The sequence below is a fragment of the Lactuca saligna genome, chromosome 9, assembly GCF_052625555.1.
Source record: "Lactuca saligna cultivar CGN05327 chromosome 9, ASM5262555v1, whole genome shotgun sequence".
NCBI lineage: Eukaryota > Viridiplantae > Streptophyta > Magnoliopsida > Asterales > Asteraceae > Lactuca > Lactuca saligna.
In genome coordinates, this window is record NC_136425.1 from 138,614,916 (window position 1) to 138,687,004 (window position 72,089).

The following is a 72,089-nucleotide window of genomic DNA, read 5'->3' on the forward strand; positions in this document are numbered from 1 at the left end:
TACGCGAGGTGAGTCTTCTCACTATACTTTACCTTGAGTAGGTAACTAGAGTTATGTGATACAGTGTTTGTATGCTATATATGTGTCATGTGTTGCACTGCATTATTCTATGTGATTTATGTTGTGCATGTTTATAGAGTTAGAACCTGAGGGTTCACAGAGTTTGGGTGCACGGACCCACAGAGTTATAGCCTCGAGTGGCTAATATGTGTTATATGTGGTATTTTGGGGAACTCACTAAGCTTTGTGCTTACAGTGTTTGGTGTTATTTGTTTCAGGTACTAGTGACGACCGTGGGAAGACGCCGGCTTGATCAGTACACACGCACGGGATTTTATGTTATGAGATCTTGGGATTTTGTATGACATGGATTGAACTTCAAACATGGGTGTTTTTACGAATATTAAATGAATTATGGTTTTATAAAATGCGAAAATTTGTTTTGAAATTCACGGTGTTACAAGTTGGTATCAGAACCTTGGTTTGAGGGATTCGGGTACACCTTCGGGAGTATTTGAACTCAAACTGAGGATTTGGAAAATATTTTCGAAAGAGAACCAAATTTTCTAAAAGAAGTAAAAGATTTTTAGAGAAACTCAGAGCAGAAACGTGTGTACGATCAGTCAGCGCCCGAACGGTGATTTCCCAAAATACCCTTATATTATATGTTTATGAGATTGATATGATGTATTCTCTTGCTAGAGTAGGCTAGGTATTCCTATTAGGACTAGAGTGCCCTGATTTGTGATGCCTTAGCCTAGGGAGAGGTGAGTTGCTATGAGATGCTTGAGAGTGAATAGGTAGCAGCGAGGAGCTTATGAGAGATCTGTTAGAGAGTGATAGAGTACTTGGAACTTGGGATCCGAAGAGGAGGATTTGGGGTGTATACTGAAACGGTGCAGACAGTAGTATTGGGCCCGTACTACTGAAAGCACCGGGGCGGTGTACAGTTCAAGTAAGAACCTTCGGAATGCCAAGGATCAAGGAGGGAGGAGTTGTCGAGTGTGAGTATGCTCGAATGGATTATAATTTATCGTATGTTGTATTTCAGAGGTAGATCATGGTGAGGACACGTCTTATGCCAGATAGCAGTGGGGCTAGTGATGAGGAGATCCGTCGGATCATCCACGAGGAGGTGGCTGCGGCCATCAGGGCAGAGATACCAGAGATGTTCGGATCTATTAAGACCACGCTGATTGAGACTTTCGACGAGCGTTATGCTGCTCTTTCTGAGGCTGCTGTTGCAGCGGCCACTGCAGCTGTTGCTGCTGCGAGGCCGCAGGGTGGTGATGCGTTGTTGTTCCAAGAGTTCAGCAACACAAAACCGCCAGAGTTTGATGGGACCCAGGACCCGGTGGCAGCTATGAGGTGGATTTCAGACATAGAGGGGTGTTTCTTCACTTGCTCATCTCCTAAGCATTTGAGAGTTCGGTTCGCACTGAACCAGCTTCGCTTGGGAGCGAAGGACTGGTGGAAGTTTGTGACAGCGCACTTTCCGCCTGCTGAGCTTGCGGCAGTGACCTGGGAGAGGTTCACTGCCATGTTCCGAGATAAGTACGTTCCCCAGGTGGAGAGGGAGCGTTTGGCCCAGGAGTTTCTGACCCTCAAGCAGGGTACTGAGTCTGTTATGGTGATTACCAGGATGTTCCACGAGAGGGCGATGTTCTGCCCTGAGCACATGTCCACTGAGTAGGTACGCATGAGCCGATATTTGAGTATCTTGAGACGAGACATTCGGGAGTTCGTGGCGAACTCCTCGTACCGGACATTTTCCGAGCTTCTAGCAAATACCCGGAATAGGGAGATTGAGCTAGAGACTCAGGCCATGGAGGAGGCGGAGTCTCGGGGGAGGGATCGGCGACCGACACAGTCCCAGCCGGCAGCCAAGCGGGCCAAGCCCACTGATCCCAAATCTGGGAGCCAGAAGGGCCGCACTTGTGGAAAGTGCGGCAAGGGTCATGATGGAGTATGTAGAGCTAGATCTTGCTACAAATGTGGCAAGGAGGGGCATATGGCCAAGGACTGCCCCAAGGGGTTTGTAGTGTGTTTTCACTGCAACCAGACCGGACACCGGAAGGCGGAGTGTCCGCAGTTGTGGGGACCAGCTCAGGGAGCACCTCAGGGATCTGCCCCTGCCGCCATCAGAGCTACCGAGAGTCGGCCAGTGAAGGCCGAGGCGCCGAGGGCACGAGGGAGAGCCTTTCAGTTGACCGCGGAGGAGGTCCGCGCAGCGCCTGATGTCGTGGCTGGTATGTATTCTTTCGTGTATTTATTTTGATGTTAAGATATTATGCTTATATTTTGTTATGCGTAGGTACTTTTCTCTTGAATTATGTACCTGCCTTGGTGTTATTTGACTTGGGTGCGAGTCGGTCTTTTGTATCTTTGGCTTTTAGTCAGCATATCAGTGTTAGTCGCGAGGCGCTGAGTTGGCCTCTGAGAGTTTCCATAGCTGACGAGAGGGTGATATATGCCACGGAGGTGATCCGCGGTTGTGTATTCGAGATTTTCGGTGTTGAGTTCCCGATTGATCTGGTTCCTATTGCGATGGGTGATGTCTGTGTCATTGTGGGCATGGACTGGTTGAGCAGATTCGGTGCGATTATCGACTGCGAGCGATAGCTGGTGACCATACGAGACCCTAGTGGGGGAGTTCTTACGGTGTATGGCGAGGGTACACGTTCTGGTTCAGCGTTTTGTTCGGCTGCTAGGGCGAGGCAGTGTCTACAGCAGGGCTGTAAGGGTTTTGTGGCGTACGTGATGGATACGTGGGTTGATTCCGAGAGGCCGAGGTCAATGGAGGAGGTTCCGATAGTGCGTGAGTTCCCGGATGTCTTTCTAGAGGAGTTTTCGGGTGTGCCTCCCGTGAGGCAAATGGAGTTCGGTATCGATTTGGTTCCGGGGGCCGCGCCTATTGCCAAGGTGCCTTATCGCTTTGCACCTCCAGAGATGCAGGAGTTGTCCTCGCAGCTTCAGGAGCTGTTGGGAAATGGGTTTATTCGGCCGAGCAGCTCGCCGTGGGGAGCGCCTATCCTTTTTGTCAAGAAGAAGGATGGATCACACCGGATGTGCATTGATTACCGGGAGTTGAACAAGCTGACAGCCAAGAACCGTTACCCGTTGCCGAGGATCGACAATTTGTTCGATTAGTTGCAGGGAGCATCTTGGTTCTCCAAGATCGATTTGAGGTCTGGATACCATCAGGTAAAGGTGCGAGATGAGGACATCCAGAAGATAGTGTTCAGGACGCGTTATGGGCATTACGAGTTTGTGGTGATGCCTTTTGGGCTTACCAATGCCCCGGCAGTGTTCATGGATCTCATGAACCGAGTGTGTAGGCCGATGCTGGATCGGTCAGTGATTGTATTCATCGATGCCATCTTGGTATATTCGAGATCTAGAGAGTAGCATGAGGAGCATTTGAGGGAGATCCTCGGAGTTCTGAGATCGGAGAGGCTGCCAAATTCTCCAAGTGTGATTTCTGGTTGCGAGAGGTCCAGTTCCTGGGTCATCTCGTTAACCAGAAAGGGATATTGGTCGACCCGGCCAAAGTTGAGGCGGTGATGAATTGGGAGGTGTCGAGGTCACCCTCCGAGATCACGAGTTTTCTAGGGTTGGCCGGTTATTATCGGAGATTTATCAGGGATTTCTCTAAGATCGTAGTGCCACTCACCAGGTTGACCTGGAAGGGTGTCGCTTTTTCATGGGGCCCCGAGCAGCAGGCCTCCTTTGAGACGCTTCGCCAAACGTTATGCGAGGCCCCGGTGTTAGCCCTCCCGGAGGGAATGGAGGACTTTGTGGTATACTGTGATGCATCGATCTTGAGGTTGGGAGCGGTGCTGATGCAGAGAGGACATGTGATACCATACGCATCGAGGCAGCTGAAGCCACATGAGATGAGGTATCCCACCCATGATCTAGAGTTGGGGGCAGTGGTGTTCGCCCTCAAGATTTGGTGTCACTATCTGTATGGGGTTTGATGTATGATATACACGAACCATAAGAGCCTGAAGTATTTGATGGATCAGCCCAACCTTAATATGCGGCAGAGGAGGTGGTTGGATGTGGTTAAGGATTATGATTGTAGATCCTGTACCATCCGGGCAAGGCTAATGTGGTAGCCGACGCCCTGAGTCGCAGGGCGGAGAGCGCCCCGTTGCGAGGTGTATGTTTGCGTTTGACCGTGATGGCTCCGGTGTTGGACACCATTCGTGGAGCACAGGCTGAGGTCGTGAGGTCGGAGAACCAGAAGAGGGAGCGAGTTGTAGGGTTGGTATCGAAGTTCGTTACCGATGGTTGGGGGATTATGACATTTCAGGGGTGGATTTGGGTACCGTTTGTGGGAGGGACGCATACCATTTTGATGGAAGAGGCTCATCAGTCGAAATTCTCGATCTATCTTGGGGCCACTAAGATGTATTTGGATCTGAGGAGGGAGTATTGGTGGCCCTGTATGAAGAGGGATGTTGCGTGGTTTGTTGAGAGGTGCTTAACCTGCCGTAGGGTTAAGGCCGAGCACCAGAAACCGCATGGTAAGTTGCAGCCGTTGGAGGTTCCCGAATGGAAGTGGGAACAGATTACCATGGATTTTATCACCAAATTGCCGAGGACTGCTAGGGGAGTCGATGCAATTTGGGTGATTGTGCACAGGTTGACGAAGAGCGCCCACTTCCTTGCTATTAGTGAGAGCTCCTCCGCAGAGAAGTTAGCAGAGATGTACGTGAGGGAAGTGGTATCTCGGCATGGGGTGCCGATCTCGATTGTCTCAGACCGGGATGTACGTTTCACTTCCAGATTTTGGAAGAAGTTTCATGAGGAGCTGGGTACTAGGCTGCATTTTAGTACCGCATATCACCACCAGACAGACGAACAGAGTGATCGGACGATTCAGACGCTCGAGGACATGCTCCGAGCATGTGTGTTGGATTTCGGGGGGAGTTGGGATACGTACTTGCCCTTGGCAGAGTTTTCTTACAACAACAGTCATCATTCGAGCATTGGTATGCCACCCTTTGAGTTGTTGTATGGGAGGAGGTGTCGGACCCCCATTTACTGGGGAGTAGTCGGACAGCGTGTTATGGGCAGTACTGAGATCGTACTTCAGATGACAGAGCAGATCCATCAGGTCAGACAGAGGTTGTTGACCGCTCAGAGTTGTCAGAAGATTTATGCGGACAGAAGCCGGTCCGAGCTTGAGTTTCAGGTCGGCGACTTTGTGCTCCTGAAGGTCTCTCCTTGGAAAGGAGTGATTCGATTCAGGAAGAGGGGCAAGTTGGGGCCCCGATATATTGGTCCATTTTGGGTGGTCTGAGACAATCGTTTGGAATTGCCAGCAGAGTTGGGGCAGATTCACGACACTTTCCATGTGTCGCAATTGCGGAAGTGTATAGCCGATGAATCGGCAGTGGTTCCATTAGAGGATATTCAGGTGGATGGCTGGATGCGAGCCTGAATTATGCTGAGAGACCTGTGGCAATCAGAGATCGGAAAATCAAGGTTCTGAGGAACAAGGAGGTACCCTTGGTTTTGGTTCAGTGGCAGCATCGGAAGGGGTCCGAGATGACTTGGGAGTCGGAGCGTGAGATGCGCGAGCAGCATCTGGAGTTATTTGTAGAGCGAGACTTCGAGGGCGAAGTCTAGTTCTAGTGGGGGAGAATTGTAACAGCCCGGATTCCCAGGTATTATTCATTCTTATATTTTTGGTATTTTGTGAGGAGACTCGGCGAGTTGGAGCTCAAACTCGCCTAGTAGGATCGCAGTTTTGGACTCGGGTTCGCGTCTGGACTCGGCGAGTCCATGTTGTTTAATGAAACCCTAATTCCCCGGGTTTGGAGCCTATTTAAGGGCACTTATAGCCTCCCATTGCGGCTACCAGTCCCTTGAGAGAACCCTAAGAGAGCTAATTCGTTTTGGGAGAGAGGAAGTCACTTTTGGGCCTTTGTATTCCTTGTTTAGCAAGAAGAAGGTGGCAAGAGCAAGGAGGAGGTGAGATTCCAGCAGATCCAGAGTCCAGAGGCTTCATTTTGAGGTAATGGTTCGAATCTCCTTCAGTTTTAGGGTTGATCTTTAGAATTAGGGTTTTATAACCCCTTTGGAGAGTGATTATGTGAAGCAAATGGTCCCTCTTCGAGTTTGTGCCTTGGATCTAGACTTAAAGAGGTCCAGAGACCTTAGCCCTTGGAGCTTTTTGGGTTATTATGGAGTCATTGGACCTAGGTGGTTATTTTTGGGACCAAATCTCCTTTTGATGCCTTGTGGGGGTTATACAAGCATCAAGTTTCGAACTTTACGTGACATTCATGCTTGGGAAGGCCAGGTCTATGGTTTGGGAAAGCAGATCTGACCTCAGAAGGTCAATAGAGTTTGTGCATGGCATGAACTCGCCGAGTTGTTCTTGAGACTCGGCGAGTAAGGTTGAGGTTTCACGTAAAGTGTTCAGCGAGTAGACTCGCCGGGTTGGGGGATGACCCAGTGAGTCAGGGAGAGTCAATATGGGGCTGAGTCAAGCCGGAACTCACCGAGTTGTTCTTGAGAGTCGGCGAGTTGAGTCGTGGTTGCCCCGCGATTCATACCAGGTGGAACTCGTCGAGTTAGGGAAGTACTCGACGTGTCAAGAGAGGATCCGAGGGAGTCAGTGAACGCGTATAGACTCGCCGAGTCGCTTTGGTGCACTCATTGAGTCCGGTCAAGTTGACCGTTGACCGTTGACCAGAGTTGATCAGTGTTGACTTGGTAGGGTTAGTCAACCTTAGTAATGAAAGTGTTAATTATATATATATATATATATATATATATATATATATATATATATATATATATATATATGTTGTATTATAGGAGGATTATAGCTCGGGGGATCGAGCACGAGTGATTTCAGGGATTTGCGAGTTATCGAGATACGCGAGGTGAGTCTTCTCACTATACTTTACCTTGAGTAGGTAACTAGAGTTATGTGATACAGTGTTTGTATGCTATATATATGTCATGTGTTGCACTGCATTATTCTATGTGATTTATGTTGTGCATGTTTATAGAGTTAGAACCTGAGGGTTCACAGAGTTTGGGTGCACGGACCCACAGAGTTATAGCCTCGAGTGGCTAATATGTGTTATATGTGGTATTTTGGGGAACTCACTAAGCTTTGTGCTTACAGTGTTTGGTGTTATTTGTTTCAGGTACTAGTGACGACCGTGGGAAGGCGCCGGCATGATCAGTACACACACACGGGACTTTATGTTATGAGATCTTGGGATTTTGTATGACATGGATTGAACTTCAAACATGGGTGTTTTCACGAATATTAAATGAATTATGTTTTTATAAAATGCGAAAATTTGTTTTGAAATTCACGGTGTTACAACTTAATTGTTGATACCCTTTCAAAATTACTTGTATTCTTAGGTAATCAATAAAAACATGTAACTACCAGCTTTTGAGGATGGAACGCTACGGTTTCAGACAAACTCTTTTATCATTATATTGTAATCGATTTTGAAACATGTAACTCATGTAACCATGCAACTTTCTCGGTTATATTTATGATGGTTGTATTTACTTTGATCAGTATTATACTCGTTATGATACTATACATGAAGTCCTCCACCCCCGCACGTTCCTATCATCCTTGGTTTGGGGGTGTGACAAAGTTATTGCGATTCACCTTCACCCTTTATTTCAAACATAACAAATGGTTCTACTTTTTGACTTGCTCCTATGGAACCAAGATTAAAAAGATTGAGAAAAAAAACAGTCATTCCCGTTTCTATGCTAGTATTTGTTTATAATCACGAACATGGTCATGGACATGGATGCACTCAAGGTTACCCTGTATCTATGCTAGTATTTGTTTCCATTTGTATAAGGGTCTCCCATATAATTAGCACTTTCCTAGTTTAGCACCTAGTTTTGTCTATATGTAATATTTAGGTCTTTTCTAATATACATCACGATTCCATACCACTACTCACGATCCCTAGAGTGAGATCCTATTTCGTTATATAGTTTACCAAAGCCAACAAATATATTTAAAGTCACAATCTTTCTCTCTACGTGGGGATTAAACAATATTCATGAAAGCAAGCATGGTAGTTAGAAATATGAGATAGTTTACTATAAAAGACAAATATATAGATGGATACATAACTTTAACATAGCATCAAGTTGTTGTGTTCGTTGTTTATAATGAGCCTCACCTCACCTCAGATGTCTATGAATCATTCCTAGGGTCTACATGGGTGACATTGTTTTCCACAATGATGTCTCAGCATCCTGTCTTGCTAATGTCAGGTCTGCTCCTTTTTGGCAGATTTGTGTCTTGTGATGTAGCCGACTTCTCCACGCCCTATTAAGTTCAGATCTTGCAACTAATGCAGAAAGTTGTCACTAGTTAGTTGCAGAAGATTTATGTACCTTGGTCAAAGAATGGTTGCAGAAGATTCTTGCAACTAGTGTCATCCCATTCTAACTGATCCCACCAATTTATGTTTCCCTTAATGTTCTTAAGAGATGATGGCAAGTAGCTAATAGAGAATGGAAGAGCCCTCAAAACCTCACAATCCCAAATCTCAACTGTTTCAAGAGAATCACAAATCAAAACCCTTCTTGTGATGTATTTCAATTCTGGTAACATGGACAAGGATAATCGGCGAAGCTTTGGAAGTAAAACTGTTGAAAAGCTACTGATATTCCCTCCACTTTGTTCTTCTTCCACCATTTCTTCAATCAATCTTGAGTTCCACACCTCAATCTCTTCAAGGTTCTGGAAGTCTTGTAGCATATGAGATGAAAACAAAGACTTCATTTTATTGCAGCTGTGGATCTGTAGGCTCTTCACCTTTGTGAAAATCTGACTCGATGTAATACCATTACATATTGCTTTCAACTTTGGCAGCTTTCGTAGGACAAGTAGTTCAAGATTTGGAAAAAAGTTATCTGCTTTTGTGATGAACTCCATGCCATTACAGTTTGAGATGTAACATTGTCTCAGATTTTCCAAGTTGGTTGTGTCGGAAAGCTCTGATAAAATAGTAATATCATGACAACTGTGGAGTGCCAATTGTTGGATATTGTTTGGAAGCTCAATCATTTTGTCTTGATGACAAAGGTTACAATCTTGAATTTCAATGCTTCGCATTCCTTCAACAGTGGGTAGCAAAATGTTTAACTGACCTATTCCAAGATGATAACTTTCAAGAACCAACCATTGTTTGGATTTCACATAGCCAATGAAGCTGGTTTTGTCCTCAAAGGAAAGTCCAAGACTGGTCAACCGTGACAATCTTGAAATTTCATCAAATGATTCAAATCCATCTCTATTTGCTGACCACCTCCAGTTGCTTTTGAACATGGAAAAGTTTTCTAAACAAGAAAGCTTTTGGATAGCACCAGATGGGAATGTTTGTAGTTTTTCAGTGTAAGACAAATCTAAACGCCTCAAATTGTTTAAATTTTCTATATCATGTGGTAGCTTTCTCAAACGGCTATGTGATAAGTCCAACACCCTTAACTCCTTCAACATGGTTAATGAAGGAAGCTCCTTGATCTTACTGAAGCTTAACAGAAGTGCACGAAGATTACATAAACTTGAAACAGACTCTGGTAGTGATTTTATTCCAGTTCCAGAGAGATCAAGTGCTTTAAGACACTGCATCTTCATAAAGAACGAATCTTGAATCTTTTCAGGAAGAGGGTTTCTTTGAAGAAGCAAAGTAGATAGTTTTTGGCAGTTGGGATTATCAGGAAAAATGGTAATATTGTTGTCCATTAAAGACACCCACTCAACGTTTTCAATCCATTCTCTTTTCATTCGGTTTAATTTCATTTGAGCTTTAGTAATCAACCTTGGACTTTCTCTAGCAATTCTGATAGCCATGTCTCTTACTAAATCATGCATCTTGACATGATCGGATCCTATGTCTTCCAACAAGCAAGCATCTTTGAGCTTTTTTAGCACTGTGTAACCCTTGTTGATTTCCTTTTCTCGATCACCTACTTCAGTAATCAACTCTTCTGCCATCCAGTACTCTATAAGTTCAGAAGCTTTGATCCTATGATCTTCAGGGTACAATGCACAATACAGAAAACAAGCTTGGATGTGGTCATCTTTTAAGTGAAGATAACTAAACTTGAGTCTAGCAAACACATCTTCTTCCATACCTGAAATTTCTGCTCTTGAGGTCTCTAATTCTTCAAGCGCATTCTTCCAAAGTCTTTTATCTTCAATTTTCCTCATGGCACGTCCCACTGTGATGATTGCAAGTGGCAATCTCCCACAATTTTCACACACTGATTTTGCAATAGATTCTATTTCTTCACAAATTGGACCTGATTTGGTTGTGAATAGATCCCATGCTTCGTTTTTGGACAAGAGTTCAACTTTGATTTCCCTTTGAGTTTCCATTCCACGACAAACCTCCATAAGGCGAGTTATAATTACAAATTTGCAACCATTGTCAATGGTTGGATGTGGGATGCCTACCTCTTCTAAGGAGAAATGGTGCCACATGTCATCTAAGATGAGAACAAACTTTTTCCCTTGTAGATGTTCAAGCAATCTTGTTGATCTCCATATCACATTTTCTTCTTCTGAGAGTTCCAAATTGATAGCATTTGCAATATCAAGTTGCAATTTCTCCACATTAAGGGTTTTTGAAACATTAACCCAAATCACCTTATCAAAAACCTTACAATCGATTAGCTGGTTATAAATATGCATCATAACAGATGTCTTGCCAACACCCCCCATTCCATGAACACCAAGCTTACTAGTATTTACATCACCTAATACTTCCCAAATCACCTTTGAAACACTTTGAAATGTTTTATCACCCACTAAACCACTTGTTGGTAGGATTCTCCCAGGATTTGGAAAAGAATCAACAAATAGCCCGTTTGAGAATACTCCTTTAGCATGAAGCTCACGCATATCATTGATTCTTTTCATCATCTCTTTGCTTAGTCTGTATCTTGAACGATAATTAGGGAAACATCCTTTTATACATCTCTTGTTTTGGATGATTTCAGTTTCTATGTTCTTAACCTCAGCTATGAGGTTCTCAACATTTTTAAGCCACAATTGTGTCTCGCTTCTGAGCTTCTTTCTTTGGTTCACTAAAGCAATACTTATTTCTGCTTTTAAATCGTTTTCTTTACTAATTAGCTCTTCCATTTCACAAAGCAGTGTCCTTTCTCGTTCTTTGAAATTTCTTGAATAGAAGAGAAGCTTCTCAAGAGGTGACAATAACAAGGAAACAGCCGTTAAGCTACTTGAAACAATGTCCATGGTCCCTGAAAATGAAAGAAAATGCACAATAAGATACTATAGCAATCTGGTTTTATGGTACACTGACTCCATAACCCTGATTTTCAAATTACAAATTCTTATACATAGCAAACAAAAGGATAATCACAATTCATATCACCTAAGGTGGAAAATAATTTTCAAAATATGTGTTTGCTACTCTTGTGCAGCTCATCTAGAGCCATTAAAAAGTTATTCTACTTCCTTTTACAAAAGAAGCAGATGATAAGACAAACCCTTCAACTTTTTCATTAAGAATGAACATCTTAAAAAGAAAGGAGATTCCCGTTTCTTAATCCCGAATACAATGAAGGAAAGGAGATTCCACCCCTTTCTCAATGTGCTTAGAGAATCACATAGAGGAAGCGTGTAAGTCAATACACAACTCACAACAAATTTGTAGGCAAGGAAACAAGGAAATAAAGAAGTGAAAAAAAAAGTGCAGGTTCACTTTTTGAGGTCAAAGGACTTACGTTTCAACTCTGTATGAATCTGAAAATTTTATAGGTAAATTCTTCGACCGATAGCACGATAGTTCAAATAAGTTTGTTGTTCAATCCGCAGCAAATTTAATTTTGATTATCGAAAGTATCTGACGCAGAAATGTACGATTGTTTTAGTGGATAAGATCAAAGGCATAATCCTTGGAATGAATTCAAGGAGTAAAATTCAAAATTAACAGTCAACTGTACAAGTGACGATGAATACTCAAAGCTAGAATCAAAAATTGGAAAACCAAAGGCTTCGTTTGAACAGAATTTAAGTTAAAATCCATGGTATGATAATTGTTTGTTACCTTGAAGTTGAACAATCGCCAAAAGTTTAATTCATGATCAAATTCGGAGTCAACTTGCAGAAGGCCAAAGTAAACCATTAATATAAAATGATCGTAAGGTCCGTGCAAAACACGTGATGAATCGCTATTTAGGCGGCTCCGTTGCGAGGGGAGGGGTGTACAAACCGGCTCGGATTTAAAACTGGTTCGGATCAAATCAAGGAAGTCAAAATCGGTTTGTTCTGTTCGGTTGTAAACCGGTTCAAACCGCAAAAAACCACACCTGTAGAAACTAGATTGTAACCGGTTTGGTAGAAACCAGTTTACGAATTTGATTTTTTTTTTTTTTTTTTTTTTTCAATTGGTTTTGGTTTGTTTGCTTTTGTAGGCATGTAAATCCATTTGCATTATTTTTTAGTGTAAAAGCCAAGAAGTACAAAAAATGCTTAGCAATATGGTTTTTTTTTAAGGCATGAACCGTTTTTGTCTTGATTTTTCGTATGTTTTTGGTTTTTTATAATGGAAATACATAAACATTAAACTCATGAATCTTCAAAAATAAAAACATAAAACATAATCTTCATCCTAGTCGTCTTTTTATTTTTCTCATTTCGCAGCTCTTTTCTGAGTTCAACTGTTGTATGGAAAGATCTCTTATTCGAAAAATTATTTGGTCTTAGTAATATGTAATAATATTCACGGGCTAGTTAGGAAAGGGTAGCAGAGACTACTTATGCAGCTGATGGCGGAGAGTGGATCGGAGTCGGTCTTAGTAATAGTGTCATAAAATTTTGGAAACATGTCATAAAATTTACTAAGACCAAAAATGTTAAACCTAAAATGTTACTGGTATAATTATCGCGAATTGTATACTTGTAAACCGATCTAATTGTTTATGGAGTAAATTACACGAATGGTCCCTATGGTTTGGGGTAATTTGCGCGTTTCATCCCTAACTTATTTTTTTAACTCGGGAGGTCCCTATTGTTTGTTTTTGTTACACACTTGGTCCCTACTATTTGTTTTTGTTATGCATTTGATCCCTGTTTTACCTAAAAATAATATTATTTAAATAGAGAAAAATGTTGAGGTAGGTAAGATAAGATGAGAGAGGTGGAGTTTGGGGTGTGTTTATTTAAATAAATAAATAAATCAAGGGAAAAATAGTCATTTTAGGTAAGACAGGGACCAAGCGTGTAACAAAAACAAACAGTAGGTACCTTCCGAGTTAAAAAAATAAGTTAGGGACCAAACGCGCAAATTACCCCAAACCATAGGGACCATTCGTGTAATTTACTCTTGTTTATGTTAACCTACTTATAATACTAATGACCAATTTCTTTTCATGAGGTGCAATATAAAGTATTTATTTTATATAAATACACAAATCGTTCGACATCCTACAAGCAAAACTTTATACTAAATACAACATTGCTGAAGTTTGTATTAGTATTTATGTATCCGGGATTTTGTGGAGTAAATAACCGAGTTATGACTTATCCACGCCTTTGTGAAGCACAATAAATAGGGTGGTTCTTCATGTCCTAACGAAACTTCACCAACGTCGTGATAAAATAATACGATAAAAACAAGAAGTTATCGTCCGGTTTTTCTCGTCACAAGAAGGTTGTAGCTACCAACCACACGGACAGGGTGTCAACCCATTTAGATCTATACACAACATTCTTCGCCCACAAATGATTAACGGAAATTACAGAGGACTATACTAAGTTGGTGTTCTTAGTTTTGATGAATGAGAAAAAAAAAACTCACATAACAATCACAATTTTAATTACCATCCTATTATTGTCAATTTTGGAAACATCGGGTTATAAAACTTACTAACTTTAAATGTAAGTTAAAAATAGTTTTTCCCAGGACAATATAATAACTTGATTAAAGGGTTAATATACATCTACCTCTTTACTAAAAGAAACCATTTTTGCCACGTGGCGTCTTATTCACCCAAAAAATTTCAAAGTGAACTTCCGAATTTGCCCTCTCCTTATCTCTACATTCCGTTTTCCTACTTCTTGGCATTTAGGAATCAGGAACGATAAATCAGGGTGCTCCTCACCGAAAATCTCGAATAAATTAACATTATTAAGGTAATCCATTCCAAATTTATCGAAAATCAAATCACCCAAACTCTATTATTTACACTCAGTTTTTTCCGTTCATAGAAACCTAATCCCAATCTATCTTTTTCATTTTTCAAAACCATGATCACACATAATCAAGGAAAGAAATGCAAGAAATCACACACATATCTTCTTCCTCTTTCTCTCTTGATCCCTCGAACACCTGGATAGGAAGTTCTTCATCTTCGTCTTACTCGGAGCTTTTTATTCAAACTCAAATTAACCGAGGCTAGTGCTTACGAGACATCGATCACCTTCAATTCAATCGAGGTATGATTCTCATTTGATTTCTCCCAACTTTCATCGATCATAAACTACTAGAAAATAGTGTATTTTTATGTCCATGGTGTTTAATTCGTTACAAGGCACTCGGTTCAATTGGGATTGTTTCTTCCAAGAAGAGAAAAGTAAAATTTCTTTAGTCCATTATTGGCATTGTCAAACCATCAATGTATTAATCTTTCTTCTGTTACGATTTTGATTCTTCATTTTGGCTTTTCGTCATGTTCATGATCTTAAAGCATGTCGTTTCTTTGGTTTTATTCATTTTTTTTTCGAAAAACTTCAACTCAAACCACTTGATTTTTGTAGAGTTTTCCGTTTTGTTGTTGCAATTTTAAGGAATTTTGATCAGGTTCGTAGCATATTATTTTTAGTGAAAGTAGTTTCTGACTCGGTCCTGTTTTTTTTTACCTTTTAGGTCATGACATAGATCACGGTCTTTAGTCTTTTGTTAATGGAGTTGTTTGTTTGATGATGTCTGACAGGTGTCTAATGAACATTCCAAGAGGATCATGATGTTATGGAAAAAGGGTTAAAGCATAAACTTACATCCTTTTGGTCTTATTTTTGGTTTGGGTTTTTGGAGATTATGTTTTGGGATTTCTTATAATTGAGGATCAATGTTTGGGTTTCATGTCTCAGTATGAGATAATGTCAAACCCATCATCATCGTTTGGTATAAATTTCCTTTATAATGTCATATAAAAGAGTTCTATTGAGTTTATGTTCGATCAAATGTAGCAAGTTTTACATGTAGGTCATCATTACAGATGGAATGGAAGGGTATGGTATGTATCACTCGGACAAGGCAAAATTGTTATAGGTATGGATGTTTTTTTTCAAGATTTGATCACACAACTTGGTTTATTTGCAAATCAACTCCCATATAATCACGTTGTCTCATGATTATCTTGAAAATATGAAGTAGGTGGGAGGGAAGACCCATTATCTAGCTTTCCGTTCAAAACTGGTTTATGTTAAATATTTGTATTTAGAAGGAATCATCTAAGTGGGTGAGTGTGGGTGTGATTGGAATGAAACTTTTTTTTCGTTCTATTTTTTCACATTACAATATCATACTTTACAAGTTTTTTTGCCAAAGTAAGTGCTACTGAGGTGTTACACTGTTGTTGATAATCATATGCAAGAATATCATAACATCACAGAAAGAATATCATAACATCACAGAAAGAAGAAAAAGGGTTAGAAAGTTCCATCCTTATAAAATTTCATAATGAGATGGTGATCATATCTTATTTTCTCATTGATGTGACTTTTCTTGAAATAATATTTAGCCTGGTTACTTAACAGGTTTTCCGGTGCATGTAGGATGCTTATACACCAAAACTAAGTTATCAAGTATGAACTTGCTTTTCATTCTATAATTTATGTGTTGTTTTTTGTTTTGGAAACAAACATAAACTAAGGCAAGCTCAAAGTGTGATAATATAAAGTATAAATACAACATTAGAACATCTCAAAATTCAAGCCTAGAGCAAATACACAAATGATTATTTGAAGTTAGTAAACATGTAATTTTAATATTGAACTTTGTGTTTGTGGTGAATGAAATGTAAGGTGCTTATGTAGATGACAAGAAAATTGCTATTTGTGTGTATTCAAGTAATGTTGAATATTATCTAATTAAAAAAATGTGCAAATTGTATCTTGTCTAAATAAAACTTATACTTTATTCGTTTAATAAAATTTTATAAATATTTTATCCGTGATTTTCACGGTTGTAACCTAGTATTATTGTTAACAAATAATACTCCCCTTTATCATTCATTATCGTATATAAATAATGGTAGTAAATTTCTAGTTATTTATATCCTAACCGTGTAAGTATAACTTTATAAATTATTTCATATAGATTTTTGACATGGAATTGATTTATAACATAGTCGTAATATTTTTTTCTAGAATATAACTTTGAGTGTATATTGTTGATATAAGATGAAACATTGACTCGAAATAATATATATATATATATATATATATATATATATATATATATATATATATATATATATATAATTTCTCCTCCCCCGGAAATGGTTTAAAAGATTTAAATATTGATGTAGATACTCACTTTTTTCGCGTGACGGTATTCGGTTCGAGAAAGTCGGGATGTTTCCGGTTCCACCGAGGCTTGAGATCTAAATTCTTTTTGGGAGGTCTTAAAACATAAGGCGTAAATTAACAATAATTTAGGCATTCATTAAGTTTTTATTTTAGTTATTACAAGTAAGTTTTATGATAAAGAAAATAGTAAAATCAAGAAATTACCTAGCTTTTACTTGGATTTAAAGTATGTTGCCAAAAGGAGGTTGGAACTCAAGCTTTTTGAAAAGTAACTTTCTTTAGGGTTTAAAGTACTTGAAAACAACAACTTAGGGGTTGCTATGATTCTTGAAAATGGGCAGAAAAATGAAGGTGTTTGTGGGCTGTTTTGATACTCAAAAATCTACACTGTTTTGGGGAATATATGGTTTGAAAATCACAGCAATAACACAAGAAAAATAGTAGTTTAACTGCTGTTTTGAATACTTATTTTAGTGCAGCAAAATAACTAACTTTTAGAGGTATTTTAGGGTGAAAATATCAAGCAAAAAGAATGTGCTAAAGGGTTGGAATAGTGCCTGAAAATCAAGGGGCAGCACCCTCTTTTTGGCTTCGGTTTTGTCGGTTCACAAGGCGAGGAAGAGTGGAGAATTTTGGTTGAGTTTTAATGGGTGTTTGAGTGAAATATAGAGAGCATTTAGCTGCACTTGTAAGGGAGAAATGAGGGGGAAAGGTCGACATGTATAGGGGAAAGAGGGAGGGTGAGAAGATTACTAAATTTCGACTACATTGGATAGGATTAAATTTTGATACGATTTTTACCTTGCAACTTGCAAGTTCCACCATCCCACTTGCTAGTTCTAGTTGGTTTTCAAGTGATTTAGTTAGGGTAATAAAAATAAAAAATAAAATGATTGGGAGGGGGAGGGTAAGGAATGGAAAGGGGAAGAGAAAAGGATTTAAATATGGGTAAATGTCACTGTAGTCCAACCAACTTATGTGTTTTGGTTTAAAAGGTCCTTCATGTTTTTTTCTAGTGGTCTAGGTATCTAAACTTTCATTTTACCTGTTTAAAAAGGGAACCACCATATTTGTTTCCGGTTTACCGGTTTCAATTGGTATATTTGGCTTTTCTATATATTTTTTTAAAGTTCAAAATTTAAAACAAATTCATGTGGCTTTTTTCTTAATTTTTGGGGTATGTCGGTACAAAGAAACGAAGGGGAACATGACCCTCCTCTTCAAAGAACAGATTGCCAGACATCCTTCAACCTATGATATTCCAATTGAATTTGTGATGTGGAAAAAAAGAAGGAAACGTTCTCATCTTCTTCGTCTATAACCGAAACATCATTTCCTTTTGTGGTCACTACCAAATTGGGTGGTGGCGTAGAGAAATAGATCTCAGATTTAGCTCCATGAGTTCGTCGGACACGCCGATCTTTCTATGATATCTTCGTCTGCATATATACCAAGTTCATTTAATGAGTATTATACTCTTAAAATCCATGAACAAGGTGAACAAAAATAGATCTCAGATTCAAACTTGGTGGTGGGTTATGATTCTCTCAGATTGATTAGATTTCTTGGCTGTATCTTCATGCCAGTAGGCCCTTCCACCAATCCCAAAGGGATGACACACTTGTTGACTTCAACTTTTGTGTGTGGTCATACGAGCATCATCGATTCCTTCAGGATCGATGTTCGTCATCTCTATCGACATTTTGGGTCGCAAAAATGGAAGCTTTGTGTGTGTCTCTATGTGTTTCTGTAGTTATCGGAATCGATAGGTCTATATGGATTTGGGCGAAATCTAAACGGGGTTAATTAGGTCTTGGAATCGGAATCACAGAAGTATGTGTGTGATGTACGTATGCTTTTGAGTTGCATGTATTACAGAGAAAGAATATGTGTTGATTGAAGATGATGGATAAAGAAGGAGGAGGATGAGGAGAGAGAGAGAGAGAGAGAGAGAGAGAGAGAGAGAGAGAGAGAGAGAAAGAGAGAGGAGAGAGAGATTAACTGATGACGAGATAGTTACTAGCATAATTAACCTGCTGATTAGGAAGGGGTTGATCGGGTGACCCTTTCATTTTTCTCAAAGGGACCTTTTGAACCCTAAAAACATGTATCCATACCCTTATAGCACAAAAAAATAACAAAATGGACCTTTTAAATCAAAACACGTAAGTTGTTTGGGCTTCAGTGACATTTACCCTTTAAATATTGCATCAGGTGGTTTCTTTCTTCTAGCTTATAGCCATCCTTCCCTACTTTGAATTTTCTATTTTCTTATCTTTTTAGATGTAAACGAATCATACTCCTATAATTTATTCATGTTTGTTATCTTTATTTACTCTTTTTTTTTTTATGTATGGGAGCTTGTATAAATAAAAATTGTGATTAAATGTAACCATTCTAAGTAAGTTTACAAGATCAAAAAATTTCCGTTATCTGGAGCCATGTAAATGTAATAATTTGAACAAACGGTTTTTATTCAATTGTTTTCACGGAATCAGTTCTAGTTCAAGATAATTTATTATAAAAATAAATTTTGTTATTACACGAAATCTTAGATCTATTGTTTTTCTTTTTTGTTATGATCTAAATTGTTGCAAAATTCTTTAGAATTTTTAGATAACACAACATGTGTTATTAATTATTAATATAGTATATAGATTATCTTTCAAAAGCTTATATTTTGTCAATTGTTACATTCTTCCCCCGTTAATAGAATTTTGTCCCGAAATTCAACTTGTAGACAGGATGTCGTTAACAATTGGGGGTATTTTTGCCTCATTTGGTCTTCGTATTCCTAGGTGAATTATGGTCCTCGTTGAGAGTTCCAGCGCACCTTCACGATAAGGATACGACTTTGTTTTAAACGCTTGACTTCTCGATCCATAATTTCCACGGGTTCTTCGACGAAGTGGAGTTTTATGTTTAGTTGAATCTGATCGAAAGGTATTACATTGGTATCATCTGATAAACACTTCATCAGGTTTGATACATGAAATACGTCATGCATTTTGTCTAGTTTCTGTGGCAGCTTTAGTCGGTAAGTAACAGGACCAATTCTGTCGAGAATTTCAAAAGGTCCAATGTATCTTGGGTTTAACTTGCCACTCTTTTCAAATCGAATCATACCTTTCCAGGGTGAGACTTTTAACATCACTCGGTCCCCAACCTAGAATTCTAGAGGTTTACGTCTCACATCAGCATAACTTTTCTAACGATCACGTGCGGCCTTAAGTCGATCTTTAATATGAACTATATTTTCGGTCGTTTTAAGAATTATCTCTAGTCCAGTACGCAAAGTGTCACATGTGTGTTCTCGACCAATTGCGTATCTCCGACCTCTACCCAATATACATGCGATTAGCACTTGTATCAGTACAAAGCTTCAAACAATGTAGCTTTGATGTTGGTGTGATACCTATTATTATAGGAAAATGCAATCAATGGTATATGAGTATCCCAAGAGTTTCCAAAGTATATCACATAAGACCGGAGCATATCTTCCAGTTAACCATCAATTTGGGGATAGTAAGTTGTGCTCATGTTTTATCGGGTTCCCAGGGATTTTTGCAGTGATTTTCAGAATCTAGAAGTGAACCTACTATCTCTATCAGAGATAATAGAAAATTGGCACTCCGTGAAGTTTCATAATTTCCCAGAGATACGTTCTCATCAACTTTTCTATTTTATCAGTTTCTTTGATTGGTATGAAATGGGAAAACTTAGTCATTCTATCTATCACTACCTAAATGGTATCGTAACCACTAGTGGTCTTGGGTAGTTTTGTGATAAACTCCATTGTAATTTGTTCTCATTTCCACTCAGGAATCTCAGGTTGTTGTAGTAGTCCTGGGGGCTTTTGATGCTCTAGCTTGACTTTGTAACAAGTCATACATTTTCCCACATAAGTGGCAATCTCAGCTTCCATATTAGGCCACCAATACAGTTTCTTCATATCCAAATACATCTTGTCGGAGCCAGGATGTACTAAATCTCGTGATATGTGGGCTTCGTCCAAGACTAAGTTTATGATGTCGCCAAATTTGGGTGTCCAGATCATGTTCATGAAATAACGATTTCCATCAGTCTTAAGCTCAAAAAATTTATCCATTCCTCGTAAAGCTTCTTCCCCAACATTTTCTTCTTTCAGTGCTTCCAGTTGAGCTTCAAGAATTTTCGCATTGAGGTTGGAACGAATGGTCATAGTCAGTGCTTTTGCTCTTCGGGGTTTCACACGTTCCTTATGACTTAAAGCATTTGCTACAACATTTGCTTTTCCTGGATGATATCGGATCTCGCATTTGTAATTGTTCATTAACTCGATCCATCTCCTTTGCCTCATATTTAGCTCTTTTTGATTGAATATGTGTTAGAGACTTTTATGATCAGTGTAAATAATACACTTGGTTCCGTAAAGGTAGTGCCTCCAAATCTTCAAGGCAAATACTACTGCTCCTAATTCAAGGTCACTGGTTGTGTAATTTTTTCCATGGACTTTGAGTTGGCGAGAGTCATATGCAATGACCTTGTTATCTGCATTAATACGCACCCCAAACCTAAATTGATGCATCGCAATATACTACGAAATCTTCAGTTCCTTCATGTAAGGATAGGATTGGTGCACTACACAACATCTGTTTTAACTTCTGGAATGTATCTTCATGCTTGTCTCCCCAGTCAAATTTAGCTTCTTTATGTGTTAATGTAGTGAGAGGCTTTGCTATCTTGGAGAAGTTTTCAATGAATCTCTGGTAGTAGCCTGCAAGGCCTAAGAGCGTACTTCAGTTGGGGTCTTTGGCGCATCCTAGTTCTTAATTGCTTCAACTTGTGTAAGATCCATGTTTATTCCTTTGTTACTCACCACATGCCCCACGAAGTGTACTTCTCTAATCCAAAACTCGCATTTGGGGAATTTAGCGCACAAATTTTCTTTTCTCAGTAGTTCCAAGATCTATTTTAGGTGTTGGTCGTGTTCTTCTTTGGTGCGAGAGTAAATTAAATGTCATCGATGAACACTGTCACGAACTTATCTAAGTATTGTTTGCACACATGGTTCATGAGGTTCATGAATACTGCTAGAGCATTGGTTAATCCGAAAGGCATAACTAGGAACTTGTAATGACCGTGTCGAGTCCTAAATGCAGTCTTCGGAACATCCTCCTCTACCACCTTCAGTTGGTGATATCCATATCTAAGATCTATCTTTGAATAGTAACATCATCCCTGAAGTTGATCAACTAGGTTGTCTATTTTGGAGAGTGGATAACGGTTCTTGATTGTAAATGTTGGATTAGGTGTCTAAGCCCATTACTATAATTGGTATGTACTTGACCCGAGAGTAGCACGGTCCATTTCGGGTTGCATTCACCAAAACAATTTGATAGGATGGATATTTGAGAGAGAGGTTATTTGTTTAAAGAAAAACTCTAAATTGAAACCAAAAAAAAAAAAATACTAAAACTGAACAAAAAAAAACCCTAAAAAAGACATAACTATAGTCCTCGAGACTAAACTAAGAAGATTGAGATCGGTTCCAAAAAGAATGGACCGAAAATGACCGGTCCAAAAAAAGATCTGCCCTAAACCGTGTGGGACGGGTCCGAAAAAAGACTAAAAAGATTGGACTGTTTCGAGACCGACTCGAGACCGGTCTGTGGCCGCCATGTGCATATCTACCTTACTTCAACAAAGATGGCTATATCATAGCTACAAACTAATTTCTGCTTATGAATTACACCATAGAACGGAAGGGGATCGAAGAGAAAAAAAATAGGGCGATAATGTAGCTGAGAACATCGATGGAGGCAGATAATACCAAATGTGGGATGAATAATGAAGGGGTGATACTTAATAGGGTTAGGGATTATATTTATTTATTTTTAATTTATATCTTTGGTCCCTAGAGTTTATTAATTCATAAAAACAAAAAAAGGGTATTTTGGTCTTTTTATTTAGACTTAACATCTAATTTCTAACGGAGTTAGACAATGTAATGCCTATTTTCCGAGTATGTTGTAGATCGCCAAGTTATTTTGAAAATAAGAAAGATGGTTTTGGAAGGGAATTGACTTCGCGACGGAGTTAGACAATGTAATGCATATTTTCCGAGTAAGTTATAGATCGCTAAATTATTTTGAAAATAAGAAAGATGGTTTTGGAAGGTAATCGACTCCGCGATGCGTCCAGGTGTTGTCGCGACATGTGCCATTGTAGTGTTATCTTGATGATGAAGAAAGTGTTTTGATGCACTGGAAGCTATATCTAGAGAATATAAGTCTTCTTGTCATCTCATATTTTTTATAAGTAGTAAAGTTTGCATCTTTATGGTTTTTGGCTTCTAGATCTAGTGTTTTAAGCATGTTTGGTTCATTTTGCTTAGATATTTAATGGAGTTTGGGAAACTCTGGTTTGTAAGTTGATTTGAGGACTTCTTATAGACTTGTTGAGGTGAAAAAGTGCATACATAAACTCTCTTTAATCCTTTCAAGAAAGACATGACCTCTTTTAGCTTTTTTTGGATATAGGGTTTGTGTTTAACATGTTAGGGGATTTTATGTTTGTTAATTTTGGATTTTATCCATTAGACACCTCCCCTAGACGGTGTCCGAAAAGTTATATCACCTGACTTAAAGGATTAAGCAGTTAATACAAGTGGCTAAATCACCTTGGAATCTCGATTCGACGACCCCTTTGTTGTGCGTGAAGGGTGAAGCCGCGATTTTTTTTACTGTAGTGGTTGCGTATTGGTAGCGGCGCGTTGACCTCTGATTATTTGATTATTGACTAGTTTGAATTTTGGTTAAACTTTGATGGACATAGAGTTTTGGACTGAACCTGTCATTAGTTATATGAGATACGTCTAATGGTGGATTTAGGTGGTTCATGATAATTGATTCACTCGTGATAATTTTGGCCACCATCCACCACCACCATTGCTACCGGCACCATCACCCCAATCCTCACTATCGTTACTACCAATGTCGCTACCACCACCACTACTGTTGCCACCACCACCACTACCACCACTATCGCCTCCATTACCGCCACTACCCACCACCTATCACTGCCACCATATAGGTTACTAAACAAAGTAAAATTAATAAAAAAGAAGGATATTTATGTCATTTTGCATCATTTCAATTATATTGTCTTCCAGCCAAACAAAATATGGAATTGGATTCCAATTCCATTTCTTGCAAAACCAAACAGGTTATGGAATTAGATTCTAGTTCCTGATACATTTTAATTCTTTGATATATTCCAATCCCTTCATAAACATTATGCAAACAAAGCGCTACCAAAAATATATGCAAAAATAAGAAGTTGCCAGAGATCCACAACCTAATTGGAAAAGGCAATGTAACTCATTTTAAGAAACAAATGTAATGTCATTTGTGTGTGGATGGTCTTAATTTTTTTCTTAAGTTCCAAATACAATTATTTTCCTTTGAGTAAATTATAGGGGTGAGTATGGTGCGGTTCGGTGCGGTTTTTGGCCAAAAACGAACCGAAAACCGCAACTTCGGTTTTTTGAAATTTAGAAACCGCACCGTTCGGTTTTGCGGTTCGTTTTTTTTTTTTTTTTTTGCAGTTTTTTGTTAGTTTTTTTTTTTTTTTTTTTTTTTTTTTTTTTTTTTTTTTTTGCCTTTTTACTAAAACTCAAGTAACTCAGCGAGTTACTTTGACTCACATGAGGAGTGCTAATCATTTATTGGAGATAAACCAATACCACCACCTCTAGGTTTGAAATCAAATTACATAACCACTCATCCAATATGTTTCTAATGCTTGATATAATAAAATTTTAATATAATATTTGTTTCACAAGTACATACGATAATATCAATTAATGTATTTATAAAAATGATACTATATCACTCGTATTCTTCATATTTAAATGTTAAAAAATGTCATAAACATTATTTGTTATTCTAAATACCACTGAATGTATGCTTAAAAATATATAGATAAGATAAATATTTATATTCATAGAAATTTTAATTGTCATAAGTTCTTAAATCTTACGAATATCAACAATTTATATATATATATATATATATATATATATACACACACACACACACACACCCACATACATATGCGGTTCGGTTTTTTGTGGTTTTTGCGAGACTAGAAACCGCACCGCACCAAGTATTTTTGGTTTTTGCAAAACTAAAAACCGCACCATCGGTTTTCATTTCGGTTTCGGTTTTTCGGTTTTGGTTTATGCGGTTTTTTCGGTTTTTTTTGTTTGCGGTTCGGTTTTTTGCTCACCCCTAGTAAATTACACGAATGGTCCTTTAGGTTTATAGCTTTTCCCTAAAATGGTCCTTACGAATTTTTTTCCCTGAGATAGTTCCTAAGAAGCAAACCGTGCACACAAAAGGGCCATGTGACTAACTTTGTTAGCAAATTCTATTATGTGATTGTAAATGACAAATAAACCCTTTTTCTTTTGCACACAAATGGTCCTTAGACTCTCTCTCTCTTTCTTTCTCTCTCTCTCTCTCTCTCTCTCTATATATATATATATATATATATATATATATATATATATATCTTAATTTCACCACCACTACCATACTCCGATCATAGCAAAACTTTCTTTGTGGTGTGAGTTCTTGTTCTTTATCTATGGAAGTTCTAAGATTTGGCCTTTTTGTTGTGTGTGTTACGGAACAGATGGAGGTTATCAGGAATGTTTTCCTTGGTTTAGTAATCCACCATGGTTGTAGGCTGATAGGATTGGAACGAAGGAAATGGAATCAGGGGTAATTCTAGGATTTTGCATATTTGAAAAGACTGTAATAGTAGTTTCACCATCTCCAGTCATGCTATAAGCAAAGATAATGGAAGTACAAGCGACGACATCTATTGTTGGCATTTTGTTGGATTAATCGGTTAAATGGAAAGTTTGTTTTATGTTAGGAAAACTTTGATTACAGACACTAGCTTTTCTAAGTTTTTTTTTTTTTTTTATTGGAATAGGAGTCTAATATCTTTAGTATAAATAGATATATAGGTTTCAGTTTTTTGATTAATCAATAAAATTTCGCAGGAAGTTTAGCTCTTTTTTGTGCTTTGTAAGTGTTCACAAGAGAACCAACTCTTTGTTTCTTTCTTTTACCTTGCTGCACAAGGTTTGATATCAACTTTTAGTTTACAATTGGTATTAGAGCAGTTTCGTTGAAAGGGGTGTGATTCGAGGTTGATTACAAGCAACCCCGATTTCTTTATTTTGGCTTGTGAGAGACTAACCAAAGTCGCGGAATAAACGGACGGGAAGAAGTCAAAGTGCGTGGCTTTGATTTAGTTCATTTTGTGGGCGACGGAAGATGATAAAGGTGGTCGTGACCTTGTCTTGTTGTCCGGTGGAAGAGTGCTCTTGGAACAAACTTGATTAAAGAAGTCGGGGTTAAGGAAAAAAGGATGTCGTTGGTTAAATAAGGAGGTTCGATGACGTATCAAGTTCCGATTTTGACTCCAACGAATTATCCGATATGGGAGCTCAAAGTCAAGTCGATTATGGATGCACACGACATATGGGAGACGGTCGTACCAAAGGCGTTAGGTGAAGCATCGAATCAAAAGAAGTCAAAACAAGCTCTTTCTTTTTTGTTTCAAGCGATACCCGAAGACATGGTGTTGCAAATGGCGAGTTACACCGAGCCAAAGAAAGTGTGGGATGGGCTAAAAACACGATATTTGGGAGTGGATCGGGTGAGAACGACTCGGCTTGCAACGTTAAAGAGAGAGCTTGAAAGTTTGTGCATGAAGGAGGGTGAAACGGTTGATGATTTTGTGACGAAATTATCCGGCTTAGCTTCAAAAGCAATGAGTCTTGGTTACGAGCTTGAAAAAGTTGATTTTGTAAAAAGGTTACTAGATTCAATGCCTAAGTTGTTTCTTCAAATCGCGGCTTCAATAGAGCAATGTTTCAAGTTAGATTCTATGTTATTCGATGAAGCGGTTGGTAGATTGAAGGCATACGAGGAGCGTATAAGAGGAACCGAGAAAATGGAGGACACTCAGGGTGGGTTATTGTTGGATAGTGAGGAAAAATCACATGTTTGTAAGCATTGTGACAATGGACGTTTAAATCAGGATGACTTTGGATGTGACCGGGGAAGAGGTCGGGGGTTCGGGAGAAGTCAAGATGGTAATAAACGTGTTTGGGATAAAAGTCACCTAGATGTTACAAATGTGGTGAGCTTGGTCACTATAAAAATGAGTGTCCTAAATGGGAAAAGGAAGAAGCGGGTCTAATCGAAGAGGAACCGATAATGTTTTGAATGAATGGCTTAACCGATTAAAGGGGTGATTGTTGGATTAATCAGTTAAAAGGAAAGTATGTTTTATGTTAGGAAAACTTTATTATATACAATAGCTTTTCTAAGTTTTGGTATTGTAATAGGAGTCTAATATCTTTGGTATAAATAGATATGTAGGTTTCAGTTTTTTGATTAATCAATAAAATATCGCAGGAAGTTTAGTTCTTTTTTGTGCTTTGTAAGTGTTCACAATAGAATCAACTCTTTGATTCTTTCTTTTACCTTGCTGCACAAGGTTTGATATCAACTTTCAGTTTACACTAAACACCTTACGTGCCTCGTTTAAAGATCCGCATTTAGCATACATGTCAATCAAGGCGTTCTGTTTAACAAGAGATGATATTATGCTCAATCTACAAATGAATGATCAGTCATCATCTTCCACTTATCTGAATAATAAGAAGCTGCAGAACTCTAAGAACAACAAAAAACTCAAAAATTAAAAGATATGAATGTGATTTAGGTATTTTTGAAGTGATTTGAATATAGAAGGGAGTTGGATTCTTGTTTGTCGGGTTCCAGCTTCTCTAATGCTAATATGTTGTCGACGACAAAGAGAGGAGGGAGATGGAGGGTTGTCGGAGACATCGCGTTTTCTGGCAAGCACATGAGAGAGGCAATGATTGATGCTAGAGTGTTGGAATCGGTCATGTTCATCGCCGATTTCCTACCACTGTTCCAACCACCTTCCTCTTCACTGGAAAACCAGCTTTCTTGAACTACTTCAAAGCAAAATCAACTTTTGTTAAACACCTGATTCTAGAATCGGATTGGAAGGGATTTGGGTCAGTATGTTTCGATAGATCCAAGAGAAGCTTATGTGAATTATAGAGATCTTGATCTTGGAACGAACGACAAGAATGGCGATTGAAGGCAAGTTCATGGGAAGAATGTACTTTAGACATGAACAAAACATTCCTGATCTTCAAGGGAAAAGTTTTTGATTCACAATCACGTTTCAATGTTTTTATTTATGGTAAGTCTGTTTTGTATTTGACAAGTTTTAGGTCTAAAATCCATGTTTTGTGTATCGATCGATCGAGAGATGACCATTTCTGTGCAAAAACAAAGGGTATATTCGTCATTCACAATCATTTAATGGAATCTGTTAACAAAGTTAGTCACATGGGCCTTTTATGTGCAATGTTTGCTTATTAAGGACCATCTCAGGGAAAAAAGTTTCGTAAGGACCATTTTAGAGGAAAACTATAAACCTAAATGATCATTGTGTAATTTACTCTTTTCCTTTTTTTTTCTTTTGGGGGCTATGAAAATTCTTTATGAAATAAAGGGGGTTTTCTGTACGAGACGTATTCTGAGAGGGTTTCTTGAAAATATGAACTCTCGAGGATATATATAAAGCGGAGAAGATTGAAAGTCTGTAGTTACCCCAAAGATTTGATTTCAAAAGCAAAAAAGGAAGAACACAGGAATAAGAGATCGTAAGGGTTTTCAATGAAGCTTGGTCTCGATTAAGAAAGGTAAAATTCAATCGGAAAGCCCTAATTTCTACATCTTCTTCTCTGCTACGATAAACCCTAAACTTCACCAACTAGGCTTAACTGAGCGAATCCTACTCGTTCTACTCAATCGAGTTTGAGAGCTGGAGTCCTGGTGAAGGCCAACATTATCCTCGATGGAGATAATTCAGAAGAATTCCGTTTGAGAATTGGTGTTTACCTGCGAATTTTATTATTCCATCCATATAATTTAAAATGTTCTGGAAACCCTCGTTATTTCGTTGTCTCCTTCAAACAACGATTCATTACATCTTGTTTCTTTGTCGTTTTCTTGCACCTCTACAAGCTTCCTTAGTTGATATGCTACATAAATATCTAATTCTGCTGATATGTTTCAGATAGATCAACTTTCCTCATGGCGCCAACAAGAAAGTCTAGAAGTGTAAATAAGCGGTATTCCGACTATGTAGAGGTCTCTCCCAGTAAAAATGTTGCCAATAAATCCGGACGGCAGGTGAGTATAGCTTATAGAACACGTCACAGTTTCATAAAAAGAATTTATTCGACATTAATCTCTGAACCTAGTGGTCTCGTTATTGAACTGGTTATTTATAGTTTTGAATTTAATACATTACTGTTCAGTAGTTCCTTCCCCCAAAACAAATTATTTGGTTAAAGCTTTTCACAGTGGAACTCATTCTGTTTGGCAAGAGGGCTTTTCCAGTCTTTTGGTTACCATCACAACAGTAAATAATCATACATTTCTATTGCTGATGATATTTACAGATTAACAATTCTTGCTTTCACTTATCTGTGAAAACTGACTCTGTAGGAAAACTTAAGCACATGCTTGTTTTATATGTATTATCATATTATGCATCTGTTGTGCTGTATATAATATAGTACTCTAGTAAAACACATCGTCCACATCATCTTTTGTTTTATATGTTATATTTTATCTTGTCCATAATTAATACTAGTTTGATAGGTTCAATTTTGGTTAATCAATTACAAATAAAGTTTATATCTTTTCTTGGTTGGGTTTGAGACATGTATGAAGATACAGTAAGCATGGGGCAGTTGCATGGTCTATAACATGTTTGCTATGCATCCTTGACTCCTTGTTCATTATTTTTTGATATTTCTTTGATGATTAAGGAATATTCAACATACATCAGTTAAATTTTCCTCTTCACTTGACATGATATTCTGGCAAGAAAATTTGGGGATCCTGTTTAACACCTAATTCCATTGTGCAGAAGAGGAAGCTTTCTGACATGTTAGGGTCCCCATGGACCGATGAAGAGGTTGAGCGCTTTTATAAAGCCTATAGGAAATATGGAAAAGACTGGAAGAAGGTATGTGCATCTTCTCTTCTTCTTCTTCTTCTTCTTCTTCTTCTTCTTCTTTATATGGTGAACTATCATCATCATAACCAATTACATCTACTTATGTACCTCAGAATCTGATTGGCTTATGTGCATTTGGTTTTTCCATTGAAATCTAGGTGGCTGCAATGGTGCGCACCAGAAACTCTGAAATGGTTGAAGCCCTTTACACAATGAATAGGGTAATTATTCATATTTTCAAGTATCTTTAGAAAAAGCATTCATTCTTGAGTATTTACTTTATAATGCTTCTGATAGTAGCTTTCAGGATTGAATATTAACTTTTTGACACTTGTGATTTCCAGGCATATTTATCCTTGCCAGAGGGAACAGCTTCTGTGGTTGGGTTCATTGCAATGGTATCTGATCATTATAATGCCATGGTAAGATCATATATCACTTTTCTGAATGTGATCTTCTACTTTAGCTTCTAAATGTTTGATTTCATCTTCCTTTTATTGACAGGAAGGAAGTGATAATGATCAAGAAAGCCACGATATTCCAAAACCAATTCACAAGCCTAAAAAACGTAGCCATGGATTGCTTCAACAAAATGGTGGTGAAGAACAATTACATTCCAGATTAGTTGTTGGCTCAAGTGGTAGGAGTTTGCCACAACTGAAGAGAAGGGAATCTGATGGTAATAACTAATAAATATTGTTGGATTAATATCCTCAAATATGATTATTTAATTGTTTTTTTTTTTTTTTTTTTTTTTTTCTTTTTTTCAACTTCTAATAGTTTGAAAACAATGTAGGATGCACTGTTAGAAAAAGGACACCCCGTTTCCCTATAAATCATGCATCTAGAAGAGACAACAACAACATTGGAAATTATCCCTCACCTTACAAAAGAAGTCAAAGGAGAGAGGTTGATGATGTGGCACATGGTGCTGCATTGGCACTAACTGAAGCTTCACAAAGAGGAGGCTCTCCACATGTTTCTCAATCCCCATACCACATGAAGTCCACTCCATTGAAAGGCAGACAAAAAATTGTATGTTTTTTTTATTAAGTTTTTTTTTATTTCTTTGTTAGATGCTTTCTTTAATCTTTACATATTAAATTCCATTTACAGTTGGATACAGTGAGAACAAAGCGTCATGGTAATTTGATTGATGAAGAATTATTTGAGGGTAGTTCTGGAAGTGGAGGAGCTGAAAATGAAGGGTACCAGAAAGGGAGAAAGTTTTATGGGCAAAAAGACGATAATGACCTTGATGATGGTGGGGAAGCGTGTAGTGGCACAGGAGAAGGACTTGCTGTTGGTGTGGGTGGGAAATTTGATGAAAATATTGAACACTCATCACAGGGTAAAAGAAAAAAGAACAAGAAACTTCTCTTCAGAGGTATTCTTATTAATGTAATCATGTGAAACAATCTTAAATGTTTAATCGAATGACTAATTCTTTCACCTAATTTGCTCAGATGAAACTTCTGCATTGGATGCACTACAAACATTGGCTGACTTGTCATTGATGATACAATCATCAAAAGGCGATGGTAAACTTAAACATGATAATAGAATGGAATGACCTATTCCATTCCTTTGTGATGATTCTGATTTTGCAAATTCTGTGTGCAGATTCACCTGTATTAAAAGAGGATAAGCCAGCAACGGGTACAAATGACAACAACGCCCCTGGAAGACCTGGTTCTACAAGCAACCGGAGACACAAAACTAAAGTGTCAGTTGAGAAAGAGAAAGTAGCAAATGAGTTCCCTAGAGGTGAATCTTCTAAATCAGGAAAGTCAAAACCAGGAAGGGAAGTAAAAGTTGATTACAAGGCTTTATCTGAAGGAAAACAGAAAAGAAAAAACAAGTCCACATCTTTTGAAGTTTTCATTGATGAAGAAAAACCTACAGATAAACTCTTACATTCCAATTCCAATGCCAATGCCAATGCCAATGTCAATGCTCCTTTGAAAAATAGTAAATCCACAAGACTTGTGGAGTATTCTTCTTCAAATAGCAACACTTCAAGAACAGGTGCTGACTCAGCAGTATCAACAGCAGTGGTTCCAGCTTCTGATGGAGTGGAATTGCCATCCAAAAGACGAAAGAAACGTAAAATGGATCGAAATATAATATCAAAAACTGGAGAAATGAAGTTGAATACAAAGTCTGAAACCCTAGAAGGAGCAAACAACTTGAAGGTAGTAGTCATCAATCTTCTCTTCTATAAAAAGACTATGATACCCTCGTTGCTCGTTAAAGATATTGAAATAAATAAAAATGAAAATTGCAGGAAAAGGCTTTTCATTGCCTCTCATCTTCTATGGTGCGTAGATGGTGTACTTATGAGTGGTTCTATAGTGCAATTGACTATCCATGGTTTGCTAAAAGAGAATTCGTGGAGTATTTAAACCATGTTGGATTAGGGCATATTCCAAGATTAACCAATGTTGAATGGGGTGTTATAAGAAGGTAATTTTATATCTTTCTTTTTGACTTTTGACAGCTGTTGAGTGTTGTCTATACATAAAGATTCAAGATCTTTAACATTTTCTTGATTTTTATTTTTTAGTTCATTGGGGAAGCCTAGAAGGTTCTCGGAAAATTTCCTGCGTGAAGAAAGAGGAAAACTTTGGCAATATCGGGAATCAGTACGTGAGCATTACACGGAGCTTCGAAGTGGGGCCCGGGAAGGACTACCAACTGACCTGGCAAGACCTTTGTCAGTAGGTCAACGTGTGATTGCTCTTCATCCAGAATTAAGAGAAGTTCATGATGGAAGTGTGTTAACTGTTGATAATGATAAATGTAGGGTTCAGTTTGATCGACCTGAGTTAGGTGTTGCTTTTGTCAAGGTAATCTTCTTTCTTAATTCTTTCTAATCATCTTATCATCCCATCTTTTACATTTATACTAATAAAAACACTACTTTTTTTTTTTTGAAGGATGTTGATTGTATGCCTTTGAATCTGTTGGATAACATGCCCGAAGCTCTGAGGAGAGAGATGAGTGCACTTTATAGATTTTCTATGATTTCTGGAGAGCCAAGGTTGCCACATCATCATTTGGTGCATACTTCGAGTGAGCATTTCGAACCGGGTCCTACTATTGCTTTGATGAATCATCGACTGGTTAGTTTTCTTAAAATTATTTTTGTAAAAAATACCCGAACATGTGTTAATAAAATTAAAAATTATGCGTTGTTTAGGGACAAAATGGGTCTGGTCCACCTCTTAAAGCTGCAGACAATGTTGTTATCTCCCAGCATCAGCATGCAGCAGCCTCTCAAATTCAGGCAAGAGAAACCGATATACATGCACTTTCTGAGCTTACTCGTGCTCTTGATAAAAAGGTATTTCTTTCTTTATTATTTCTTCTCTATAAATTAAATTAAATTTCTAATTCTTATTAATTCTGATTCGAATGAATTCTACTAGGAAGCAATATTGAAGGAGCTTAAGCTTGTTAATGACAGCTTGTCAAGTCACAAAAACGAGACAGGTGTCGCCATGAACGTATCCGAAAACTTCAAAAAGGAATACGCAATGGTCCTATTACAGCTCAAAGAAGCCAGCGATCAGGTATCATTTATTTCATAATTAATTATTATTAAATTTAATTCAAACAAATAAATCTTATCAGGTTGCTTCCGCTCTCGCAAATTTGAGGCGACGCAACACATACCCAGGAATCCCGACGCCTACGTGGCAAAAACCTAATCCCAATTCTGGACCTGTTGTGGACCCCACGACTTCTAATCATGACAACAACTTTCCTTCGAATAATCAATTGGCACCTAATGTGATTGAAATTTTGAAAAGTTCAAGAAACGAAGCACATAAACTTGTACATACTGCTTTGCAGGTAATCGATGGTTTATCTGTGTAAACGTTAATTATTAATTGGTTTGTATTTTAATAACCTTGTTACTCTCAGGGAATGTCTAAAATAAAGGAGGAGCATAATAATAATGTTAGGTCAAGTGTGGTAGCGGTTTTGGATTGTCTTGGTGTGGGAAAAAACCCGAGTGAACATGCGTCATCATCATCATCTATCAGATCTTCAGAGCAATCGAATGGGAACATATATAATAATAAGCGTGTAACGAATGAAATTGAAGCGAAAATCCCGTTTGATCTTATCGTGTCTTGTGTTGCTACGTATCACATGATACAGGTGAGTGAGTAGTTACTTATAATATATGTTAAATAATGGAAGAAGTATTTAATTTAATTGGTTTTTGTGGATGATGATTGTGCAGAGTTGTACAGAGAGACAATACCCACCAGGGGATGTGGTGCAGATGCTGGATTCAGCTTTTAGAAATTTGCATCCACAAAGCCCTCAAAACCTTGGGATATTTAGAGAGATTGAAATGTGCATGGGAAGAGTTAAAACGCAGATCCTTGCTCTCGTTCCTTCTTAGCCAACCCAATCCAATTTTGGACTTGTGTATCTGGTTATCAATTTGCTATTATTATTAAATATTATAAAATATTATTACTACACCCATTCTGTTTCTCTAGCTAATAATTACTTCTTGTTTATACAGAAGAAGCCAAGTTCTGGATATATGTGTTAACAACTTGCGCTTTAATTTAGCTACACTTGCTAAATTTCTAATCAACAATGTAGCAAATCATATATCTTTGTTTTCTTGCCTTTTTATTTTATTTTATAGATTGAAAAATCAACATACAAACAAAATACCTTGAAGGAAACAGTCTATAGTTCCATAACTGCCACTATATTTAATACTTTGGTTCTGGTTCTCTTTTTCTTGCTGCAGTTGACCATTAATATATATACTTAAGCTACCTATGTTTGTAAAAGATTTCAGTTTAGTAGGTGTTGCGTTGAAAACTTACGTGGCTTCATATTCTTATTAACCTATATGATGACGTATGTACTTAATATCTCTATGAAACTTATTTATAGGAAGCAATATAATATGTAGCCTATGATTTTTCATTGGGTAAATGCCACTATATTATATTGTTTTGTTTTTTGTTTTTTTTCTCTTTATTTTTATTATTTTTATTTTTTGCATTTGAGAGGAAGGAAGCCTTAAAAACGCTATGCTTAAAGCCATCTTGTTCAAAGTTCAAAGTGGAAGGGGTGAGTTGGTTAACCCCCGTCATACTCACCATATTTTAAACACACGTCATTAAAATCAATCCACCTAGGATGCTATGTAACCTTCTCGTTTAATGAACTTGCTATGCAAAACATTTTATAAAGAAACATCCAACTGTTTCCCCCTTTTTGTTGTACTGTTTGTATAAAAAGTCGATATCATGGCCGTTTGCATGAAGATCGAACTTTACTTTACTGGGTTTTTTACGAGAAACCCCGAAATTAGTAACGGATGGAGCGGAACAAATGTTCGAAGATGTTGATTTTACTGGAATGGATGTGAATGAGTTTGTTGAGTTCCTATAAATATTTGCAAATGAAAGGTGTGTAAATGTTTATTTTTGTATGCTTGAAATAGACTTTCCTGATGCATTAAGGATATTAGCTACTGAAATAGACCAGGACTTCATCGAAGTTGGGCATGCTGTTGGTTGTGTCCTGATGTATACATGGATCATCTAGTGTGAATGTGCATCAGTGGATTATCGATGAGCAACTTGATGGGAGCGGTGTGGAAGACAATCATTCTGAGGGAGCTATTCAGAATGACCTGAATGAATTGCAAGGTAATATACACGATGACCTTGAACACGTTGATTTTAATCCAATGACCAAGTCCATGAACGATGTGTTTTTGAGCAAGCTATACCCAAATGTGCAGTTAACCCCAAACAATCCACCTCATGAGGATCCTTATTTTAAAATGGAAGACAATGAGGTAAATCTTGACGAGGTTACTACATACAATGAAAATGTGCATTGGAAAAAACAAAAACCTATGTTAGAAATACGATTTGATAGTACAAAATAGTTAAATCATATGTTATATAATTATGTTGTTACTAATGGTCATTAGTTGTGCTACAAAAAATGACAGTAGAAGACTTTTAGTTAAATGTTGTTCTGGGTAGTGTAAGTTTAGGCTGTGGGCTTCATTTTCCAGATTAAGTCCCTTATAGATGATCATAATTGTGTAAGAAAATTTAAACTTGGATCAATTTGTTAGCTATGCTTGGATTGACAACCATCTCACAACTGAGTTCTTACAAAAACAGAAAATGAGTGTTAGGATGCTCAGGGAAGAGGTGAAAAAGACTTTTGGTATTGATGTAAGCAAGGTTCTAAATGGTGTGCGGCGTGGCGTGGTGGCAATGTCAAGCCTCAAGCTTAATGAGTCATGGTGAGCCATGACGTTTTTCAAGGCGTGATGTAAGACGGCGATTTTGTATTAATCTAAAATTATATTACCACATAAATATACATTTATATTAAATATAACTACTTTTTAGAAGTGTTAGATCAATAACTATAACAAAAAGTTAACAAAAACCACAATACTTGTATCTCCGATTAGAAAAGACATAACAAAGAGCAAAGAACCGTGTCTCAAACGAAAAAACATGCGCCATAACACGCTATAACGCGCCATGACGCGCCGTATCACACATTGCCACACACCACGCTTAACAACAACGTTATCATGCTTTTCGTAATGGCGAAGCCGCGCCTCACACCATGGCGCACCTTGGCGCGTGCCATGACGCACCTTTTAGAACACTGGATGTAAGTATGGGTTAGTGTAGTAGAGCAAAAAGCATGCTATTGAGCTAATTGAAGGCACATTGATTGAGCACTATACAAAGCTTTGGTCATAGGGTGAGGATATAAGAAGATCGAACCCTGGATCAACTATACAAATCGATATCAATAGTATGCCAGATGGGAAAACTTATTTCAGTAAGTTTTATGTATGTTTTGAGGGACTAAAGCAAGGTTGGAGCGGTAGTTGTAGAAGAGTAATAAACCTGGATGGGTGGTTCTTAAGGGGTTATGTACTCGAGATTTAATATGTGCAGGTGGAAGGAATGCTAATAATCATATATTCCCAATTGCATGGGCAGTTGTTTGTGTGGAAAACAAAGAAAATTGGAAATGGTTTTTGGAGAATTTAAAAGATGACTTAGGAAGGGCTAATGGTTTTGGATATACATTGATGTCATATCAGCATAAGGTATGTTACTTGTATTCTATTTTTAAATGATATTTACTTGTATTGTTTTACCAGTTCAACTCTATATGCGAAGGGACTATTGGAAGTTGTGAAAGAGATTTTGCCTAGTGCTGAACACAGACAATGTGCAATGCATATTCTTGCCAACTACAGGAAAAGATTCCCCAGAGTACGTTATGAGAAGATGTTTTGGAAGACATGCAAGGCATTTAGTGAGCCTTTGTACAATACAACAATGAATGAATTACAACTTCTCAATCATGGTGTAGAGCTTTCTTTAAGGAGGGCAAGATGTGTTATGCTGTATAAAATGGATTGTCAGAGAGATTTAACAATGTCATAAGAGATACAAGGAAAAAACCAATCATCACAATGCTTGAAGAGATTAGATTTTATGTTATGGAAAGGCAGTTTCATTTGAGCATGAAAGACACTTCATGGTCAGATTTTCAACTATGTCCAACAATTACATCCTTACTAAATCAATTGAAAAAAGCTCAAAGGTAAACTTAGTTTTAGTTTCTTAACATCATAAAAAATACTAAACATAGACTAACTTTTAGACAATGTTATTAGATATTGGCAAGTTTTACCAACTGGTTTTAACCGGTTTGAGACAAGAAACTTAGCAGTGTCTTATATGGTGGATTTAGATAAGAATACATGTTCTTATAGAGTATGACAATTAAATGGATATGAGTGTGTGCATTCAGTTGCAACTATCTCTTACCTAAACAAAGATGTGGGAAATTATGTGGATCCCGTGTTCTTTGGGGATGTTTACAAAAACACTTACAAGTATCAAATGAATGGGATGAATGGAAACAATATGTGGCCAAGTACCGAATTCAAACCACACAACCACCTTTGAAGAGGAAAATGTCAGGCAGGCCTAAAGTCAATAGAAGGAAGGACCCAGGTGAAAAGACTACTAGACACACTGTGTCAAAGGTTGGGAAGAAAATTATTTGCAGTGTGTGTAAACAAGTTGGTCACAACAAGGTTGCATGTCCTCAAGTTGAGAGGCCCAAAAAAACTCAAGGTGAAGAGAAAGAGATCAACTACTAAAGGTGGTAATGAAGAGGAAGGAAGTGGTTCAAAAACAACAAGTGCACGTAAATGGAAGCAATCTGAGAGGATTATAAAGAAAAAATTGGCTAAAAGGGTTAAAGGGAAAAATGGAGAAGGCAATTAAGGTAACAATCCAATGAATATTGAATAGAGATAAGTGCTTGTACGATGTTTGATGGGTTAGTTAAGTTTGTTTCTTATAGTACTATATTGGTTGGTTGTTAGGACTAATATGTGTGTGGTCCCATACGTTTATTGTCATTTGCATGTTTGAATGTAATGGACCTTTATGTATTGCAAGTGTTTTATATGGTATGTGTTTGTTGCATGTTATTGTATGTACACTTATATCACAAACAAAACGATGACACACAATAGCATGGCATTTTCATTTAATAGAAAAATGATTACAAATCCGTTACATATGCATTACAAATAGATGGTTAAACATGAAAGGAAACATGATAATACATCCATTGACATAACAATAAAATTTCATTGCACATCCATTACAACTTATAGACTAGTATCACAAAGAAAACAACCCAACTTAGAAATAACCATAATTTCATCTTCCTAACATCCGATTGAAGCTTCTTATTTTCCCTAACCAAAGTTTTAATCAAACTTGCGTCACCACTTGTGTTCGTAGTCTGCACTTCATTTGCCCAACATATAAAACCATCATGAGGCCCCTAAAAAGTTGAATGTTTTTGGATTAAATTACCAAACCCATAAAATGTTTATGTAAATTTAGGTCAATAGTTGAACGAAAATGCACTTGACATTTACCTTTTTGGGGAAAGCATAAAAGAGTCGACTAGGGTTGGGCTTAGTAGTTGACGTCCATAAAATTGCTTCAAATCCACATGAGCATTCAACTAATTTCATTGATCCCTGCATTTTAGTTAGGTCAGTTGAACAGTAACAAGAAGAGGAGGGCAAAAATAGGTGATTATGTCCACATATGTGTCTCAAACGTGAATATATACGAGGGTATATTGTGAAATGACGAAATTACTCCCCTCACCCCGCCCCCTCTTTGACACTAAATGACTGTGATCGGAAACCCTTTAAATGATTATAACAATTGATATTTAAATGATAATAACGATTGATATTTAAATGATATGAACGACATAATTTCCATTAAGCAAATCAGGTTACATAATTACTTTATACAAAATTGCATGTCTTAGACATGTCTTCAATCACCTTCGCTAAAACAAACACATAAACCCTAATGTCACACCCCAAAACCAAGAACGGCGGAAACGTTCTGGGGCGGAGGACGTCATGTAAGTATCACAACACAGTAAATGTAAATAAGCAAACAACATCATCCATTGCATTAAATATATAATTTTAATACACGTGTGTTCTGTACATTATAGACACCAAAAATAACGTATATCAAAATAATAAGATGAGTCTTGAATGCGCTCCATCTTCTCAAAAGCTGGCCTTGGTACCTGTCTACTGATGACCTGAGAATACAAGTTATTTTGAAAGAGTTTATCAGCATTAAGCTGGTGAGTTCATAAGTATTTTTGTGTCGGTATTTGTCATCCAAATGTTTGAACATGTATAAAGTATAAGTTTGTAAAATGTACGTAAAGATTTGCAATTATCTGTAAAAGTTTGAATCTCTCAGAAAAACCTATATTTTCTATTAAAGTAGCCTTCTACCAAGGCTTAACTGTTTTGTATGCTCATTTGATGTAAAAGTGTGTAACTTCCCAAATGTAACTATCATTTAACAAAATATAGTTTGTACATAAACGTTTAAGTGAGGTTATCACTAAAAATATGTAATGGGTAAATTATTGTAGTACTGTAGCCTTGTATTATAAGAACTACTGCTGTACTAACTACCTTAAACCAGATTTATATTAAGGCATTACGTGATAAATTGCACCATACTATCGACTAGTAACAACGACAAATGAATGGTCGTAATAACGGAATGACGTTTGGCACCCGCAGACCTGCAGGTCCGGCTGTAGCTAGCAGCAAGGTGTAGGATTGTCAATCCAGTATAGATCTATACGCAAACTCACGCTCTCCCTTCAAGAGAATTCTGGCTACAACTCGAGCCATGACAGTTAAGTCATGCTCCGATTTAAATCACAATAATAAAGTATTCATGTATATGTACTGTTTCTCGTTCTAGTATATGTATATGTATTGTTTCTCGTTCTAGTATATGTATATGTATTGTTTCTAGCATCATTGTACATGTATTGTTTCTAGTATATGTATATGTATTGTTTCTAGCATCATTGCATAAGTATTGTTTCTAGTATATGTATATGTATTGTTTCTAGCATCATTGTATATGTATTGTTTCTAGTATATGTATATGTATTGTTTCTAGCATCATTGTATATGTATTGTTTTATGTATTGTGTTACCCTGATGGTAACTAACTATTGATGTACTGATAAATATGAATATGGAAGTACTTTTATGTCTATACATGTATATATGATATATAACTAATGTTGAAACGACCTTCGGATGGTCACCCGAAATCCCACCAGACCACATCTCAGTGCGCGAAAAGGAAATAGGGCGGATGGCCTTCCTAAGCCCTTTAAACATTACTTATATATATATATATATATATATATATATATATATATATACACACATATATGGGCATGCAATTTATAAGAAGTAAAACAAAGTTTAATAAAAGCATTTGATAAGTAAAAAGAGTTTGTAAAACATTTGAAGTGAAACAGTTTGATAAAAAGTTTGAACATTGGTAAAAATCGTTGTTTTCCTAGTTATTAATCACATGTGATTAAATGCAATCACATGTGATTGAAGCAATAACTATAAGTATTTGACTTGTATTCCCCCCCATAAAGTATTTAAAACATTTAAAATCATTTCAAAGGTTGATTCAAGGGGTATGAACTCACTTGTGGTGAGTCGTTTGAATTGCAGTGTCGGATACCGTGCTAGGTGGCAAACGGAGACTTGTTTACTCGCACGAGCCTAGTTATCATATAATAAGCATATATATAACTAATTAGACAAATAATAACTTAAATAAATAAGTTAAGACACTTAGGAAACATGTAAACACTTTTATGAGTGTTTAAGGTTCAAATGGTTGCATCTAAGTTGCTACGGGACAAGGCAAAAGGGTTTGAAACATCAAATGGCCTTGCATAGGAGTTCACCACCCAACAAACCCCACACCTTGGAGTTTACGGCTGTAAACTCATGGGTTTATGGCCGTGAACTCCTCAAAGGGTGGTCTTGGGTGTTTTATGGTGCTATCTTGATCCTAGAACACTCCTAGCTTTGTTGGAATAACACATGAAGTAGTTTAAGGCTCTAGAATACCCCATAGTGGAGTTTTCAGCCTAAAGTCCATTCACCCTAGAGTTTACGGCCGTAAACTCCTATGGGGTGATGGCTTTTAATTGTTTTGAGGCTCTTACACATCAAGGATGGCTTCCATGAATTTATCTAAGGCTAATGGGGACAAGAGTCACACTTTTGTGCCTTCACTTGGAGTTTACGGCCCAAGATATGTTCCTTGGCCGTAAACTCCTTTCAAGGAGTGATTTTTATGTGTTCTACTCTCCATTCTAGTCCCAAGTACTCAAGGTAAATTGTCTTAAGGCCTAAGGTGTGCTTGGAATGATTTTTACCCTTAGAAAAGGGGTTTACGGCCCAAGATCCTTCCTTGGCCGTAAACTCCTATAATTCTATCATTTTGAAGTGTTTTGAAGTCCAAACTAAGCACAAGTATTAGTGGTTAAAGTCCTTAGGCTCAAGGAGGCAAGTTAGGGCATGTTTGACCCTTAAAAAGGGGTTTACGGCCCAAGAAAGTTCCTTGGCCGTAAAATCCTCTAACTTGTTGATTTTGGATGCTTTCTAGTCTATAAATATCATACACAAGGTCCTTTACACGTTGTCTAACACGGAATCGGGACTAGGAAGCCTTAAAGTTCCATTTTGGAGTTTACTCCCCAAGAACGTTCTTGGGCGGTAAACTCACGGATCTTGTATTTTGGACATGTAATTGATGTTATAAAGCATATAACAAGTATTAAAACACATTTAGGAAAGTAGACTCACAATCTGGGATGAAAACCCGAAGATCCGTCAGAGAGAATTGGCTTTTCTCTAGTTGGAATTGTGAATAATGAATTAATTAAATTCAGAAATCTATTTATAGTCCTGGAATATTTTGACAGAAAATATTTTTATTCCAGAAGTCGGACTATAACATTATGAAACTTAAAATGTTCAAGTTTCACAATTACAGGAGCATCCACTCTCCTGATACGTCCAGAAACGTAAACCCTAATGTACACAAACTTGTTCGGACAAGTATGGAATTTACAGAAATTGGACTAGCTTCTATTGAATAGATAATGTTCGTACAATGGAAATTTCGGGTTGTCACACCTAATACAAACACTTTACTACCAAAAGACGACACACATCCATACCTAATCAACACAAACACCATGACCACCAACATATCCCTTCTTTTAAACAACATATCACTTGTTCACAATACGAAGAACCTTCTCCACCATAAAACCAAAACTCACAATCACCAATACAGTCAACGAAGTCAACTTTTTCTCCGTGTTCTCAATCTGACGATGTAATGCGAGTGACTTAACCCTGCTTAACACCAAATCTCGACCCATTTCTTCTTCCAGACGGGTGACTTCCATTTTTCTATTTTGCAATTTGTGCTCCACAATCACAATAAATAGTATGCAAATCGCCGAAGTTGAAACAATCTCTTGAATTTATAGATATTGAATCCGGTGAATGTGGTGGTGGGGTTGCCATCGTGATTCACATGAAAGTGAGGTCTTGTCGGATTGTCGGTATCCTTTAGTGGAAAATGGGCTTGAAGATTTAGGGTTTCATCAAATAAGCCATCCCTCTTATTGATTGATGGTCCACAGTGACCCTTAGGTCCCAAACAAAGAACCTGTCAAACTCAATGACATGTCCACGAGTTAACTCATAGTTGATTCAAACTTAACTCACTTGCTGATTTTTATTATGATGTGTATGGTTTACCTGTTAAAACAAGTAGCTGGACCACTTCAATCGGTAAAATAAGATTTCGTTCCTCTCAAATGAAAAAAAAACACTATAGGGACCATTTAAACCCTAACTTATGAAATGATTGGACTATAATGATATTTACACTTCTTCGTTTAGAAAATGTCTAAGTTACGGTCCAATCTTTGAAATTTTATATGTATAGGCGGTTGACAAAAATTGCGCGGGACTGTTACTCTCAAGCATCATTTTTTAAATATTCTAAAGTGACCATTTAACCATACTTTTGTCAAAAACTATTTATTATTCATTTTAATAGATCGGTCATATCTCTGCCTTTTTGTTATTTATTTTGCATGTAGGTATCTCCATTATATAAATTATACAAGTTACATACCAATATTTTGTATTGGTTTACTCGGTAAAAAAAAATACAAGATTCAAAAACCTACCGTAACAAATGGGCCATTTCGTTAATTATAAAATTCAGAGTTACAAAAGTATTATAAATAGGTGTAGGATTACTTAAATCAATGAATCCTTTACACACAACACAAGCTAACGATTACTTATGTATGCCATATGATAATCTTGTTTTGTAAATTTACTTTCACCAAATTGGTCAACTGTTTACATAATAATTCAAGATTAGTATTTAGTAACAACCAAATGCGTTTGTAACATGACTTTTCGAAGTCAACATAATTGGTTTCAAATGCACTCATGGTAATAGATCTAGTGATCTACTAGGATTAAATTAGGTATCACGCCACTCCTCTTTCTCACACATTCAATGCAAGAAATAGATAACAATTCATTTTCATTTCTTTGTTGTATTATAATTTATACATTATGCATCTTATTTTTAATTTGTTCCATTACTATAGTATATTGTCATTTTTTTTTCTTATCAACACATTATACTTTAGACAACCTACTTACTTTTTTCCTATCATAATATTATACTTTGAGATAATCTTCTAAAATTTATCAGTGCAAATTGCTTTGAATTAAAAAACATATAACAAATAATAAATTGGATACATTCCTCAAAGTATAATGCTGAAATAAGATGGAATGAAAAATACACAAATAAATGAAAGTACATTGCTTCTTGTATTTAACCTCTTTTCTTGTTTGTACATATTTTGAAAAATATATCCAATAATAGCAATGTTCATTGTTTTATATTTGGATGACATTACTATAATTAAGTTATATAAAAAAGAAATAAAGTGACCACATTAAACAAATTAATAATAATACATTGTTGATCCTCACTTTCTTACATTTAACCCTAAAAAAAATAATTAAAGTAGTCTACATATAACAAAAAAATGACTTTAAAATGTTGCAATTAAAAACTACAAACAAAATGGACAACACGAACAATTCGATGTCAACTAAAACAAACAAACAAGTGTCAAATTTTCATAATGACCTCGGAGGTTTCTCCAATAAAGCAGAAAGAAAAACCTCATCTTTAGACTTATTCGAAATAGCCCATTTATGCTTCTTATACCTAAACTGCAGAAACATATACATATAATCATCCAAATCCTTCCTGCTACAAAAAAACCGGTCCACCCACAACAACCCACCCGGTCTCAAAACCCGGTCCCAATCAAACAAAATAAAATCCATCAACTGCAAATCAATCCACCCATCCATAAACCCAGTCGTATGAATCAAATCCATCGTATTATCAAAAAAAGGCAACCTTTGATTCAATGTCACATATAAAGGAATCAAACCTCGTAGAGCAATCATTTCATTAAACGGAGCCCCAAGATTCAAAGCAGTAGACACAATCGTCACATTATGTTCCCGCATCCGACCCGCAAATGTCCCGGTCCCGATCCCAAAATCAACACCGACCCGTATCTCACCCGGTTTGACCCGTAACACGTCTTCAATCAAGAAATCGGTTGTCACCGTTGTGTTGATTACCCATTTTACCCTTTCCTTTTCCATTTCAAAACACCCGATGCATTTGGAGAAACCCCTTTTCGGATTCTTGCTCGATAAACACTCGAAGTTTCTACACGAATAGTGACTCCATCTCACGTTTCGCCCATCGGGTATTCTCCATAAAGATTCGTTTATCGGGTAGGGTTTTTGGTAGAGCTTTGAAGCTCTTGTGAGACATCGTCTTCTTGGTAATGGATCGCAACCCTTGATCATGAGATTTTGGGCGATGTTCCAATCGTCTTTACAGAATGACCCGATGTCGTAATCCATGTATTCTTCGAGTTCTTTCTTCATGGAGACACATCCATGGCCTATCGTGTTGTATACCTTTTCGGTTCCGTATATGTTCTTCTTTCCAACACGGTTTTCTTTCGGGGTTATGTACTTTTTGATTTCTTCTGTCACGAAAGTATTGATCAAAGGGTCTTCGTTTGTTGTGCCATTTTCGATTTTTGGTAGACGGATTTGTCGAAGAGTGATATGAGCGGTGTAAAGAGGTTGAATCACTTGTTGTTGGATGAAATTCTTGTAATCCAACATTGAGATGTTGGTTTTGGATAAATCTTTGTTTTTTTCAAGCTGTTCGACTGTGGATTCGAGGGTTTCTTGTAGGCTGAGCATTTTGTGGAGCACTTCGTCTACAGCAGCAGAGAGAGCCATTACATCGAATCCTTCGTAAACGTCTCTGACGCCATAGAATTGCTTGCATATATCTTCGTTATGTATGAAGAATCCAGCTGAATAGAATCTATATAGGCTTGAAACGCTTACGATTATAACTAGCGCTCCAAGAACAATCTGAAACATGCCTAAAATTCTCCCTAATCTGTACCTTGGAAAACATGACATCTTCATCTTAACTTCTTAAGCTATTTGACCTTAATCAAACAAATGCCACCCTAATTTGTAGTGAAGTTAAATGCATATAATCAGATATTCAACAAAACCCAGTTGAAAAAACTCATTCTGTATAGTAGAGATCTTACCAGGAGGAGTTTCTCTGTATAATCAACGACACAAAGTCCTGAAAAGCTGTGATTAAGTGGGGAGAGAATCATATGAAGCTATGGATGATGATTATATGTAAAGGTGAGCTACAAAAAGACAAGTTTCCCTTAAAGATGAAGAAGAGCTGTAAAATCGTGAATTTGAAGCATACTAAACGTGAAATGTGAAGAGGCATAAAAAACTGGTGCGTAATCTCGAGACAAGAAGCCGAGAATTTAGCTGTAAAATATTTGTGATCATAAATTGCATGTATAAATGGATAATTGGGATTTGGGAATGGGAAGCGTTGACTGAAAGTATAGTGATGGTGGAGTGGGTTAGGTTTACGATGACTATGAGTTCGGCTCATTTTCATTTTCTGCTGAAAACTGAGAAAGATTTCGACAGTTAAAGATGCAATACTTGTTTATGATATAATAGCAACTTTGCCATGAATGCCGGAAGAATTCTGTAAAATGGAGCGCAACGGTTGCAGAGACGGGGGGGGGGGGGGGGGGGGGGGGGGGGGGTTGGAGAGCCCATGAAAACAACGCTTTCTTTATGCCCGCCACTTTCCATTTATGTTTTACTACGGCAAATATGTAGAATTAATATCACTTCCCAAAAACTATTTGTGTGAAAAAAAAAAAAATACTTTTTATAATTTGAAATTGACAAATCAAATATTTAAAAAAAAATTATTAAAACATATATAGTTTTTGTTCAAAGATGTTTTATAGTGCATCGGTGGTTTAATTTTGGATAATTTGTACGTTTTTGGTCTAAAAACATTAACTTTTTAAAAAATACAATTTTACCTCTAAAGATTATTTTTAGAATCAAACTACAAGGACTCTCTTCTTTTTAGTTTTATTCAATTATTATACATTAATTTTTAAAATTTTTTTATTGGATTATTTTTTTTTATTGTATTATTATATATTAATAAATATTATTTTTAATATATAATATTTATATATTAATAAATATATTTTATTGGATTATTAATTTCATTCTATTAGTTCCTTTTTTATTTTTAATGGATTATTTCTTTTTTTATTGGACTATTGTATATTAATAAATATTATTTTTAATATATAATATTTATATATTATTTTTAATAATTATTAATTTATTGGGTTATTAATTTCTTTTAATAATTCATTTTCTTTAGTTTTTTTATTAGATTATTATATATTAATAAATATTTATTTTAGTATATAATATGTATATATTAATAAATATTATTTTATAATCACTGGTTTGGATCTTGCCTCCCAATTAGGCACTAATTATTTTTAATTAAATGATTTGATGTTATATTTTTATTCTTGCTAGCCATTTTAGTTTTGTTATAACCTATCATTTGATTCTTAACCTGATTTATGTTGTCCGCTTGAATTGGGGTTAGTTCGTTCCCATATTCATTTGTAAAATCCATAATTGTTTAATGAATTGATGCCAAGTGACACATTTCAAATTGGTTATGTTATGAGATTAACTTCGGTGTAAACTAAAATTACACGTATTTATGCTTTCAAGCTTGTGAGTAGTATTGGACGTTCTTGGGAACATTCACACAAAACTTAATGCGATATTTTCATCTATCTCCTAGAGCTTGTTTAGAGTAGGTTAGTAAGGTTAAGTTTAATTCAAATAGTTTGTTTTAATTAAACAATTTGATGAATGAAAGATGCTAAAATTTGTTACTATTTTTAAGTACCAACTTAGACTAGAATTCAAATTGACATCGATGCTTCATCAACTTCCATCAATTAGGTTATTAGAACTTAGAACCAAATTGTTTTACTCTTATTTATAGTATTTATTTTACTATATGTTAGTTTAGTTTACCTGTTTTCGAATTCCCCAAATTTGTTTTATGACCTGGAATAAAACATGATTATTTTTGTGTATTTATGGATTAAAACCGAGTCTCCGAAGAGCAACCATGTCTACCACTATTACTATTATTTTTAAATCATATGTGTATATATGATTTATTGTTTGATAGATTCAACACCCATCAAACACCGTCACCACCACCACTCAGTCCTGTGATGTTTGGATGGGTGAGATTTTTCAAAACAACTTAGGATGGTGGTGGTGTTTTGGAAAAAAATAATAATCAATCAAATAAAAATGGAATTAGAAAATAAACTAAAATAAATTAATAATCTAATAAAATAATATTTTTTAATATATAAATATTATATGTTAAAAATAGTATTTATTATTATATAAGATTCCAATAAAAAAAAGTAATCCAATAAAAATTAAAAAAAAATTATTTAAAAGAAATTAATAAAAAGTAATATTTATTAATATATAAATATTATATATTAAACATAATCTTTATCTATATATAATAATACAATAAAAATGAATTAATTCATTAAAAAAAAATCAAAAAATGAATAATTAAATGATGTTAATAATCCAATAAAGTAATATTTGTTAATATATAAATATTATATATTGAAATAATATTTATTAATATTAAATAATATAATAAAAAAATAATTAATTCAATAAAAAAAGAATTAATTAAAAATAATAATGTATAAGGTGTTTCTTTTGTTGTCGTAGACTAAGCTATAAGGTATTTATCAATATATAAATATTATATATTAAAATAATAATTATTAATAATAAATAATACAATAAAAATAACTAATTCGATAAAAAAGAACTAATTAAAAAATCCATAGACTAAGCTATAAGGTGTTTCTTTTGTTGTTGTTCGCGCTGTTGTTCGGTATGTCCATAACATGCTTTGTAGTTCATCAACCCATCGTCCTTTGGCCTTGTTTGGTCTTGTTGCCAAGCCATGCACGATTGTCCGATTGGTGACCTGGGTTTGCCCATTTGCCTCTAGGTGCACTACGGAAGTGAACCGCTGATTTATTTGGAGCTCTCCACACCACTCCTGGAAGGGATTATTCTCAAATTGTGCTCAGTTATTCGAAATTAATGTATGTGGTACTCCGAAGCCGCAAATTATTTGCTTCCAAATGCATTTGTCATGTTTTGGCCGGTTATTTGTAACAACCCAAATTTCCAATTAAAAATTTCATTTTTAAGTAACGAAATTATTTCCATAAAATATAAAATTCCAATCACATTTGTTTTCAATATCCATAACATCAAACAATTTATTCATAATATAGAGTGTCCCCGATAAAACACCAGAGAGTGCATGCCGTACCATCACGCCGGGCTCTTGCCCTTAGACCCCAAAGTACCTGAAACAACCAACAAACTGTAAGCTAATACTTAGTAAATTCCCCATAACATAACCCACACAATTGACATAATCATATAAACCATATCAACCATACAAACCATGCATACAAACATATTCGAATGTTGTGGACTCCCTCCAGGGTCTTACTCCAGGATGTCACGGGCTCCCCCCAGGGTCTTATACCTATGTGCCATGGGCTCCCTAAGGTCTTTCTTGGAATGCCATGGGCTCCCCCCACATGGTTTGACATCCATCTGCCACGGGCTCCCCCCGTGGTCTTTACCTAGAATGCCATGGGTTCCCCCACATGGTCTGACATCCATCTGCCATGGGCTCCCCGGGGGTCTTCCATGCAAGTATTAGAAAGACAACTAGCATACCAAATAACACATAATGGGCCGGTCTTGGTGCCTTTGACCCATTGGTCTGACCTCAAGTGCGAACTGTAACAACCCGAAATTTCTATTCTATACAAACATATCAAGTCAATAGAAGTCAAAACAGTTGCTGTTAATTTTCAGACTTTTTAGAATAAGTTTGAGTATTTCAGGATTCACACTTTAGAGATATCAGGAGAGAGGATGCACTAGGGTTATTGTGCAACAATGTTATTCCAAAACTCTAAGAAATTAGAGTTTACTGCCTGAATAAAATATTTTCTACCAAAAACCCTAAATCTGAGAGTATATATATATGAGAACTTGTCATTATTTACATTTTTTTTTTCCAAAAACTCAAGATCCAAACCCATTTCTCCCTCAAGTATCATCCAAAAGATTTTCAAGATATTCAAACTAGTAAGTGATTCTAGCTTTCTTAAGTGATTATATGCTTTGATCTAGTGTTTTAACACACTTCTAACCGAGAAATTATTCCAAAAGGTTGGTTCTTCCATTTTCACCAAGAACACCAAGAACACACACTAGTGTTCTTGGACTTTTAGCTCATTTCAAGCTTCCATATAGTAAGTACTTCTATCCTAGAGTCTTATAAAGCTTGTTATACATCTTTACATCAAAGAAATGTCCCAAGAACACCAAGAACAAGGTGTTCACGGTTCAAGAAGTTCTTGAACCGTAAACACCAAGTAAAGGTGCCAAAGGGTGCCTTAGTCCTTCACAAGCCTTAGGGACATGTCTAAATCCTTCCTTGATGTGTTTATCACATAAAAAGCACAAAAATCTATCGTTTATATGTGTTTACGGTTTGGGGATCTCCCAAAACCATAAACACCCCAAAGTATGTATAAATGACCCATATTCCTTCCAATGCCTTAGTAACTAACATGGATCCATTCTTTGATGAGCTAAGGACTTGAAAACCCCCAAAATACCATAAACCGTATGAGTTTACAGTAGTAAATTCAAAGGAAAATGGTTTAGGAACCGTAAACTCCAAATAGGAGTGAAATGGTGCCCTAGTTCCTTCCTTAGTCACATACTTCAAGTAGAAAAGCTTCTAGGGAACTTTAAGGCTTCAAACAACAAATGGTCAAAAGTGTGTGAGCTAACGGTCGTAAAATCAAGGGTTTACGACCGTAAACTCTTTTGGTTGTGACCACAAAACTGTAAACTCCCTAATGGAGTTTTCCTTGAACCCCAAACACACTAGCCTTTCCCTACAACACTTAGATGTAATCCTTGGGACTTATAACACTTGTATAAGGTGTTTAGCATGTCCTAGGGTGTCTTAAATTTTTTTATTAGTTGTTTAAAGACTAATTGGATACATATATGTGATATTATATGTTAACTAGGATCATAGAGTGTGTTCAAGACTTTGCTTGACACCTAGCAATCCTACATCTTCAGTTCATCCGTACCACTCACTACAGGTGAGTTCATACCCCTTAATCAATGGTTTAAATGTTTTTAAATGCTTTTATGAGGGGGGGGGGGAATACAAGTTAAATACTTATAGTTATTACATCAATCACATGTGATTAATAACTACAAAACCAATGATTTTCTTACTGTTCAAACTGTTTTACTGCAAATTGTTTTACAAACTCTTATACTTGTCAAATACTTTTACTTGAACTCTTTTATACTTATTATCAAATGCATTCCTATGTATGTATAGTTATATAAGCAATGTTTAAAGGGCTTAGGAAGGCCATCTCACTTTATATCCTTTTCCTCGTTGGGATGTGGCTGTAGGGCATCGGTTATCCGTCCGAAGGTCGTCTAAATATTAGTTATATATTATGTATACATATATAGATATAAAAGTTCTTTCAACCAGTTCCATACCTTTTGGTAGCAAGGGTTTCACAAACATGATCATACATTACTAGTAATCTACCATAGGGGTAGCACAGGAAGATACTAATATTACTACTAGCACAATGAAACATACAATGAGTCAGTTCATTCACGAGTTAGTACGAGTAGTACACACAGTACATGACAATACATGCTGGATAGAGAGAACACACATTACAGCTAGTACACACAATACATTACTATACATGCTAGATAAAGAGAGAACATATATTACAGCTAGCACACGCAAAACATTACAGTACATACAGGCTAGACAGAGAAAGAGTACACTTTACAGTTAGCACATTCATTACATGTACATCCATGCAGTTATGTGAACCGTTAAACGGGGCATGGCACTACCTGCCATGTCCGTTTTTGTATCCAAAATCTCCTTTATTGGGGAACGGATGATTTTGCGTATAGATCTATACTGGATTGACTATCCTACACCTTTCTGCTCGCTACAGTGGGACTTGCAAGTATACGGGTGCCAAATGTCATTTCTTACAGTGTCTTACATCGTCGTTTTACTAGAGTCGGTAGCAGGATACAGGTCGATCACATGTTACTTTAAACACCTTTTGTTTTAAGGTAGTTAGTACAACGGTAGTCACTTATTAAAAATACTACGGTACTATAATATTTTCCCATTACATTCACTTTGTGAATATTCACACGATGCACGGTAATGTTAAAACTATATTTTTGGTTAATGATAGTCAGATTGGGAAAACACACACACTGTTACAAGAGACACACGCTCTGACACTAGATGCCTTGGTAGAAGGCTATAATTAGTAGAAAACATAAGGTTTTCTAGGAGAGTACAAAACATCTTACAAACATTTTACAAACGCTTTCATACAAACACATACACTAATATACTTATGATCTCACCAGCTTTAAGCTGATACTCACTTTCAGAATAACTTGTATTCTCAGGTCACCATTAGACAGGTACAGGTGCCAGGTTTTGAGAAGATGGAGTTCGTTCAAGACTCATCTTTTATTTTGATATGTATATTTTGGTGTCTATATAACTTGGCAGAACACACATGTATGAAATTATATTATTAATGCAATGGATGATGTTGTTGCTTGTTTACTATTATTCATTGTTGTGATACTGTACATGACGTCCTCCACCCCAGAACGTTTCCGCCGTTCATGGTTTTGGGGTGTGACAGATTGGTATTAGAGCATTGTTTATAGTGAATTGAGTATATCAACCCATAAAAGATATACTAACTATAAATACATAGGGATTAAAAATACTCTGACCAAGAGTTTATACTTTAAATATTTAAATAATTTAATTAAGTATATGTGCCTGCATTCATACTAAAATTAGTGTCACTAAAACAGTACAAAAGTATTACAATTGTTGGGCAACACAAGTAGAATTAGAGACATATAGTCAAAACTAGGAAGATATAGCCCGATCAACTATATTATCCGAGGGTTGACTAGCATGTGCCTAAGTGTGGTTGTGAGGTTGCAACAAGTCTAAAAACTTACCCACAATACCACAATGAGAACAATAGAACCTAAACTTAAAATGCTATAGGAGTGTTTTGTAGTACTATAAGTTACTTATGTGCTAGATTCTTATACCTCTCTTCTCGCGTAGATTAAATGGATGGATTCCACCTTCCCGGAGACCCGTACTATCCCAACCACGATAATGCAGGATGGCTGGAAGAAGAACCAGAAGATGATCACCCAATTCCTTTGGATGATCATAAAGCTGAAGGCTTTTCTGATGGTTCTGACTCAGAGCCAGAAGTCAACAACCTGCCCCCAGCTGATCAAAACCCAAAACCTCGTCCAAAATTTCAAGGACCCACACCTCTGTGGGCCACTAACTTGATTAGATGGAGTCAGGAACAGGGTCAACCCATTCCCTACAATAGGGAAAGAAGTTTCTACAACCTCACTGAGGGAGGTTCTGATGACAGAGTCCTACCAATCATAGTTCGTTGGATTGCTCGGAACATAGAACAGGGTCGAGCAACTATCAATCGAGTCATGGAGATTGACGCCAACTCTAGCTTTAACACTTTTCGCATTCGCCAGCTAGAGTCTGCTCATGAAAGGACTCTGGTCCACAATGTAGCTCTTCAGAGGGAACTCACTGAAACACGAGCTGAAGTCAGAGAACTTCGAGCTTAGCAAGAAAGAGCTGATAGGCGTATGAGGGACATAGAACATCTCCTTTCGGGATCAAGAACTCACTCTAGTAGTTCTTGTCGCCGATAGATTCTCATCAACCTCTCTCTTTTGGATATAACCTAGTTATGTAAAACTCTGGTCTAATTCTCTATCTTTGTAACTCTTAGGCCTGGTAGGTGTTGGTTAGGTTTTAATACTGTCAAAACTTTCCCATTTTAGTTGATGTAAGGCCTCTTTCTATTGGCCGTTTTTCCTGAACTTGTTACATCTATAATTCCAGTAATATTGACAGGTACCTAATCTTATGGGAATTATTATCCAAATGTGATCATCTATTAGTTCTAGATCTACATTCAATTGTATTGTTGGGCTATGAAGATTTAGTCCATGAGTCATTTTCATCAATTCTTCCATTAAATTCTTATCAATGTTTTCATCTTCATAAACTTTTAGATCAAAGATGCCGCCTCGCAGGAACCCAAGGCGTGACCCTAATAACGAAACACCATCTCATCCACCTCCTCAACCACCTACTCCTTAGTTCGACATGACATCCTTAAATGCTGCTGTAGCTGCAGTCGTGGCTACAGCCATGGCTCAATATCATTCATCAGGTTCCACTAGAGGAGGAACCCCAGTCCTATCTACTCATGGTGAATTCTTGGTGCGCTTGAAAGAGTGCTCATACAAGGACTTCACCAACTGTAAGCCGTTGTTCTTCAAGGGGACTGGCGGAGTCATTGTCTTCTCGCAATGGTTTGAGAAAAGCCCTAACATGGTGGAATAGCCATGTTAAGTCACTATCCATTATAGTGGCTAATGCTATGGGTTGGGAAACTTTGAAAGACCTCATGATAGAGGAGTACTGCCCGAGGGGCGTGATCCAGAAACTGGAGGAAGAACTGTGGAGCCTAACCTTGAAGGGCTCCAACGTAGTCGCCTACACCGCCAGATTCTGCGAGCTGGTGGCCCTCTATCCTAACATGATTCCTTCAGAGGGAAAGAAAATTGAGAGGTACATATGGGGACTGGTGCCACCATACCAGGGAAATATTTTGGCATCACACCCCACTACATTTGATAGTGCCAAGCGATTGGCACAGCGGCTCATAGACCATAAGGTTCGTACCCCGACCGCAACAACTACTCTAGCCATCTCAGAACCTGCAAGAACCACTGATTCCAAGCAGAAGTTTTGGGATGACAAGATGAAGGCTAAGGCTGCCAAGAAGAGGCAGGTCGTGGCAGTACATACTGCGATAGCACCTGCAGTTGCTGCTCCAGTAAAGCAGTACGCTGGAAGTTTGCCTAAGTGCAACAAGTGCAACTTCCATTACGTCGGCGCCTACCGGGAGATGCAGTGTATGAACTGCAATGGGAAGGAGCACACTGCCCATTTCTGCAAAGCTCCGGCGAAGCCAGTCAACCAAGCCCCCCAGATGGAGTGGGCCAAACTTGCTACGGATGTGGTGAGGTAGGCCACTTCAAAAGAAACTGCCCGAAGGCAGGGTTCACTGGTGGAGAAGCAAGAGTTCTGGCCATAGGCCATGAGGAAGCGGTTTCCGACCCCACAATGGTCACTGGTACGTTCCTCCTCGATAACTCTTATGCATGCATTCTATTTGATAGTGGAGCGGAGAGGAGTTTCGTGAACCAAAAATTTGCTAATTTACTTAGGCAAAAATCACGAGCACTTAATGAATTGTTAACTGAAGAAATGGCTAATGGAAAGACAGAGAGCACAAGCAACATATTCTTAGGGTGTACCCTAACTTTAGATAGCCATTCATTTTCGATCGATCTCATGCCGGTCTCAATTAAAAGTTTTGATGTCATTATCGGCATGGATTGGTTGAGTCTTCATCGTGCCAACATCATGTGTTACGAAAAGGCTGTTTGCCTTAATCTAACGTCTGGCGAAACCCTTGTAGTTTATGGCGACAAACCCGACATAAACCTTCGTATCATCTCAAGCATTCAAGCTCAAAAATTCTTGCGAAAGGAATGTAGAGCATTCCTTGCTCATGTGGTCGATGTGAGCCAAGAAACGAAAGTCATTCAGAACATTCCAGTAGTACGTGACTTTCCCAACATTTTTTCAGAAGAACTCCCAGGATTACGTCCGCAACGTCAAGTCGAGTTCCAAATCGACTTAGTTCCAGGGGCTACCCCCGTAACCAAATCGCCCTATCGTCTAGCACTTGCAGAGATGCAAGAACTGTCTGGTCAACTTAACGAACTGCTCATCAAGGGCTTTATAAGACCAATCTTCTCACCCTGGGGAGCTCCAGTCTTGTTCGTCAAGAAGAAAGATGTATCATTTCGTATGTGCATCGACTACAGGGAGCTCAACAAGCTGACGGTCAAAAATCGTTATCTGTTGCCTCATATTGACGATTTATTTGACCAACTTCAAGGGGAGAACTTCTTTTCAAAATCGACTTGAGATCCGGATATTACCAACTACGAGTGCTAGGAGAGGATGTTCCAAAGACAGCCTTCTGAACTCATTATGGGCACTACGAATTTGTAGTGATGCTGTTCGGATTGACAAACACACCCATTGAAATTCATGGACTTAATGAATAGGGTGTGTCATCCTTATTTGGATCAGTTCGTCATCGTCTTCATCGATGACATACTTATCTACTCTCATAGTAAGGAGGAGCATAGTCAACATCTGCGACAAGTCCTCGAAACATTACGTTCGGAGAAGCTCTACGCGAAGTTCTCGAAATGCGAATTTTGGATTCGACGATTCGAATTCTTAGGGCACGTGGTTAGCGAAGAGGGAATACACATGGACCCTTACAAAATCAAGGCCATTGAGAATGGTCAGCACCGAAGATGCCTATAGAAATTCGTCAATTTCTAGGCCTCGCTGGCTACTATTGCAGGTTCATTCAGAACTTCTCCCGCATTGCAAAACCTACCCAGAAGGGCGTGGCCTTTGACTGGGAAGAGAAGTAGGAAAGAGCATTTAAAACGCTCAAACGAGCCTTGTTCACCACACCAATACTATCCCTTCCCGAAGGAATAGAAGAATTTGTTGTCTATTGCGATGCGTCGAATCAAGGGCTCGGATGTGTTATGATGCAGTGAGGTAAGGTCATCACCTATGCCTCGAGACAACTGAAGACGCATGAGGTCAACTATACGACCCACGATCTTAAACTATGAGAAGTTATGTTTGCTCTGAAGATGTGGAGAGATTACTTGTATGGAACGAAGAGCACTATCTTTACAGACTACAAAATCTTACAACACATATTCGACCAGAAGGAGCTCAACATGAGACAATGACGGTGGGTCGAGCTACTCAATGATTACGAATGCGAAATTCGTTATCATCCGGGTAAAGCCAACGTAGTAGCTGGCGCCTTAAGTCAGAAGGAATATGCTAGTCGTAGAGTCAGATCATTGACTATAACTATCCATTCGAATTTTTCCACACAAATTAAAGCGGCTCAGCTCGATGCTTTGAAGCCTGAAAACGTGGCGGGTGAATCCCTGAGAGGGATGTATAAGAACTTGGAGGTTAAGGGTGGCAGAGCTTATTATTTCATGGACCGGATCTGGACCCCGAAACTAGGTGGTTTCAGAGACTTGGTCATGCACGAGGCGCACAACACTCGTTATTCTGTGCACCCGGGTTCAGATAAGATGTATCTGGATCTTAAAAAGTTATATTGGTGGCCTAACATGAAAGCAGAGATTGCTACCTTTGTGAGCAAATGCCTTACTTGCGCAAAGGTCAAGGTCGAATACTAGAAACCCTCCGGTCTACTACAACAACCTGAGATACCAGAATGGAAGTGGGAGCGGATAACTATGGATTTCATAACCAATTTGCCCAAGACAACGGGTAGACTTGATACCATATGGGTCATCGTTGACAGATTGACCAAGTCTGCACACTTCCTACCGATCAAAGAAACAGACAAGATGGAGAAACTTACAAGAACTTACATTAGGGAGATTGTAAGACTACACGGTGTTCCCTTATCCATTATCTCGGACAGAGATAGTATATTCACTTCGAGGTTCTAGAAGTCGTTACAAAGTTCCTTAGGAACCAGGCTGGACATGAGTACAGCCTACCATCCACAGACTGACGGGTAAAGTGAGAGAACTATCCAAACCTTGGAAGATATATTGTGAGCCTGTGTGATCGAATTTTGGAAAGCATGGGATACTCATTTACCCCTTGTCAAATTTTCCTACAACAACAGTTATTATACGAGCATAAAGACTGCTCCATTCGAGGCCCTCTATGGCCGAACGTACAGATCCCCTCTGTGCTGGGCTGAGGTGGGTGATACCCAGTTAGCTAAAGGATGAGTTCCTGACAGCATTCTCACAGGTCTGGAAATCATATGGGAAACGACGGAGAAGATCATTCAGATATGCAAACGATTGAAAGCCTCCAGAGACCGACAGAAAAGCTACGCTGATAAACGTAGGAAACCATTGGAATTCTAGGTAGGTGATCGTGTTTTATTGAATGTCTCACCCTGGAAGGGCTTGATACGCTTCGGAAAGCGTGGAAAGCTAAATCCAAAGTACATTGGGCCTTTCAAGATTCTCTCCAGAATCGGCCCTGTAGCTTACAAACTTAACTTACCACGCAAACTCAGTAACGTACATTCCACCTTCCATGTATCGAACTTGAAAAAGTGTCTATCCGACGAGACTCTTGTAATTCCACTCGACGAGATCGAGATCAACGAGAGCCTCAACTTCGTGGAAGAACTAGTAGAGATCATGGACCGAGAGGTAAAGCAGATGAAGCAAAGTCGTATCCCGATAGTGAAGGTTCGCTGGAACGCCAAGCGAGGACCGGAATTCACTTGGGAGCATGAGGATCAGATGAAACTGAAATATCCTCGTCTTTTAATTAGTTATTTTCAACTACTTATTTGCTTAAATTCTAATTTCAGGATGAAATTCCTTCTAAGGAGGGGATGATGTGACAATCCGAAATTTCTATTTTGTACAAACATATCAAGTCAATAGAATTCAGAATAGTTGCTGTTAATTTTCAGACTTTTTAGAATAGGTTTGAGTATTTCAGGATTCACACTTTAGAGATATCAGGAGAGAGGATGCACTAGGGTTATTATGCAACACTGTTATTCCAAAACTCTAAGAAATTAGATTTTACTGCCTGAATAAAATATTTTCTACTAAAACCCCTAAATCTAAGAGTATATATATGAGAACTTGTCATTATTTACATTTTTTTTCTTCAAAAACTCAAGATCCAAACCCATTTCTCTCTCAAGTATCAACCAAAAGATTTTCAAGATCTTCAAACTAGTAAGTGATTCTAGCTTTCTTAAGTGATTATATGCTTTGATATAGTGTTTTAACACACTTCTAACCGAGAAATTATTCCAAAAGGTTGATTCTTCCATTTTCACTAAGAACACCAAGAACACACACTAGTGTTCTTGGACTTTTAGCTCATTTCAAGCTTCCATATAGTAAGTACTTCTATCCTAGAGTCTTATAAATCTTGTTATACATCTTTACATCAAAGAAATGTACTAAGAACACCAAGAACAAGGTGTTCACGATTCAAGAAGTTCTTGAACTGTAAACACCAAGTAAAGGTGCCAAAGGATGCCTTAGAGTGCCTTAGTCCTTCACAAGCCTTAGGGACATGTCTAAATCCTTCCTTGATGTGTTTATCACATAAAAAGCACAAAAATCTATCATTTATATGTGTTTACGGTTTGGGGATCTCCCAAAACCATAAACATCCCAAAGTATGTATAAATGACCCATATTCCTTCCTATGCCTTAGTAACTAACATGGATCCATTCTTTGATGAGCTAAGGACTTGAAAACCCCCAAAATACCATAAACCTTATGAGTTTATAGTAGTAAACTCAAAGGAAAATGGTTTAGGAACCGTAAACTCCAAATAGGAGTGAAATGGTGCCCTAGTTCCTTCCTTAGTCACATACTTCAAGTAGCAAAGCTTCTAGGGACTTTTCAGGCTTCAAACCACAAATGGTCAAAAGTGTGTGAGCTTACGGTCGTAAACTCAAGGGTTTACGACCATAAACTCTTTTGGTTGTGACCACAAAACCGTAAACTCCCTAATGGAGTTTTCCTTGAACCCCAAACACACTAGCCTTTCCCTACAACACTTAGATGTATTCCTTGGGACTTATAACACTTGTATAAGGTGTTTAGCATGTCCTAGGGTGTCTTAAATTTTTTTATTAGTTGTTTAAAGACTAATTGGATACATATATGTGATATTATATGTTAACTAGGATCATAGAGTGTGTTCAAGACTTTGCTTGACACCTAGCAATCCTACATCTTCAGTTCATCTGTACCACTCACTACAGGTGAGTTAATACCCCTTAATCAATGGTTTAAATGTTTTTAAATGCTTTTATGGGGGGGGGGGGGAATACAAGTTAAATACTTATAGTTATTACATCAATCAGATGTGATTAATAACTACAAAACCAGTGATTTTCTTACTGTTCAAACTGTTTACTAAACTATTTAGTTCAAATTGTTTTACAAACTCTTATACTTGTCAAATACTTTTACTTGAACTCTTTTATACTTATTATAGAATGCATGCCTATGTATGTATAGTTATATAAGCAATGTTTAAAGGGCTTAGGAAGGCCATCTCGCTTTATATCCTTTTCCTCATTGGGATGTGGCTGTAGGGCATCGGTTATCCGTCCGAAGGTCGTCTAAATATTAGTTATATATTATGTATACATATATAGATATAAAAGTTCTTTCAACCAGTTCCATACCTTTTGGTAGCAAGGGTTTCACAAACATGATCATACATTACTATTAAGCTACCAAAGGGGTAGCACAGGAAGATACTAATATTACTACTAGCACAATGAAACATACAATGAGTCAGTTCATTCACGAGTTAGTACGAGTAGTACACATAGTACATCACAATACATGCTAGATAGAGAGAACACACATTACAGCTAGTACACACAGTACTATACTATACATGATAGATAGAGAGAGAACATACATTACAGCTAGCACACGCAGAACATTACAGTACATACAGGCTAGACAAAGAAAGAGTACACTTTAAAGTTAGCACATTCGTTACATGTACATCCATGCAGTTATGTGAACCATTAAACGGGGCATGACACTACCTGCCATGACCGTTTTTGTATCCAAAATCTCCTTTATTGGGGAACGGATGATTTTCCGTATAGATCTATACTGGATTTACTATCCTACACCTTTCTGCTCGCTACAGTGGGACTTGCAAGTCTACGGGTGCCAAATGTCATTTCTTACGGTGTATTACATCATCGTTTTACTAGAGTCGGTAGCAGGATACAGGTCGATCACATGTTACATTAAACACCTTTTGTTTTAAGGTAGTTAGTACAGCGGTAGTCACTTATTACAAATACTACGGTACTATGATATTTTCCCATTACATTCACTTCGTGAGTATTCACACGATGCACGTTAATGTTAAAACTATATTTTTGGTTAATGATAGTCAGAATTGGGAAAACACACACACACACACACACAGTTACAAGAGACACACACTCAGACACTAGATGCCTTGGTAGAAGGCTACAATTAGTAGAAAACATAAGGTTTTCTAGGAGAGTACTAAACATCTTACAAAACATATTACAAAACATCTTACAAACATTTTACAAATGCTTTCATACAAACACAGACACTGATATACTTATGATCTCACCAACTTTAAGCTGATACTCACTTTCAAAATAACTTGTATTCCCAGGTCACCAGTAGACAGGTACAGGTGCCAGGTTTTTAGAAGATGGAGTTCGTTCAAGACTCGTCTTTTATTTTGATATGTATATTTTGGTGTCTATATAACTTCACAGAACACACATGTATGAAATTATATTATTAATGCAATGGATGATGTTGTTGCTTGTTTACTATTATTCATTGGTGTGACACTGTACATGACGTCCTCCTCCCCAGAACGTTTCCGCCGTTCATGGTTTTGGGGTGTGACATGAACTGTAGCAGAGTAGGTCCAAACTCCGAGTATTAGCTCTGCCACCTCCCTAATCATAAGCAATTCCTTAGATACAAGTCAACCCTTCAAACCCCTTAATATTCAACCCTGGTCAAGGTCAAAGTCAAGGTCGAATTCAACGCTCCTAGTTGACTTGACTCGTCGATTTTTCCCTATAACTCATCGATTATCCCTATAACTCGTCGAGTCCATCCCAAAGCCAGAATCACGATGTTGCGATCCAACTCGTTGATTTCTCCTACAACTCGTTGAGTTCATCTATTTTCCAACATAATCAAGGTAACTCCAACCTAACTCGTCGAGTTCTCCTATGAACTCGTCGAGTTCTTTAGCCTGTCAACCCACTTAATGCATTAAGCCCTTTTTCTTGAATCCAAACGTTCCAAACTTCAGATCCCTATCCATAGAGATGTATAAAAGGGTAAAGTTTCCAGGTTTACCCTCAAGATTCACCCAATAAGCTCTAAACCCAAACCCTAGTTCCTTTAAGGAAGGTCTTGACCCATTAAGCTCTCAAATACTTACTATAACGTTCCATATTCCAAATCTGATGTCCAAGGGTGGACAAAGCACGTAAAGTTTCAAACTTTACGTCCATGCATGCTTGAAAGACACTCCAAGGTCCACTTTAGGCTTAAAGATGAACATATTGCATGAATGGGACATGGAGGCTATTAAAGTTTGCAACTTTATTCCTCTATAGGTCACGTAAAGGCCATATCTACACCCTCAACCTCTGGAGACCTATTTTCTTTGGACATCCACACCAAAGTCCCAAAACCAAGCCCAAAACTACAAAAGATGAGATCTAATAAGCTATATGTCATGGTTACGACTTTATACCTCCAAGATGCAACCTTTGATGTAGAGTTTATGGATCCAAGTTCACTCCTACAAGATTGAAACTTCTCTGTTCAAACCCTCCTTCAAAGATCTCAAATAATCACTCAAACACTCACAAAACTCAATGAATAAGGAGGAAGGCGAGTCTAGGGTTTTCTTCTGGACAAGGAGGCTGGTAAGGAGGCCAACCCTAGAAGTTAAGTCCTTTAAATACGGTAAAATGCCAGAAAAATTAGGGTTTTCCCTTCTAGTGCCAACCTGTCGAGTTGAGGGTCCCCAACTCATCAAGTAAGTCCTCCAATCTACGTGGTTGAAAAGCTTTCTACTCGACAAGTTGGAGCCTGCCAACACGTCAAGTTCCTTACAATACTTAAGAAAATAACTAGAATTAATTCATACGTGGACCAAGCGTTACATTATTGTAGCCAATGGTTCTGCCTCGACCCATTTGGTGAAATAGTCTATTGATACTACTAAGAATTTTACCTTCCCGGGTGCTTCTGGGAATGGTCCAACTATGCTTATTCCCCATTGAATGAAAGGCCATGCGATGCTGATGCTAATCATTGGTGTTACCGATTTTCTTGGGATTGGTGCATGTTTCTGGAACTTTTCACAAGTGTATATTACTCCCTTTGTGTCTTGGTAGATAGTCGGCCAATAGTACCTTATCCTCAATATTTTATGTACTATTTTCCGTGCTCCTTCAAGTGCTCCCGCCACTTCTTCATGCATCTCTCTTATGAGTTATTCTGCCTCCTTTCCATTTACACAATGTAAACGAGGTGCTAAATACATTTTTTGTACAATATTCTATTGTCCACTACAAAGGAAGGTGCCTTCACCCTTAGTTTCCTAACTTCCTTGTCATCCAGAGGTAGCATGCCCTCCATTAGGTATTCCATTATTAGCTTCCTCTAGTCGGTTGTTTATGCTATTATTGACATTACTGACTTCTCCTTTATTTCTTTTTTACTTGTACTATTTCTACCAAGATTGTAACACTCAGTTTTGAATCGCTTAATTATTTAGGGCTGTGGCCCGATCAACAGTTATCATAAGTTTTAAGGACTTGGGTGTCACACCCCGAAAACCAAAGGCGGAATACATTTCCGGGATTGACTACCATATTGAGTATCAAATCCAATGTACATAGTAAGTAAAGTAAAACAAGCATTACATTACATAACAACAGTTTTACAGATGTTTCAAAAGTAAAGTTTGTACAGTTGTCATACATAGTATATATAGACAAAATATAATGGGTCTTCATGTACACCGTCTTCAAGCAAAAGGATCTTCGGGTACCTGTTCTAACATTGACCTGAGAACACAAGCGGTTTGAAAATCAGCATAAAGCTGGTGAGTTCATAAGCGGTTTTTATTCGTGAAAATGTTTCGGTTTCCTTTTTCTGTTTCTAAAATGTTATGTACACCAAGAAAATCCCGTATTTTCTTAAAAGTTGGTTATTGTTTCACAAATGTAAAGTATAGTAAGTTTGTACACTGAAAACATGTTTACTCATGTGAAAATGTGTAGTTGGTTATCTGACTGGTTAAACTGTTCTGTTTACTTCACTTATGTTACCAGGAAAGTCCCATACTTTCCTTATTGTATGTTTCAAATTTGTAAAGGATGTAATGTTATCTAGTTTGATACTCTTTCTAGATATGTGGGTATTACCCAGGAAAGCCCCATACTTTCCTGCATGTATGTATCTAATGTAAACGATGTTAAAGATGTAGAAATGTAATCATGAATAGGTTCCATGTTTTCCCCAGGAAAGTCCCGTACTTTCCTGAATGTTAGTCACAGTAAGTAAATGATGTAAAAGATGTAAACGATGTATAAAGTAATCCATTATTACTGTAAGTAAATCTCTGTTATCCTAATTGCGAGTGCCATAACCATACGATAGACTAAAACCTGTGGCAATAAGTAGTCCACATGTGGCAATAAGTCGTCCACATACTTATTACTTTCGTCACCCTTGAACCATTTCGGTTCGGCTGTAGCTAGCAGCCAGGTGTGGGGTAGTCAGCCCCGTATAGATCTATACACTCAAGTCATGCTCTCTAAATACCAGAGATTCTGGTTATGGGTGTAGTCCTCCACTCGCGTAATCCAGGTGGAGTGTTCTCCGAGGACGTGTCTCCAATCATACCGGAATAACAAATTTACTAGTAATAATATAAAAATCCTCCACTTGCATAAGTGTAAAGAGTGTTACTGAGGATAAAACAATGTACAGGTATTATATTCAAATGTTTTAATGTTATGCTTTTAACTGATAAAATGTGGAAAACCATTTGTGAAATACATGTAAAACATACTAGTTTTAAATACTTATTTCACAAATATATGTTATGTGACCTGTAAGTTCGATCTGTTATCAGTTGTAGTTATCAGATATAAAAGCATAAGAATATGAAAACACATATTTGAAAACATGTTTTGAGTACAAGAATTTCCTTGTACTTTGCTTGTGTTCCCCCTGAAAACAGTGAAAACAGTGGAAAAAGGGTAGGGGTATGAACTCACCGGACTCGGAAACTTGTCGGTTTTGAATGCTAGACGTCGGTTCAGGGTTTGATTACTCGCGAGGACCCTATGTAAAATGATATAATGTCCATATATATACAATTAGAGATACATTCACTAATTATATGGAACATTACACTCTAATGAGGTTAAACACCTCAAAACGAGTGTTCGGAGTGACCCGGGTGACATCTATTGATTTGTAATGGCACTAGGGACTTGGGACTTGAGTTTACTCCCCATAAGTAAACATTTAAATGAGTTTATAACATTGAAACACCCACATACATGAGTTTACGGCCGTAAACTCATGTGGGTGAGGTTTTGGTGCTTTAAGGGCTTAAATGGACTTAGGGATTGTTAGGATTAATTATCTAAACACCTTGGAACACTTGAAATGGATTTAAAACACTTAAAACATGAGTTTACGGACATACTCTTTGAGTTTACGGCCGTAAACTCTCAATGACTTTGAAAAATTGATTTAAGCTATTTAGGGTAATCACATGTGATTCAAACTAATTTTCTAAGCATTTGTATGATTTTAAGACATCAATTAAGACTTTTGTTGGAGTTTACGGCCTAGAGGAATGTTCTAGGGCCGTAAACTCTCTTTTACCTTAGGAAAAGATAGTTTTTGGTGTTTAAGACAATCACATGTGATTCTAGAATTTTGTACAATCCATTTGAGTGTGTTTGATGCATCTTTGACTTTGATTTATGAGTTTACGGCCAAGGATATGTTCTATGGCCGTAAACTGTTCTATGTTAGACAAAATTCAAGTTTCAAGTGTTCCAAGCCTAGATTATCAAGTCCAAGGTTCATATCAAAGTCCTAACTAGGTATTGGAAGGGTTTTAGGGCATGAAAACCCCCTTTTTGAGGAGTTTACGGCCCAAGAATGTTCCTTGGCCGTAAAATCTTCCTTATCACACAAAAGTTAAGTTTTAAATGTTCCAAGTCCATATCTTGAAGTCCCATAGCCATATCTAAAGTCCAATTGAGTCAAGGAGGGAGTTTAAGGGCTTAAAACCCCACTTAATGGAGTTTACGGCCCAAGCTAGTTCCTTGGCCGTAAACTCATGTTCTTGGACCTAAAACTCACTTAATTCATCAATTTGAAGGCTAAAGGTGTTGAATAACATGTTAGGGAAGTTACCTTAAAGATTTGAAGCCTTAAACTTGTGATTTGGACCTTAATTCTAGCTTGGAGGAGAGAGGTTGTAAGTGTTTAGTGAGAAATTGGCCAAAGGCTTCAAATGAAGTCTTAATCACGTTTATATAGTGTTTAAGTTTTGGACACGGTGGAATTCTACCCGATACCGGTGTTAGACGGGGTTTTTGGTTGTACCCGATTGAGTTACCGTAACCCGATACGGTAAATACTTGAAATATTCCGATTACTAAAGTTGGGTGTTGAAATGATTTCTAATTGTATTAAGACACCCATTAAATCATTTTAAATGTGTACTAGATAATGACTTAATTAAACGAAAGATAGGAAATCGAAATCGGAACGACGGTCAGTTGCGCGAATTGTACTATGAAAGAGTTACGATAAAATGATATGGAAATTTCGGGTTGTTACATTATCCCCCCGTTAGAGGGAATTTCGTCCCGAAATTCGAGTTTAGAACATAAGACAAGATACAAATCATGGATAAGAAAAGAGTTGTGGATACTTCTGTTTCATTGAGTCTTCCCGTTCCCAAGTGAATTCCGGTCCCCGCTTAGCATTCCAGCGAACCTTCACTAACGGGATGCGACTTTGTTTTGTACGTTTGACTTCTCGATCCATGATTTCGATCGGTTCCTCCACAAAGTTGAGGTTTTCATTGATCTCGATCTCGTCTAAGGGAATTGTTAGGGTTTCATCGGATAGGCACTTTTTGAGATTTAAGATTAAAAGACAGGATGAATGTTACTGAGTTCGTGAGGTAGATGAAGTTTATAGGCAACTGGACCAATCCTGGAGAGGATTTCAAAGGGTCCAATGTACCTCGGATTAAGTTTCCCACGCTTGCCAAAGCGTACAGTGCCTTTCCAGGGCGAGACTTTTTACAGGACACGGTCTCCAACCTGGAATTCTAGTGGTTTCCGACGATTATCAGCGTAACTCTTTTGATGATCGCGTGAGGCTTTCAGAAGGTTACGGATTTGAATGATCTTTTCGGTGGTTTCACGGATGATTTCAGGACCAGTGAGATCACTATCGGGGACTCGACTCTTTGCTAACTGTGTATCCCCTACCTCGGCCCAGCACAGAGGGGATCTGCACTTGCGGCCGTATAGGGCTTCGAACGGAGCAACCCTGATGCTGGTGTGGTAACTGTTGTTGTACGAGAATTCGATCAAGGATAGATGTGTATCCCACGATTTTCCAAAGTCAATGACACATGCCCGAAGCATGTCCTCCAGGGTCTGGATTGTTCTCTCACTCTGTCCATCGGTCTGAGGATGATATGTCGTGCTCATATCTAGTTTGGTTCCAAGGGCTTGCTGAAGAGATTGCCACAATCTGGAGGTAAACCTACTATCTCGATCAGAGATAATGGAAACAGGTACACCGTGAAGACGTACTACCTCCTGGATGTAGATTCGCGCGAGTCTCTCCATCTTGTATGATTCTTTGATTGGGATGAAGTGAGCGGACTTTGTCAAACGATCGACAATTACCCAAATGGTATCGTACCCACTAGAACACTTGGGTAGTTTGGAAATGAAGTCCATTGTAATCATCTCCCATTTCCACTCGGGAATCTCGGGTTGTTGGAGCAGACCTGAAGGTTTCTGATGTTCAACTTTGACTTTGGCACAAGTCAGACATTTGCGCACAAATGTAGCTATCTCAGCTTTCATGTTTGGCCACCAGTATTGCTTTTTGAGATCCAGGTACATCTTGTCCGAACCTGGGTGAACAGAGTATTTGGTTCTATGTGCTTCCTCCATGACTATTTCCCTGAATCCACCGGATTTGGGAATCCAGATCCGATTCATGAAACAGTGGACTCCGTCACCTCTGATCTCAAGTTTCTTCTCCATCCCTCTCAAGGTTTCATCTGACACGTTCTCGGGTTTAAGGGCTGCAATCTGGGCTTCTCAGATTTGCATAGGTAAATTGGAATGGATGGTTATCGTCTGATTCTTCACTTTGTGGCCTGCACTATCCTTTCGACTAAGTGCATCTGCTACCACATTGGCCTTACCGGGGTGATAACGGATTTCACACTCATAATCACTGAGTAATTCTATCCATCGCCGTTGTCTCATGTTTAAGTCTTTCTGATTAAAGATGTGTTGCAGACTCTTGTGATCAGTGAAGATTGTGCACTTGGTTCCGTAGAGATAATGTCTCCAAATCTTTAATGCGAAGATTACTGCTCCTAACTCCAAGTCATGTGTGGTATAGTTGATCTCGTGTGCTTTCAGCTGTCTAGAGGCATAGGCAATTACCTTTCCTCTTTGCATAAGAACACAACCTAAGCCTTGATTAGACGCATCGCAGTAGAAAACGAAATCCTCTGTCCCTTCAGGCAGAGACAGAACAGGCGCGCTGCATAAGGCTCTCTTTAGTGTTTGGAATGCAGTTTCTGGTTTATCACTCCAACAAAAGGGTACACCTTTCTGTGTTAGAGTGGTTAAAGGTTTGGTGATTTTGGAAAAATTCTGAATGAATCGACGATAGTAGCCGACGAGACCTAAGAATTGACGAATTTCCGTGGGCGTTTTCGGTGCCGACCAACTCTCTATCGCTTTAATCTTGGAAGGATCTACATGAATACCCTCCTCGCTTACGACGTGACCGAGGAAAGTTACCTTCCTTAACCAGAATTCACATTTGGAAAATTTCGCGTAAAGCTTTTCGGATCTAAGAGTTTCCAAAACTAGCTTCAAGTGCTGCTTGTGGTCTTCTTCACTTTTGGAGTATACGAGGATGTCGTCAATGAATACGATAACGAATTTGTCTAAGAAGGGACGGCACACCCGGTTCATCAGATCCATGAACACAGCTGGTGCATTGGTTAGACCGAAGGGCATCACTACGAACTCGTAGTGTCCATACCGAGTCCTAAAAGCTGTCTTGGGAACGTCATTCTCCTGGACTCGTAACTGATGGTACCCTGACCGAAGATCTATCTTAGAAAAGTAGCTGGCTCCCTGGAGTTGATCAAAGAGGTCGTCTATTCTTGGAAGAGGATATCGATTCTTAACGGTCAATTTGTTCAGTTCACGATAGTCGATACACACCCGAAAGGATCCATCTTTCTTTTTGACAAACAGAATCGGAGGTCCCCAAGGTGAGGAACTCGGTCTAATGAATCCTTTACTGAGTAACTCATTGAGTTGACTGGATAACTCCTGCATTTCTGCCGGAGCTAAGCGATACGGGGATTTTGCTACAGGAGTAGCTCCAGGAATTAGGTCAATACGGAACTCGACTTGACGTTCGGGAGGAATCCCTGGAAGTTCTTCGGGAAACACATCGGGAAAGTTACAGACTTCGGGAATGTTCGCGAGGTCTCTAACTTCTTGTTTCTCGTTGATCACATGAGCTAAGAATGCAACGCACTCCTTTCGAAGGAGCTTTCGAGCTTTGATGTAAGGAATGATATGAAGGTTGGAACTGGGTTTATCACCATAGATTATGAGAGTCTGATTCGAAGGAAGGTTGAGGCGGATAGCTTTTTCATAACAAAGAATGTCAGCATGATTGGGACTCAACCAATCCATGCCAATGATAACATCAAAGCTCTTGATGGAAACGGGCAGGAGATCTATAGGAAATGAGTGATCGTTCAGAGTAAGTGTACAGCCTATGAATATATTGTTAGCACTTTCTTTCTCACCGTTAGCCATCTCGACGGTAAACGTTTCGGTTAGTGGTTGAGGATTTGGTTTTAGATTTTGTTTGAATGAATGACTAACAAAACTCCTTTCAGCACCCGAATCGAAAAGAATACTAGCATATGAGTTGTCGAGAAGGAACGTACCCGAAACAACAGTGGGATCAGCAACTGCTTCCTCCCGTCCCATGGTTAGGACTCTTCCAGTGTTACCAGCAGTAGACTTCTTAGGACAATCCCTTTTAAAGTGCCCAACTTCACCACAGTTGTAGCAGGCTTGATTAACACCTGCTCCCGATGATTGATTGGCTGATTGGATAGGAGTTCTGCAGTACCGAACTGTATGCCCTTTCTTACCACAGTTGGTACAAGACAATTCTCGATAGGGGCCGGGATGATGATGGTATTTGCACTTGTCACACTGAGGAAGGTTACCAGCATATTTACTGGTAAGAGTTGAGGCAGTGGATCCCATGGCAGAAACAGCAACAACAGGAGTAGTAGTAGTAGCATGGACTGCTACCGTCTGTTGTTTCTTGGAGGATCCTTGAGAAGATTGACCCTTCTTCTTCTTCCAGAATTTTCTCTTTTCACCACTCCTTTGAGTCGGCTCAGAAGTGGTATTGATCTCCTTGACATCGTCGTTGTGATCAATCAGAATTTGTGCTAAGGTCTTGGCACTATCATAGGCATCTGGACGAGCAGCCAAAACATGACTCTTTATTGGTTGAGATAGTCCCCAAACGAACCTTTCGATCTTTTTGTTTTCTGGAGTGACTAACCCCGGACAGAGGAGTGCAAGATCATCAAATCGGGAAGTATATGCAGTAATATCGGAACCTTTCATCTTCAGGTTCTAGAGCTCGTGCTCTAATTTCTGCATTTCACCACGGGGGCAGTACTCAACAATGAGAAGTTCTTTCATGGCTTCCCAGCCCATGGCGTTGGCTACAGGTAAGGTCAGAGATTTGACTCGGCCATTCCACCAAGTCAAAGCTTTATCCGCAAAGGTACAGGCTGCGAATTTAACTTTATCGGATTCCGCACAAGCACAGATTTCGAAGATGGATTCAATTTTCTCGAACCATCGAGATAGAGAAATGACACCTCCAGCGCCATTAAAAGATGTTGGTTTCGCATTCATAAAATCCTTGTAGGAACCCCCTCTTTGGTGTCCCTGGCTACCCTCAGGGTTTTGAGATTGAGTACCACCGCCTGAACCACTAGGGTTCATTTGGGACATAGCTGCTACCATCGCAGCGGTCATCATTGTTTGGAGCGATGTTAGGTCGAACTGAGGAGGAGGTGGCGGCGAAGAAGGATTGTTGTTGTTCTTTGAGTTAGGTCTCTTTCGGGGAGGCATCTTGATCTAATAAGATCAAGGAAAAGAGGATGCTAAGTCCTTTATATTGAATCGATAGATATGACAGTTATATGATTCGAGTAAGCGATAAAGCAGGAAAGAGTTATTGAACAGATAATTTATCGCTAAGAGTGATCACAGGAAACTGTTTGAATAAAACTACTACAGAGGATCGGGATCGAGAAATACTCCCATAGTATTTCATGAATTGTTTACAACAACGATTCGATGTTTGGGATATTAAGGTAAGTTTTAGGCATGCCATATACCACAGTCACTCCCAAGCACATGTTGGCCGTGTCTCGAATGAATATAGTTGGCCAGGCCATATTGACCCTAGACACGACTACATAACTGCCCAGGTTTAACCGTAGTACACAACACCCATTTACTTATGTTCTGTTCTACTTGTGGTTACGGATGGCGACGGTTCAGTATACTTGTATACTTTTGAAAATACTTATAGTTTGAAGATACTTTTAATTCAGAGCACTTAGGCCCTCTAGTGTTTATAGTTTTATACCATGTAAGGTTTGGTATACTTTATTCACTATAAACAAGGGCTCTGATACCAATCTGTCACACCCCGAAAACCAAAGGCGGAATACATTTCCGGGATTGACTACCATATTGAGTATCAAATCCAATGTACATAGTAAGTAAAGTAAAACAAGCATTACATTACATAACAACAGTTTTACAGATGTTTCAAAAGTAAAGTTTGTACAGTTTTCATACATAGTATATATAGACAAAATATAACGGGTCTTCATGTACACCGTCTTCAAGCAAAAGGATCTTCGGGTACCTGTT

General features: G+C 37.8%; 3 protein-coding genes across 5 annotated transcripts; 1 reads left to right on the forward strand and 2 right to left on the reverse strand.

Moving 5' to 3' along the window:
- Nucleotides 1-8,085: 8,085 nt before the first annotated feature.
- Nucleotides 8,086-12,204, reverse strand: LOC145015944 (disease resistance protein At4g27190-like). Of its 3 annotated transcripts, none has more exons than XM_078974412.1 (3): nucleotides 12,096-12,204; nucleotides 10,156-11,286; nucleotides 8,086-10,053 (listed from the first exon to the last, which is right to left on the reverse strand). In XM_078974412.1, exons 2-3 carry the CDS (start codon nucleotides 11,279-11,281, stop codon nucleotides 8,402-8,404), a joined length of 2,778 nt encoding a protein of 925 aa, XP_078830538.1. In that variant the 5' UTR covers nucleotides 11,282-11,286; nucleotides 12,096-12,204; the 3' UTR covers nucleotides 8,086-8,401. The 3 variants fall into 3 exon arrangements, with proteins under 3 accessions (XP_078830538.1, XP_078830537.1, XP_078830536.1); XM_078974411.1 differs by adding an exon at nucleotides 11,773-11,891 and having other exon boundaries at nucleotides 8,086-11,286; nucleotides 12,096-12,149; XM_078974410.1 differs by having other exon boundaries at nucleotides 8,086-11,286.
- A 16,077-nt stretch (nucleotides 12,205-28,281) lies between these two features.
- Nucleotides 28,282-34,381, forward strand: LOC145014974 (protein ALWAYS EARLY 3-like). Its single transcript, XM_078973421.1, has 18 exons — nucleotides 28,282-28,391; nucleotides 28,769-28,884; nucleotides 29,630-29,728; nucleotides 29,878-29,940; nucleotides 30,064-30,141; nucleotides 30,224-30,398; nucleotides 30,516-30,754; nucleotides 30,836-31,106; nucleotides 31,186-31,260; nucleotides 31,343-31,914; nucleotides 32,007-32,185; nucleotides 32,286-32,568; nucleotides 32,659-32,844; nucleotides 32,922-33,065; nucleotides 33,151-33,294; nucleotides 33,356-33,577; nucleotides 33,650-33,889; nucleotides 33,975-34,381. The coding sequence occupies exons 2-18, from the start codon at nucleotides 28,786-28,788 to the stop codon at nucleotides 34,137-34,139; spliced, it is 3,234 nt and encodes a 1,077-aa protein (XP_078829547.1). The 5' UTR covers nucleotides 28,282-28,391; nucleotides 28,769-28,785; the 3' UTR covers nucleotides 34,140-34,381.
- Nucleotides 34,382-44,267: 9,886 nt separating this feature from the next.
- Nucleotides 44,268-46,369, reverse strand: LOC145016320 (S-adenosyl-L-methionine-dependent methyltransferase). The gene is made up of 2 exons (XM_078974675.1): nucleotides 45,944-46,369; nucleotides 44,268-45,856 (listed from the first exon to the last, which is right to left on the reverse strand). Exon 2 carries the CDS (start codon nucleotides 45,810-45,812, stop codon nucleotides 44,418-44,420), a length of 1,395 nt encoding a protein of 464 aa, XP_078830801.1. The 5' UTR covers nucleotides 45,813-45,856; nucleotides 45,944-46,369; the 3' UTR covers nucleotides 44,268-44,417.
- Nucleotides 46,370-72,089: the final 25,720 nt, after the last annotated feature.

Excerpts from the sequence above, each read along its gene's own strand:
- LOC145015944 (XM_078974410.1), bottom strand. The coding sequence starts at position 11,281 with ATGGACATTGTTTCAAGTAGCTTAACGGCTGTTTCCTTGTTATTGTCA.
- LOC145016320 (XM_078974675.1), bottom strand. The coding sequence starts at position 45,812 with ATGAAGATGTCATGTTTTCCAAGGTACAGATTAGGGAGAATTTTAGGC.
- LOC145014974 (XM_078973421.1), top strand. The coding sequence starts at position 28,786 with ATGGCGCCAACAAGAAAGTCTAGAAGTGTAAATAAGCGGTATTCCGAC. Across the intron at positions 31,915-32,006 it reads AAGGAGCAAACAACTTGAAG|GAAAAGGCTTTTCATTGCCT; the intron begins GTAGTAGTCATC and ends TGAAAATTGCAG. Across the intron at positions 33,890-33,974 it reads CTACGTATCACATGATACAG|AGTTGTACAGAGAGACAATA; the intron begins GTGAGTGAGTAG and ends ATGATTGTGCAG.